Below are 70,979 nucleotides of genomic sequence, written 5' to 3' on the forward strand. Positions count from 1 at the left end.
AATGGCCCTGTGGCTCTCATGATTGGATGCTCTCTTCTCCCACCCATCCTGGCCCCTAAGCCCTCCAAGCTTAAGGGCTTAAGGCAAACTCCTCCCTCAGACAGCGCCTGGGTGGGTCCCCCCTTCTGAGCCCCTCCCTCTTGTCTTGCTCCTACTTCTTCTCTCCCTTCCCCTCCCCCCTCCCTCTCCATCCTCCCAAGGGCTGAAGAAGCTGGGAATTCAGGCAGCAGACCCAGTTCCGTTTACTACTGTGTGACCCTGAACAAGTGAGGTCCACAATCTGACCCTCCCTTTCTGCACCCCCCAAGGCGGGTCTGATGGTTCTCTTCTCACAGGACCGTTTTTGAGGGTTTGATGAGATTTTGTGCCTGACACATGGTAGATGCTTGATAAATGCCAGATCTCTTTTCTTCATTGTCCTTCTCTGTTTCCTTTGTGCTTCCCTCCTCCCTCCCTCTCCCCCACCCTCAAACAGCATCTTCTCTGCTTGTCCCTCTGCCCACAGCCCCGTGCCCCCTCCACCCACCCACCAAACCCAGGAAGCAGCACGGAGGCTCCACTGGCAGGTCCTGGCCCTGGAGGGAGGGCTCTCGGGCACAAAGCGTGTTGGCTGCCTGTGGAGTAATTCAGATGCACGTGCTTTGTGAACTGCAGGGCCTTTGTATGTGTGACCTGTGGGGTTGTCAGAAGCTGTAGGGACAAGGTTGAAAAGGGTGTTATGGTTGCACTTAAGCATTTGATGGGGAACTACAATCAGAACAGGAAGACTTGGTGGGGCAGCCAGAAAGAGCGAACCCTGGCTCCGAGGAGGAAAACAGCTGGCTTTCATTTTGTTCCTGTTCATCAGCTTTTCCAATGACAAAATGATTTCCTGGCTTCCCCAGCCTGGCCTGACCTGCACGCAGCCCGGAAGGAACGAGAAACTGAGCCCCAGGGAACAGCACGGTCCTCCCCGAGTGGCTGGTGACTGTCTCTGGGGCCTGGAACACGTCCCACTCCATCCTGCGCCCTGGATGCTTCCCCTGTGAAGTTGGGAAAGGGGGTGACAGGGGGCGCTGGGCAATATTTAAAGCTCCCTTAGCTCAAGCTAAGTTCAGATTGCTCAAAACCATCGGAGGCCCCAGCGGGGTCAGTTCAGAGCTGCCTCACCAACACACTGACCCAACAAGGGAAGGAACAGTTTGTCTCTTAATGAGGTGTGATTCCAAACAGCCCATGGCCTCGGGAACTCGCGGCCCGTGCTGTGTTGACGTTACATCTGTTCACTGTATCTTGTTGAAGTGGCTTCGCACCAAAGAAACTTGGAAGAGAGCAGAATATGGACACTTGGAGGCCAAAGGGCCCTCCCGTCAGGCCTCTCTCCCCACTGCCCTCCCCCGGAGAGCTGGGGGGGGACACAGGAGGTGGGAGCCAGGGTGGGTGGCTGTGAACGGATGCCCAGGGAGCTGGGAGCCAAGTACATTTTCTTTGCCACGTTGGATCGTTTTTGAAAACTATTTGCAAAGCTGCCTTTAAAGCCCTTAAGATGTTTACATTCATCTGCTGAGGGATGCATATATATTTATGGTCAAAACCCCAAGCCTCTGCCGACTTATTTGAGCCAGACAGACCTAGGTTCAAACCTAGCCAGACTCTAACAGAGACCTGCTGCGTGCCCTCGGGCGAGTTACTCAAACTCTGAGCCCCAGACGCCTCATCCGTAAAAGGGAAGGGATGATTGTACTTAACTCAGGGCTGCTGTGAGGGATAAATGAGATACACATGTAAAGTGCTTAACATAGAAGTGCTAAATAAATGTAGGTTACCAGGATAGTCTAGAATATTCTCAGTAGATACATTCTCCATAAAAGAACAGTTTCTGGGACCAGACGGAGCTGGGTTCAGACGGGTAACTGGGCCCCTGGCTAGCTGTGTGACGTTGGGTGTGTAACTTCCCTTCTCTGAGCCTCAGCTGTGTCGTTTGTAAATGGGACGATGACACTGCAGCACAGGGAGGTGTGGGCCCCAGAAAAGACAATGTGACTGCACATACGAGGGGCCCTAGGCCTGTGGGCCCCCCTTGGCCCTGCGTGTCAGGAGCACAGTCCAGTGAGCCAGGCTCCAGATTCTGCTTCAAGCTCGGGGACTGAGCCCTCGGACTCAGCTTCAGCCCGTGAGGTGCTCCGAGGTTGCTTCCTGCAGCTGATTTTGGACTAGCCTCCAGCCAGGCTTTGAGGAAGTTGGGAAGGAGTAGATGTCCCCCACCATCCTCCCATCTGCCTCCTGCCCTGGAGTGTTTTCTTCTGAGCATCTCCAGCAAGAACCAGTGGATCAGGGAAGAGGGAGGAATCCCTGTGATGGGGTAGAGGCTGCTGGTGAAGCTGCCCACCTCGAACCAGCCCAGGGTAACAAATGCAAAGTGAGAACAGGGCTTGGGGCAAGGGGCTGGCATCACCCCCACCCCCAAAATAGCTACGGCCCAAAGCACCATCGCCCTGGGAGGTTCGAGGGTGAGTTGATACATGTCACGCACCCTTTGAAAGGTCTTTTCTTTCTTCATTCCTTCCCCCAAACCCCTGAGTCCTCATCACAGCCCTGCTTCTCTTGCCCTCACAAAGAGCCCCATGGCTCCTCAGGACCTGTTGCCTGTCTTTTCAGCCGATCTGAAAGTCAAATGCATGGTCCCGGGAGTTCCTGTGCTCACATGTCACCTTCTCTTCCCAGGGAACCTGGAGAAGGTGTGTGCATTTCCACACACCCTAACCCAGAGGAATGGCTTGAGTGGCAGGATTTCTGGCCAGCTATTGACAGAGGGATATGAGCGAGGCGTGACCTACATCACACTGGGTTTGCTCTGACCTCCTCTGCTCACACCAGGAATGGACCTTGAAAAGCGTTTCTGTCATTCCTGGGAAGCACTCAGGTAGGTAACTGATCCCTCTGTCTTATGCCCATCCCAGTTCATAGCAGTGCTTTTGAGAATGCTCCCTTTTTTCTTTGCATCAGTCGAGGCTGGTCTCCCAGGATGCACGGGACGCTCTTCCAAGGCTGAGCACCGTAGCATGCTCTGTCCGCCGTGCCCCTGGAGGAAAGGAGTTCTGAGCCCTGGATTCCCAGTTTAAAACACAGTTCAGCCCCATGCAAAATACAGCGGGCATCTGTGGGTGCCCAAGGTGTTCTTGCCGTGGTCTCGAGAAGGCGTAGCTTTGAGCCTCCAAGGTTGGGAGTAGCCACGGGGGGCGGGGGTGTTCCAGGCGAGGCTCAGAGCATGCTGGTCTCCCTCTCGTTCATGGATGACATCTTGGTGAAACTTCTGTGGCTGGGATAGGAGGAGTGGCCTGTGTCCTCACTCAGAGCATGGACCAGACGGGAGAAGAGGGCCACCTTGAACTTCTTGAAGTCCTGACCCACGAAGACGTAGAGAATGGGATTCATGCAGCTGTTGGCAATGGCGATGGCAGTGGCCAGGGGCACACCCAGGCTGAAAACGGAGCCAGGCATGGCGCTGTGATGGAGCTCCAGAAGGTACAGCGTGTGGTAGGGGCACCAGCAGAGGAAGAAGGTGATAATGATGGTCACGATGACCTTGAAGGGCTTCTTAGTCTTGGCCAGGCGGTTGCGCCGCAGCTTGCAGACGATGGTGACGTAGCAGGCGGTGATGACGAGCATCGGGGTCAGGAAGCCACAGAGGAAGCGGGTGATGGTCACCGCCACGTGCCGGCCAAAGCCCACAGCGTCCACTTGGGGATGAGTGGGCCACGAGGAAGAGCTGGTGGCAGACAGGCTGAAGTTGTTAAAGCAGGATATTTTCCCGTGCACGTGGGCTGTGTCCCGGAAGACGAGGGATGGGGAACTCAAGAAGAAAGCCAGGACCCAGATGACCATGCAGGCCATGTAAGCCAGCCGGACGCTGCGGTGGTTCTGGGACCAGACGGGGAGGAGCACGGAGATGCAGCGGTCGGAGCTGATGACAGTGAGCAGGAAGACGCTGGTGTACATGTTGTGGATGAGCAGGAAGTTGCTGATCTTGCACATGGCTGTGCCGAACACCCAGTGGTAGTCCATGGCGGCGTAGGTGATGTGGATGGGGAGGAAGACGTTGAACAGGAAATCCGCGACGGCCAGATTGAGGAACCAGACGGTGTTCACCGTCTTCTTCATCTTGCAGGTGGCGATGATGATCACCAAGCCGTTGCCCAGGATCCCGAGGAAACAGATGATGCTGTAGACCACCACCAGGAAGATCCTGACCACCCTGCCTTCCAGGGGAGAGAACTCCTCCAACACCACGATGGGGTCGAAGTCATCAGAGTACACGTACTCATAGGTGAGGGAGGTGATGTTATCCTCATCCTCCATTCTCTGCAAGCGGAGGCAGGGGTCATTAGGGGTCATTAGGCAGGGGTCATTAGGGGTCATTAGGCAGGGGGTCATTAGGGGTCATTAGGCAGGGGTCATTAGGGGAACTTGGATGAGAACTGGCTTTAAGAGGTTGACCTTAAAGCCAGTGCGACTGACCGTGTCCTCCCTGGCTGTGAGCAAGGCCAGTCGGGTGGCTTTGCTATTTTATTTACTGGACTAACACCTCTCAGGTACCTCCTGTATATCGGGTACTATTCTAAAGGGTTGAGGTATGTAAACTCTTTTCATCCTCATAATAACTCAATGAAGGTTGTTACAAACCCCATTTTACAGATGAGGAAACTGAGGCACAGAGAGCTTGAGTCATGTGCCCAAAGTCATACAGCTGGGAAGAGGCAGAGCCAGGAGTCAGGCCCCAGCTTCAGAGTCTATGGTCCCTCTGGACCACCATGTTTTTGCTGCCTCTCTGGGACCCTCCCCTTTCCCTTACAGTCTAGTGGGAGACAACTATTCATCAAAAAACTCCTCAAATCATGGACAAATCGCAACAATGCTAAGCGCAATAAAGGAGAGGTGCGTAGTGCTGCGACCTTGGTTCCGACCATATTTCCAAAACCCAGGGACAGCTGCACTGACAGTGCACCCACCTCATCCTCGTCCCACACTGATGCCCTTTGGAGAGATGAGTTCAGATCCCGTGTCCCTTACCGTTCACTGTTACGATGCCCAAAGCTCTCCAATGTGGGTCCTTAGCCAATCAGTTCCCAAACACAGCTGGAAACACCTGCAGGGAAGAATGAGGAAGAGCGGTTGGCTCTGGATCTAAGAACCAGAGGTTTGGGTGGACCCAGAGCCAGAGGTTGAATGTATCGCTGTTACTCCCACTTTCCAGAGGAGGAAGCAGAGGCTCAGAGAAGCTAAGTGATGTGCCCGAGGTTACCCAGCTGGGAAGTGGTGGAGCCCCCTGAACCCAGGTCAACAGCTGAACCCTTCATCCCAACCCCCATCTCCACCGACCCCCCCATCCCAGCACATCCAGAGACGAGAGCCCGATTCAGGGATGCGTGCAGGGGAGAGAGTATGGATGGCTCGATACGAATCCACTGCCAGGGCAGGACCCAGAAAACACCATTTCAGGCGGTGTTGGGGACACAGGAGACAAGAAGAGGAACTGCCCAGAGCACCTACTCTGTGCCAAGAACTATAATTTCCTCATCACATTAAATCCTCCCAGAGGTTCTTCCAGGCAGGTGATACTACTCTTGGTTTGGAGCTGTGGAAACTGAGGCTCAGAGAGAAGCATCCTTCTCACCGGGCATCTTCTGGGCCCTCTGTTACCAAGAATTGGGCCCTGGTGTCACAACGGTCCGATAAGACAGACACAAATACATTCCCTGAGCATCTACTATATGCCAGACAGCTGAACTGGTACTTCATACAATCCCCATAACAACCTTGTTGGGTATTTTCCCAATTTATGGAAGAAGGAACAAAGATTGGAGAGTTCGCAAGCTTGGGAGGTCTTGGAGGAGGTGGTCTCACGCACCGTTCACACCCAGCCTTGGCCACCTGCCAGCTCCGTGGCTTTGGACACACGACTTCTCCTCTCTGAGCCTCGGTTTCCTCATCAGTAAGATGGGAATACTCACTACTTCACAGAAAGGATGTAAGAATCACAGGCGATCAGGAATGTGGAGCGTTTGGCCCAGTGCTGGCACACTCAATATTAGCGATTACATTGCAACCCAAGGGTAAACAGCTGAATTCTGAGCTGGAATCTGAACCCAGGGCGCTGACAACCCAGAGCCCATGCACTTTCCACCACCCATGTTCTCCCCATCTGACAAATGGGCTCTAAACAAGATGTTTCAGCCTGGCGACACTGGCAATCGACACTTCATTATCAATAAGTCCAGCCCTTCTCCATATAAATTCATCATTGCTGCTTGATGGGCTCGAGGTGGTATTTTATTGCATAAAAGTCATCTTTCGCTTTTTATTAAATAAAAGCCACTTGGAAATTTCCATTGAGGACTCTGGGCTCAAAGGAGTGGGCATCATCCCACTCTGCAGCCTGGGAGAAGAATCCAGAAGTGTCCAATCAGGGGTCCCCAAGGACTTCCTGTGGGATGCGGAGAGAAGACGAGGAGGCAGCAGCTGTCCCCTCCCCCGACTCCCACAACTGGGGGAAACGTGACAGGTGCTCACGATAATAATGTATGTGCTGAGCATGTGATTCAGATGGTCTCACTTTGACCCAGGAGGGGCCACAGCGAGGCTGAAGGAGATGAAGACCCTTGCCCAAGACATTTGGGCAGGGGGGTGGGAGAGCCTGGATTTGAACCAGGTCTGCAGAATGTGGGATCTTGCCCGCCACTCCACGCTGCGAAATCGTGATCTCATGACAGCCACCGAGTGTGTCCTTGAGGAAGGAATGAGCATGTCCGCGTTCCCTGTTCCGGGCTGTGCAGGATCCAGGGACGAGGCCGTGGCTTCCCACGTTGCTTTTCCACAGGGGCTCACGGTCAGTCACAAGGGACAAGACAGAGGTGGTGCTGTGTCCCGAGCAAGGCCAGGCTGCCCCCAGGGAGCCCCGCGGAGGGGCATCCCCTAACCTGGGCATCGGAGGCTTCCTGTGGCAGGTGGGCTATGGGCTGAGGTTTGTTTTTTTTTTTTTTTTTTTTTTGGCAGTACGCGGGCCTCTCACTGTTGTGGCCTCTCCCGTTGCGGCGTACAGGCTCCAGACGCGCAGGCTCAGCGGCCATGGCTCACGGGCCCAGCCACTCCGCGGCACGTGGGATCTTCCCGGACCAGGGCACGAACCCGTGTCCCCTGCATCGGCAGGCGGACTCTCAACCACTGCGCCACCAGGGAAACCCATATGGGGCTGAGTTTTAAAGGGCAGTTGTGAGTTAAGACAGGAAGGAGGGAGGAAGGAGGGCATGCCAGGCCGTCTCCCCCGCCCCCGCATTCCCCCCTCATTAGCGGGGGGGGGGGGGGCGGTATCTGAGCCCCCAGAGGAGGGCGAAGAGTAGCAAGGTCTCAGGACCCAGCAATTGGCACTGAAGCAGCTGCAGAAATGCGACATCACGTCTGGCTCTCCCGCTGGGCTGGAAGCAGCTCGGGGTCGGAGATCACAGGTCTTTTCATCTTTGAGCAGGGTGGAGGCCAGCCTGGGCCTGCACAGGGTGGTGCTGACATCCCCCGGCATGTCTGTCCGACTACTCCTCACCCCTCATCCCCCAAGGAATGTCAGTGTCCCCCATAGGTGTGTGCCCTTCCCCTCCACTCCCCCCTGCCTGAGCCCCTGGGATCTCCCTGCACGGGGGCACCAGTCACAGGTTTGCCCTCAGCCTCGGCCTCTGCTCTATCCCGACGTACATCCCTCCTGTCCTGTACTGCCCCCAGCCTGGGCAGTAGAGCAGAGCAGTCAAGGACACAGACCCTGGGGCCCAGCCTAGCTACCAGCATCCAAATCCTCCTCCTTCATGAACTCCCTGTGACCTTGAGCCGCTCAGGTATCTTCTCTGTGCCTCAGTTGTCTTATCTATAAAATGGGTATAATCGTAATAGTTCAAATGGTTGAGAGGATTAAATGTCACATGCAAAGTACTGAGAACAGGGTCTCTTATGGGGTAAGCACTATGTTTTTACTGTCATTATTACTGTTGTTATTATTATCATCATTTTTCCCCCTCAGTCTTCTACTCTTAACTCCCTTCTAAAATGGCCTTTGCCATTCTAAAATGGCGGGAGGAGCCAGGAAGGCCAGAGGACCTGTGCATCTTGCCCACTTGTCTCCCCAGCTCTGGGTTCAAGGGCAGGTCAAGGGCGATACAGGCAAGAATTTGCTTCTCTAAGCTCCAGTCTCCTCACCTCTCCAGAGGGGTAAGAACCCTTCCCTCATTGCTGTTGGAAGGGTCATAAGAAATGACAATGACTCCTTTGCCAATGGTAAAGAGCTGTAAAATTCTCATTGTTCAGATTCCTTAAACCCTCTATAGGAAAAAAGGGTATAAGTATACATACATAATATGTGTATGGCTAACATTTATTTGAGCACTCCTTATATGCTATTGTGCTCTGCCATAGCCTTACAAGGATACATTAGCTTGCAGTTAAGAAAACTGAGGTTCAGAGAGGTGAAGCAACTTGCCCGAAGCCACACAGCTGGGAAATCTGACTCCAGAGCCTGACTTCCAAGGATCCCAAGTGAAAAGTCTCTTGGGTTCCCCCTGCTTCCCTGAGAGATTAGGAGTCCCAATCCCACCTCTCTGAGCTCTCTAAGCCTCAGCTTTGAACCCTGAGAGCCCAGACCTTCATCACATTCTTGATCCTCCCATGGAGCTGCCTTCCCCGGTTTCCCTTTGCCTTGCCTTCAAGGTCCCTACAAGCAGCTACCACAGGGAAATCACATCTGTGATGCTGTATTAGTCCTGGACAGTGATGCTACCCACTACCTCTCTCGAGGTGCCCTTTATGAAGTTCCCTGCCCAGTGAGAAATGCCCTGGAGAATTCAAGGTAAGGAAAAACATTATTTCCTCTGAGGAACTAGGCTGCTTCCTCAATCTTAATAAACAAAGTTCTACAAAGGATCACATTTCCCTTTTTGATGTGGCCATAAGGAAGCTCAGAGTCACATCTGCAGGTCAGAGGCAGCAAGCCCATTCGTCCTGCTGGTCTGCAATTCCTGCGTTGGTTTGGGTTGGCTCTGATGTCTGCATCTAGCTATACTTTATGTTGGTTTTAGTTCCTTGTGATAGATAAATCGGGGCACACTCTAGCCCAAACATTGTACCAAGCTTTTTAGTGGCATTCGCTCATACGTCCCCAACAAACCCCAGCAGTAGTACTGCTGTTACTCCCAAGGTAAAGGTAAGGAAGTGAGGCTAAGGCACAGTCAGCTAGCAGCCAGTTCACACCCAGGTTGCTGGGACTCTGTGCCCTGCTCTTAACCATCCTGCTTTCCAGAAAGTGGAGCACATCTTTCCATGTCTGTTCACACCCTTGCTGATGCCCCAGGGTCCCCAGCTCCACCCTCCCGGGAAACCTCCTCTTTGCTCCCCTTTCTTAGCTCCTCAAGGAACCCATGTTCCCCAGTTTTCAGGACAATTTGGCTAAGGTCTGGGGCACAGATGGGAATCGTTTGCCAAAGCTGACACTGTCCATCACAGCCCAGGCGGGCAAGCGAGCCTGTAGCCAGACTGTCCTTCTTTCTGCCCTCGGCTCCCCAGGGAGCCCAGGGGACAGATGAGCTGTCCTGACGCGGCTCCCGGAGTCTTCGTGTGATCCCAAACTCACACCCATTTGGAACCAGGACCTAGAGCTGATCTGCTCTGAGGCTCCTGAGACAGACTCCCCAAGCCCGTCTTGGCAGTCCTTTCTTTGGGACAGTTCCCATAGGTCCCCAGAAGGGGATGCCAGGGAAGAGGTGGTAGGGGAGGCAGAAGACCCGCTATGACACCGGAGCAAGTTTCTTCCCCATCTCTGAGCCTCGGTTGTGCCATCTGCAAAATGGGAATGATAACCCCTGCCCTGCTTACTTCTCAGGGCCGCTGGGAGCACGCATTAAGGCCCTTCAGCTTGTCCCAGGCTTGGTGAGGATGATGGAGAAAGACCCAATGTGAGTCAAGGCCCTGGGAGGTCTGAGAGCTCCACTTTGTGGAGAGACAAAGCTTCCCGAAGCCAAGTAACACATTTGCTACGTGGCATCTGCCAACAATCAAAATCACTCATTTTTTCAGAGTGTAAGAGTTTCTATTCCCTTTTAAATTTCCTCTACAAGTTCAAACTCATTTCTGAAAACCAGGCTCCTCTCCAGCCGGTTTTCCCTTGGCATCCCTCCCCCCACCCCCTGCAGTGGGTTAAATGGCTTCCCTCAAAAAAAAAAAAAAAAAAAGATACTGTTCACCAGAACCTGCAAATGCGACCTTATTTGGAAAAAAGGGTCTTTGCAGATGTAATTAACATAAGGATCTCAAGATGAGATCATCTTGGATTAAGGTGGACTCTAAATCCAATGACAAGTGTCCCTATAAGAGGAAATGACAGAAGGAGGTTTGACACAGAAACAGAGAAGGCCATGTGAAGAGGGAGGTGGGGCCTGGAGGGATGCAGCCACGAGCCAAGGAACACCCAGAGCCCCAGAAGCTGGAAGGCACAAGGAAGGGGCCTCCCCTAGAGCCTTCAGAGGGAGCACAGCCTGCGATGGCTTGTTTTCAGACTTCTGGCCTTCAGAACCACGAGAGAATCTACATTTCTATCGTGTTAAGCCACCCGGTGTGCAGTCATTTGTTACAGCAGCCCTAGGACACTGATACACCCTCCGTTCTGGCTCCGCGGCACCCTGCTCCCCACTGCGGGGCACGCGGTATTTACATGATTATTACTGGCTTCACACATCTGACTAGATTGCAAGCTACCTGAGGGGGAGGACTGGGTCTTATTCAGGCTCCGTATCTCAGGTCAGAGCAGGATGCGGGCACCAAGTGGGTCCTCGGGATATTGCTGTGTCCTCACATGGTCTTCCCTGTGTGCGTGTGCGTGTCCTAATCACCTCTTCATATAAGGACATCAGGCAGATTGGGTTAGGGTCCACCCTAATGACCTCACTTTTCCCTAATCACCACTTAAAAGCCCTGTTCCAAATACAGTCACATTCCCAAAGTACTGGGATTGAGGACGTCAGCATATGAATTTGGGGGAGGGGACACAATTCAGCCCATAACACCTACATAGTTGTCATTATTGTTAGAACTTAACATTGCTATTTGCTGTTCCTCCAGATCGCTCCCTCTGCACTGGGATTGCCACCTGGAATGTACAGGGAACGCCTTCCTGCAAATCCGAAAACACAGCAACCCCAGCAGAAAAATGGGCTAATGATATAAACAGGTAATTTACAGGAGGGAAACCTCCAAACCGAGGTATTAGACAAACTGATCATCAAAGACATGTGAATGAGAACTGTGGAAAGGTTCTAGAAAGCTGGGATGGAGACCCCCTGGGGCTGGCACAGGCTTCATGCCTTGCTGCGGGTACCCGTGAACCCCTGCGTGACCCCCAGCTCATGTGCGGTGTTTGGAGGGGCATGCCTTAGCATTGGTTCTCCAGAAGCAAACCTCATGTAAGCCTTCCTGCAAAGGTGATTATTAAGGAAGTGTTCCAGGAAAACCCAGTAAGGGAGTGGAGAAGTAGGATTAGGAAAGGGAGGAGGTCCGACAAGGGGGCAACGCCAGGCAAAATCCCTGGGGAAGGTGGCTTGGTTCATGCCGGGGTCAGGGAACAATGGAGGTTGAATTCCAGGAGGCTATTTATATCCCTCCATCCTGTCCTAGGAGGGGCGCAGTCCCAGGCCCTCCCAGCGCCCGAGGGCAGCCCTCCGACAAAGAGCCACAGGTGCGGGCTGTCAGTAGCAAGAGCCCACGGGGAGGCTGTGTGCCCCCAAACGGTCAAAGAGCCAGGCGTCTCGGGCAGCGCAGGGGTGTCTGCTGACGGCTGGAAGCTGGAAGCTGCTTACGTCCGGTGTGGGAGAGGCAAAGAGCTACGCAGCTGGTAGAAGCAACAGATTAGCAAGTGTACACACAGCGAAAGAGCACAGCTATTTAAAACCACCTACCCAAATAGCACGTAAGTACGCTGAAAACAAGCCTCCAAAAGCAGTAACACACGTTCTGCAAGAACAGGGCCAAATAACGAGATACACGCTGAACAGATTAGAATAGCTCCTTGGGAGCGGGGGTGGGAGGGAGAGGGAGAAGGAAAAGGGGAAAAAAGAAATGAATGCAGAGAAGAATGAAAATAAGACAAGGGTGGGGGCTTCAGAGGCCTCTGAGGCAGATGGGGATGGGTGGAGGGGTGTCATATGTCAGCCTTCCCTCCCCTCCTGAGGTCCAGAAAAACCCAAAGCAAACAAACACACACCCCAAATTCCTGCCCCCGGGGTTCAGGCTTGGGCAGTGACCAGCCCGTGCCTGGGTCACTGAATTCCTCATAAAGCCACATTGATTGGGCAGGGGAAGGACCAAACAAGCAGCCTTGTCCCTGCCCGGGGCCTTGAGAGCCCCACCCTGCCAGCCTTCTCCATCAGGCTGGGAATGAACTTGGATGAGCCCACAAAGGGAACAGCATCAACCCAGTCAGAGGTGGCTGTGCGGTGACCAAGGCCCGATTCCTCCTGCCGGAGACCAGAGACCAGGCAGAAGACCCTGCACAGATCGTCCTGCCCTGCCCACCTGGCCAGGGCAGACAGACCTTTGCTGGGGAAGGGGTGGGAGAGCTCAAGGCCACATCTGGTTCCTCCCACCACAGAGAGCAGAAACCTCAGACAGATGTTCTTTGCTTAGTTTTTATTAAGCAAACGTGTATAGAGCCCTCACCAAATTCCAGGCACAGTTCTAAGCACTATTACAGAAGAGGAAATTGTGCCAGAGAGGTTAAGTGCCCAGGGTCACACAGATAGCTCAGGTAAGCAAGATAGGCCAAATTCATCATTCCAGACAGGAGGAAACTCAGAGCCCAATGAACTGCCGAACCCACTCTCCTTCCTTGTCCACTGCCTCGCCTCCTCGGGACATTGCAGAATCCTCTAGTCATTGCCCCAGTGGAACCTCCCAAGAGTCCCCACGAGGTGAGGGTGTGCATTTTCCAGGTGGGGCAAGACGAGGCTCCCCTGAGTTTCCCCCAAGCCCCCGTGCCTCTAGGTAATGGCCCTAAGGGGAGCATGTCACATCCCAGGTGCTGCAGGAAAAGCCCTTTGGAGGGGGGCGCATTCATTCATCCATTCTTCAAGGATGCGTGGAGCCTGCTGCCCCCTGGCCCTGGAGAGGAGGCCAGGGTGCCATGGGCACAGCTCTTCCCACCTGGACCTCCCCCTAACCCTGCAAGGTCACTGTCATCCATCCTGATTTACCGAGGGGATGTCTGAGGCCAGGCAGCAGTGGGAGAAGGGTCATCTGCCTGCAGTCACACACCTGGTTAGTGGCAGTGCAGGGATTTGAACACAGGTCCTTAGGAATCCAGGGCCCCACCTCCTCCAGCTGCCACCTGCTAGCCTGTGTCCCCTGGGCTCAGGGGGCAGCAGGGCTGAGAGCCATCTGGGTGGCAGATGTGGCCTTCAGCTTCCTCTCTGTGTCGTTGCCACGCCCCTCTGCCAGGCTCTGCGAAGGACTTGCTCCCTTTCTGTCCGAGTCTGGTCTCTCCCTGCTTGCTTCTCCGTCGTCAGTCTCTGTCTTGGTCTCTCTCCCTTTGTCTCATCTTGTATTCTCTGTCTGTCCCTGTCTCTGTGTCTCGCCCTGCCTCTCACTTCTCTGTGCAGTCTCCCTGTCTTCTCTTTGTCTCCCTGTTCCCTCCCTCTCTCCCCACCCTCCCGCCTGAGAGGCCAAGCCACCCTTCACCTTCCGGCATCACTCACCTATGTGCCTAGCGGGCTACACCGCAGGCTGCCACCCTGTCTCCCAGCCCGCTGCCTTCCGGCTGCTGCGTCTCCAGCCTATGGCTAACCGTCTCCTGGCTGCAGGCCCCAGGCTGAGTGCAGGGGCTTTATCAGGGCCCGTGGGCGTGGGAGCCCATGGGGGAAACTGGAAACTCTTCCCCCCATGTTTGCCCTGGCTCCTGTCCGCGTCTCCCACCTCCCCCATGGCCCACCCTGACAGTCCGGGCCGGGCGGCCCCGGATGCCTCTCCTCCAGCTTTCAGAGCCTCCAACAGGCTCTCAGGAGCCGGGAGGCCCCTCAGAGGGCATTCTGTTTTGTAGCCGGGGAAACGGAGGTCCAGGAGAGGGACTGACCCTCCCTAAGCCTCAGAGAAGAGGGCCTTAGCCTGTCTTGCCCGTGATGTATCCCAGAGCCTAGAAGCCAGCCTGGTGCTCGACACACCTTATGCCTCACCACTCCGCCCTCAGGCCCTCAGCTTGTGACATAGATTTGCGAATGAAGCCTCACTCAGAGAGGTGAAGTGACTCACCCCAGCTCACACAGCCTTTAAGCATCAGCCCAGGGTTTGAACCAAGGACCCTCTGACCCCCAAACCTTGGCTCTTTCTACTTGCCCAAGATCACAGCCTCAGCCAGCAGGTGAAACATAATGGGGCCTTCCAGGCACCACTCTCCCGGTCACAAATGTCCCTCCTCGGCAGTGTCCCCACCTCCCCCAGGCCCTGCCAGCCAGCTTTGGTCCTGATGCCTTGGCCTCTGCCACAGTCCTCTGTCTGGTCCCATCCACCAGTCCCTCATCCTTCAGGGCTGAGGGGGGGGGCCTCGAGCCCCACAGCCGGCTCCAAGAGAGATTCAGGGGTTACCAGCCCTGGATCCCTAGCCCCGAGGGACTCAGGAATCTCGAAACCACACAGCAGCAGCTGTTCCAGCCACAGCCCTGGCTGCCAGCGCTGGGACAGAATTAGCTCTGTGTTGGGAGAAAATTTCCTCCCTGGTCCCACGCCCACACCCGGGAGCTCTGGCTGAGTCACCGTAGTGGGGATCGAAGGTGCTCGCTGCCTAACAACCTGCCCCATTTTCTTGGGGTCGGGCTGGGGCTGCGTTTGGGCTTAGGACTCTGCAGCGGTGCGAAAAAGCAAGGAGCTTATGCCCTTCGACGTGGGCAACCTGCTTGCCCAGAGGCCCCAGTAAACCTCCAGTGCCTGATGGGAGCACTGAAGCAGGAAGACTGCCCCCCACCCCCGCCACCGCCAACTGTCCACTCCGCTGCCTGGATCCCCCCCATTAGAATGATCCATGCCTTCTCCCCAATGTGCTGTCCTCAAATTCACTGCTCCCTGCTCTGTGCCCTGCAGGCTGAGCTGTAGGAATAATATTATTAACTCCCTGCCCTCTGACCTCCAGTTGACTCCATCCGTGAAGGCCCAGCAGGGGCTGCAGGACAGGAAGAAAGCAGGTCGGGTGTTTATTGTCCCAGTGCCCTCCCTGCAGGGTCTCCATGAGTCGGTCACAGCTACACAACCTGGGTCCCAGGAAGCAGTCCCTCCCTGACCCCTCGACCTAAGGGCAGGAAGGGACCTGGGGTCTAAGATACAAGGATACATCATTTAGGCTGTCCACACTTTCTAAGTCCTCCCTTGCCTAAGAACTCATCAAGTCCTCATGTGAGTGGGTCATCTGTTTCCCGCTGAGACCCTGACCCAGAATCCAGACTCTCCGTGTCTCCCCCTCCGACACCCACACGTCTGTTTCCTAAACAGCTCACAAATCTGTCCATCATTTCTGCCCGCCTGGGTGAGTGCTAGAGATCCCTAACCAGCATGTCACTTGCACTATAATTTCATTTTCCACCTAGTAGCTGGAGAGACCATGTCAAAATGCAAACCGCATCACAGCTCTCCCCGCTTAAAAGCCCCTGGCAGCTCCCCTTTGTTCTTAGAACAATGCTAACTCCTTACCGGTGTCCCGGAGGCCCAAGCAGTCTGGCCCCTGCCTACCCTAGGACTGAGCGGAGGCTGGACGCCAGCCCCAGAGAGAATCCTGACTTGGAAGCAGATTCCTGGCCCAGGTAGAGGGCGGACTCTTCCTTGCAAACCCAGCCCCACTATTTTACTGCAGACCCAGCAGCTATTCCAGCCACAAAAGACCCCCAAGATTGTTTGGATGGATGTGTCTCTTTGGACATATGTCCAAGATTGTTTGGACGTATGTCTCTCTTTGTTTGGACATATGTCTCTCTTTCCAGGCCAAAAGGCTACTCTGGCCCCCACCGTGGGTCCAATGCACAAACACTATGAATTCTCCCGGCCACTCAGCTTACATCCAAAGCGGTCAGGGAAATAGCCTGGGTCTCTCCCCCGTAAACAGTGCCCCAGCCCCTGGAGGTGGCCTGTAAACAGATTTTCTCCCATGCTTATAACCCACTGGACTGGGAGGCCCGGCATCCCGTTCGCTTAATCCCCTGAAGTCAGCCTTGAGTCTACTCACGTCAATAGTCCCCAAGCTGTGTACACAGAGTATCTGGAAGGCAGCAGGCACAGGGGTTTTACGTGAGCCGCTCAGGATGTGGTCGGAGGAGGCTGCCAGTGGTGGTCGCCGTCTCCCCCGTGCTGGCAATGCCCTCAGTGTTCTGCTCATGGCGTGGGCTTGGAGCCCAGACTCTGAGTGGCTCCTGGGTGCCCTGCGAGTTGTCATAGTTCCAGCCCCTGTCCCCCTAAATCCAGGCCAGCACAGCCCACCTTCAGCCCTGAGGGCCAGGCTGCATCTGATACCGCCCCAGAGCATGGCTTCTCCTCTGGGTACCTTGAGATGCGTGGAAGGGAGCAGCCAAAGGAACTGTCCCCATCTTTAGTGCCCCAACCTGCTGTGGGAGAGAAGGGCGAGGAAGCTGAAGACCGGCCTCATCTGCTTCTGCAGCCCTTCTTTGCAGCCCCTCCCTCTCTCTCTGTTACTCTGAGAACCTTACCAGGCCCCTGAAAGTCACTCCTGGACATTCTGGTAAAGAGCTTTTGACCCTAGAATGCCAGGGTTAAATATTATAATAATCACCAAAATATCAATATTTTATTGAGCACCTACTATATATGCCAGGACATTGAGAAGCACCTTATGTGTATAATCTCACACAAACCCAGGGGGATTATTATGGCCATTTTAGAGTTGAGGAAGCCAAGGCCAGAGAGGTTAAGGGTCTTACCCAAAGTCACGTGGCTAGTGAGACGCAGAGGTAGGATTTGAACCCAGATTAAGAATACAGTGCTCTTTCTTTTATACCTTACAGGATCTACTTGGCAAATGTCTTTAGATTAATCCCTGACCATTTGGGGCCTTGGTTTCCCCAACTATAAAACAAGGAGGTTGGAGTTGATGGCATCAAAGGCTCTCTTCCAGCTTTAAAATATGCCATAATTGAATGGGCCAAGTGTCTGTCTATTCCTAGCCTTGTGCCCATAAAAAGACAGCATGGCTCAGCTCCACGCTGTGTGACCCCAGACAAGTTGCTTTACCTCTCTGAGCTATAGTAGGGTTGCCTATAAAATGGCAATAATAAAACCTTCCTTTCAGAAAATCCAGGGATCTGGATGAAGCGAGCTCTTGGGACCCCTTGCAGGATTAAGATCTCTGGGATGGAAGTTAAAGGTTAATTTACAAGCGTCCCCACCACCAAGACCCCAAGTCTGGGGTCCTTACTGACTGTGACAGTGTTGTCTCAGACTCGCCCCCCTCCCCCTTCCCAGCTGCACAGTGGCTAAAAGCCCATACTTGAAAGTCAGCCAGACCAGGTTTCAAGGCCCTTCCTCATTCAGTGACTGTGGACATATTACCTCTCTTCTCCAAGCCTCAGTGTGCTCATCGGTAAAATGGGGCTGATATTATTACCTCCCTCCTAGGGTTACCGTGAGCATATCACAAAATGACGAGGTGAACGTGGTATCTGGTGCGCAGCAGGTGCTCAGCAAACGTTTGTATAGAAAAATCAGATGGTGACGTGCCTGTGAGATCCGGTAGCATCCCTGTCTCATGGAGGGAGGGGAGAAAGCCAGGCCAAATATCCAGTTTGCAGATTCTGAACCAAAGCAAAGGGCTGTGTTACCAGGAAACTCACAGAGCTCAAAGATGAGCCTGGATGGTGTCTGGAAGTAGAGGAGGGCTGGGAGCCAGCCAGCGGTTGCTCTCAGCCTCCTCCTTCCAGACCAGATGCCGCCCGGGGCCGGATGAGGAAACGGTGGCTACTGCCATTCCCTCCCCGTCTCGGCCCCTTCTCCTTTCCTGGCATCCCCACATCCTCTGCCAGAGCTTCTGCAAAGCATTTTTCAACTTGACTATAGTCCCTCGGTTAAAACAAGCATTGTCCCACTTCCGGCTACACAGGGCATTAAAGCATAACAAGGAGGTGCCCAGGCTATGTGGCCTCGGGCCCATTCTCCACATCTCCAACCTTCCGTTTCTAACCTGGCACATACAGATGGCCCAACATACTGTGAAGATGAAGGAAAATGATTATATGAAGCACCTAGCAAAACAGCCAGCCGCTCATAGGGCCTCAGACGATGCCAATTCCCCCTTATGCCCATTTAACAGATAAGAAAACTGAGATTCAAACAAGTTTCATGATCTTTCCCAAAGTTACCCAGAAACTGAGCAATGGGTATAACCAGGAGCTCTAGGCTGGACTTTGGGCTTCTCCTCTCCTGGTTTTCCCTGGAATCATTTTCCACATGACTTAGAACTAGATTTCAATTCCACCTCCAGCACTTAGAGGCTGTGTGACCTTGTATAGGTTGCTTCACCTCTCTGAGCCTCAGGCGCCTCATCCATAGCATCTTTCTCTAGGAGTTGTGAGGATGCAATAAGACAAGGCTGGTAAAGTGCTTGGCCTTGTGCCTGCCATGATCACAGTTACCAATACTATTAATACCAGTAATTAGTAATATTACAGGAAAGGGGGGGGATTTATCTCACAGCGGTAAAACTGGAAAATATGTTTCCACCCTCTTGGTGGGGTCCTTTATTTTAGGATCCAAGGAGAACTTGGCAGGACACAGCCTTTTCTAGAATTCCCAGAATGTCAGGGAACATTGGGTAAATTGGAGACACCAGGAGGCTGCAGCGTCAGGTCACAGACCCCTTTCCAGCCTTCTCCCATGTCCCATCTGCTTGTCGCCTGAGCAGCCCTGAGGCCCCAGCACATCTAGACGAGAGCAGCCCCGCCCAGGCCCCTCACTGTCTGCCCAACAGCCCTGTTCACTCCAGGCCACTTTGTTTCGGGGACTTCCTGCCTCTGGCCTGGAACGTTCTCCTCCATGGCCCTGTCACGGGAGGAAGTGTGCGCAGCGTGGGCCTGGGGTTCCAGGAGTGCGGTTTGGCACCTTTGCCTGGGAGAGGTCAGAAAACAGAAGCCCTCTTGGAGGGTGAGGGAGGGGAAGGGAGGGCGAGGTGCGGTCCCTTCCAGACAGGCTGACTCAAACCCTCCAGGAGGCTGAGAAACTTCCAAGAAGATGGCCTTGACATTGGGCTAATGGAAAGCTCAGAAGGCCAAGGATTCTTCCCTCCAATTCTCTGATCCTCCTCTCTCCCTTCCTCCATCCTTCCAAGAAATATTTATTAAACACCTATTGTGTGCCAAGCCCAGATCCAGATCCAGGGGCTACAGCAGGGAACAAAATGGACACATTGCTTCCCTGGAGGGGCTGGCATTCTCGAGGGTGAGGATTGGGTAACAAACAGATAAACACATTTGTAATAAAGAGGACAAACACCTCTAGAGCCAAACTGCCTGGGTTTGAACCCCCGCCCTGCCATTCACCAGCTGCGTTACTGTGGGCAAGTCACCACACCTCTCTGTGCCTCAGTTTCCTCATCTGAAAAATGGGGGTGATAGCTCTTTCCTCATAGGGTTGTTACGAGGATTAAATGAGTTTACGTTGGTAATGTTTAGAAGCATGCCTGGTTCATTGGAAGCAGTATGTAAGTGCTGGAAAAATGAAACGAAAATAACAGATGATGATATATGCTATGAACTAAAATATAAAGAGGAGTGGGGCATAGAGATGGGGGCGGGGTGCTATTTTAGGCAGAGTGTTCCGAGAAGCCCTCTCTGATACGGAGACCTTTGAGCAGATTTGAATACAGGGAGAGGGAGACATATCACTATCTGATGGAAGAGCACTTCAGGCAGGGGGAAGGGTAAGTGCAAAGGCCCTGAGGCAGGAACAGGTTCAGCAGGTTCAAGAAACAGCGTGAATCCATTCATTCAAACATCCATTCAATAAGCAGCTAGTGAATACCTTCTAAGTGTCACACTCCTTGTTGGAGACTGTGGGAGTCTGTGCCCCCAAGTAGGGGAGGTGGGTGCAGGACCATGGCATAGTCAGTGCTCTGAGATGTCACCTAAAATCCAGACTTCCAGCAAACCAGCCCTATTGGGCCTGCGTCACAGACAGGATGGGGTTCTTGGCAGCCTCCCTATGTTCAACCCCTTGACTCTGGGGCAATGAGTCTGCTGTGATTCACCATGGAGCCTGCCCTGGCTCTCTACTGTTGTCGAAACAAGAGCAAGATAAGAGAAAGATGAACAGTCACTCTCACTTTCAGCTTTAATGGGAGAGTGTGGATTTCTTTGTGGAAGTGGAGAATGTTCTGACGGTGTCTCCTGCCTGACCTTGTTGCTGGCTGAGTTTGTGGCCCTGGCTCTGTACAAAGCAAAGGGAAGGTAGCCAGGGAAATCAGGAGAGGCTTCTGGGAGGAAGTGACATTTGAGCTGAGGCTTGAGGGGTACGACGCCTTTGCTTAATGGAGCAGTGGAGGGAGAAGGCACCTCCGCAGAGGAAACTGTGTGCAAAGGTACAGAGGCTGGGTAACGTGAGGTTAGATTGTGTGTGGGTGTCTGTGCATGTGTGTCTGTGTGTGTGTGGCGGGAATTTTGGGGGGATGGCAGGAGACGTGGCTGAGAAAAGAAGAGGGGTTCAGATTATGAGACCTCCTGCAAGGTACCAAATTTATCCTGTGGGCAATAGGGAGCCATGGGTGGTTTTTAAGCAGAGGGGTGTCCATTTTTCTAAACAACCCCAGCTCTAGCCCAGGTGGCTCATACGGAGACTGCATTGGAAGAGGGGAGACTGGAGGCAAGAGGCTAGCAAAAGACCTGATGAACTGAGTGAGAATCCCCCACCAGCTCCAGGTCCACTCAGAAGTGGCAGTTTTTGGAGGCTTCAGAAATCAAGGGCCCCATCACAGAGCCGGGGAGTCTGGCAATCTCCCCATTTTCTTGAGGGAATTCTTCCTCAGCCGGCATGGGCACGTTTGCCTCAAGAGCCGTTTCCATGGCAACTGCCAGTGCTCCAAGAAAAATCTTGGATGAGCAGAGGAGTAGGGACAGGATACACCAAAATGAGTCTTCATGGAAGAAGCCAGGTCACACTGGCCAGTCCCAGGGGCTGAGACCCAACCCCAGCCCGAGAATCCCTGATGCCACAGACGAAATCTAGTCACCATGGCAACACTGATTCCCCATCCTTGGGTGTCACTGGGGATGGGGAGAGACAGGAGGGAGGAAATGCCAAGGGGCAGCCAGACCAGTAGCTTACAAGGTATGCTAATCCCAGGATGGGTGTGAGAGGCAGGTAAGTGAAGAACACGGGTGCAGATGAAAGAGCAGCCTCTGGGGTCTGATTTTTGGGTTCAGAAAGGCATCCCCTACCCCAAAATTGATGCCTGGTAAACCCTGTTGCTAGGCCTTGAATTCCACCATTAGAGTTCTACTTTTAACTCCCCCACAATTAACTGCAGTAAAAGTAATAATGGCCTGGGGGCCAACACTCCCACCACCACCACCATTCACTGGCTCAGGCTGGTTGGGGGCAAGGCTGGAGCAGCTGTGGGTGTGGAGAGAAGCCAGGGAGAGAATAGTTTATGCTAAATGATGGGGGTGGCGGGACATCTCAAGGATGGAACCTGATCCCCCCCCTCCCTGTCTTCCACTCCAGCAAACCTGAGGAGGGCATTGAGGGCTGAGCTTAGAGAACAAACTGACAGAACCTCCCATCGTGTCCCTGGTTTGCTGTGTGACTTTAGGCAAGCACTTTCCCTCTCTGATCAGGCCTCAGTTTCCACATCTCTAAAACGGACAGGTTGGACTGAGAGAGGAAGACTTTGGAGTGGAGGAAAGAGAGAGTAGGAAAGCAAAGAAAGGGGTGCAGTGTGGAGGAATTATGGGGGTTGCAGAGCTTTGAAAGACAAAAGGCAGAAATGTTGCTATTATGTAATCATTAGCTATTCCTTGAGATAGGATGTGGGGGAAGGTTAGACATCCAGCTCATCAAGCTCAGGCTCTCACTGAGGCCGAATGGTGGAGGGGCTGAGTGCCCAGCTGGGGAGCCAGGCTGCCTGGGGTTAATCTCAGCAGTGGAGGATCACTTACCTGCCCTCTGCCTCAGTCTTCCTATTTGCAAAGTGGGGAAAATTGTAATACCTCTTGCACTGAACTATTCTGGGATTAAATAACTTGACATACGTAGAGCGCATAGCATAGATCCTGTTTCTTGTTATCTCACTATTGATGAAACAAGGCTAAAAGCATCTACGTGGGGGCATGTGCGCGTGCGCGCCTGCCTGATCCTGACGTTACTAAGTTTCAGGGAAGGGATGTTAAGGGGAAAAGGCAGCCCAGATCAGGAGGCTGGGTGGAGATAAGCTGCAAAAAAGAGGAAGGGAGGGCCCCTGGCTGTGAGCACTGAGCTCTGTTCCCCTTCGCCAGCCCGAGGGAGGTCAGCGACATGCACGCACCCACCCAGGACAGGGCGGCAGGGTTCGTGGGAAACCGCCAGCTGGGTTCAGGGAGGGGCCACAGGGGGAACCTTGGACCCCAAGTCCTTCGAAGACGACCCACTCACTTGTGCCCCCAGGAGCCCAGTGCCCCTTGAATGCGTGGCGGTCAAGGCCTCTGGGCATTTGCTCTTACAGGTTGCTGTGCTGGGGGTCAGAGGAACCTTTTCCTGTCCTGCTCCCCCCAGCCTCGCTACGCACTGGACAAAAAGACAGGCAGAACGGAGAGCAAATGGTAAGAAGACAGAGAATGATCCTGCTGGCATGTGCCAGACGTCTGGCTGGATGCTTTGCCTTCCTTATCTCCCCGTAGCCTGACCAGCTCCCCGCCCAAGACGGGGATGGTTATTATCCCCACTTAACAGGTGTTGAAACTGAGGCTCTGAAAGGAACCTGGTCAGGATCACCAGACAGCCCTGGTGGAGCCAGGACTTGAACTTGGATCTGTGGTCTCCAGAGCCTGTGCTCCAGGGCACCCCAGCTGCAACCCACACAGCTGTTGAAAATGTTCTCCTGCCCTTATCACAGCGCTTCTAAGCGTCCTGGGTGGGCTGCTGGCCTCTTTCACGGCTAGGCCGTGACAAGCCTTCAGGCCGCATTCCTTCCTCTCCCTCCTTCTTCCCCGGGTTCCCAGGTGCAGCCCTGGTAGGGGAGGAATCTAAACCACTGAGAGGCTGGGGGTGGGAGGTGGTGATAACAGTGGCCCTTACTTGTCAGGCGCCAACTGTGTACCCAGTGCCTCTACTCAGAACAAACCTTTAAGGTGGGTATTTTCATTCCCATTTTGCAGATGTGGAAACTGAGGCACAGAAAAGCAAAGCCACTAGCCCAAGATCCCACACCTAGCAAGAGGCAGAGGTAAGATTTGAACCTGGGCTGTTCTGACACGGGGGCCCACACCTTCAGTCACCGTGACTGCCCTTGATGTCCTGCGACTTGCTGGCTGGGGACTCCACTGTGTGCAAGGCCCTCTGTTCTTGCACCCGCTGACTCCCCCATGCACAGGGCAGGCAGGGGAGCCGTGTCTCACATACCCACAACCCCACCTCAGAGAGCCTTCAGTGACCCGACTTACCCACCTCTGGCCAGTGCAGTCGCCACACACCAGGCTCCAGAGCAGGCAGGGGGCTGCAGAGGCACGTCCAGCCGGGAGGACCCCTGGGAGATCCTGCAGGCCTGAGCCGCCCCAGCCGCGCCCCGCCCAGGCTGCCAACACCAGGCACAGGGCCCCCGGGGCACTCAGGCAGGCTCTGGCCCCCTGGAATTGCCTGGCTCCAGCCCAGGCAGCTGACGGAAGGGCTGGCATTGGTGGAGTATGTAGGAGATCCCACCCTGTTCCCAGGCTTGGGGGGAGGAGGGACAGGCTGCCCTCCCCCTTGACCCTATAACCATGCTGTCACCTTTTCCCAGGGAGAAACTCAGCCTTGCCCGAGAAAGGGTCTCACTGGGAAAACTGCCCCCCACCCTCAGTGGAAAAAACAGACAGTTGAAGCCCAGAGGAAATGTCAGAATCCTTAAAAGCCACTGCTGGAGAGGCTATAGGCTCGAGGGGTCTGCCACCCCCATGCTACAGAAAAAGGAAACTGGCTCAGGGCAGCGGAGGCCTTAAGCCTCACACAGCTGCAGCAAAGCCAGGTGCCGAGGCCAGCCTGACCCCTGAGATCTCAGGCCATGACTCAGTCTCTTCATCTGCAAAGCGGGCCAGTGTAAAGCTTACATGAGATCACAAATGCAGGGTGTATAGGTTGACCAGTCATCCCAGTTTGGGGGTGTCCTGAGAAATGGGGCTTTTGGTGCTAAAACCAGAACGTTCCAGGCAAATCAGGACAGGCAGGTGGCCCTGCCTATATGAAAATCCCAGCCCCAACAAACACACCCCGTGGCGGTGATGTTTAAAGGAAGCTACTTCTGGAGTCAGATAACATCGACTTTGTTATTCTAGCTCTGTCATCATTTAAAAAAAAAAAAACTTTTATTTTTTTCATTCAGTTAAATTTGACAGATCTCTGCCAGGCACTGTGCTAGGCGTGGGGATGCTATAGAGAGCAGAGTGGGCAAAAACCGGTGCCTGGTAGAGCGTAGAAAGACACAAGACATCATCACACAGGCAGCAGGAAGGGGAGCCCTCCTGGTAAGTTGCTTGGTTTCTGAGGCTTGGTTTCACCTCAAAATGGGGGACCATCCACTTAGAACCTCCTCTTGGGCATCCCCTAGGCCCTCGAGTCATCACTCAGAAATAAAATCATCAGAAAAAAAACTCTCCCCGGGTTCTGCCATTTTCCAGAGAAGGTTGCCCTTCTCTCTCTTCCCCCATCCCCACAGCAGAACTTCTAGAAAAACCCATCAAGTCATTAGAAAGCTCTTCCTTTTTTTTACTAAACTGAACTCCAGCAACTTGCCACATTCCCCTCAGCCTGGGTCAGCCCCCTGGAGTCACACAGGATAAGCCGGCCACCTCCTTCCCCTGGCAGCGGCCACTTCCTCACTTTAACCTTGGCCAGCACTTCCTCTGCATCATTCTTAACCCCTTACCTGCTGGTCCCTACAGCTGGGACTGCTCTTTCCCCGGGCAGGGGGAGGGGTGTTCACAGGCTGCTTCTGCTTGCAGGTTTGTCAAATTTTTTGTTTGCTTAGGTACCGGCTTGGTCCCAAGGGTGGGATAAAGCTCCGAAGAGGCTCAGGTATCCGAGGGAACGTAAATTAAAAGTGAGAGTGAAAGGAGGAAAGGAAACGGGTGGAGACAGAAAACGGAGCCAGGGCTGAGGGGAAAAATGCAGACAATAAGTAATGTCCTAAATACTTAGCCTGGGTGGGCCACACAGTGGACTCACAGACTGCTAGTCTGGAAAAGAAAAACCAGTTACAGGAGTCACGTGCCCCTTGGCTCAAAACAAACCTACTTCGGGGAAGGCAAAACCTTCGGGGACCAGGAACAGAAGGACCTTGTCCAGAGTTCCGTGTAGAGAGGACACAGCATGACGTGCAGGCCAGCATCCTCAGAGATGTGCTGACGGTAGATGCAGGCTTGAGGTTCCAGATGTTTCAGGAGAGGCTTCCAAACACTGGCTGCCTGAATACAATACCCTCTCCTGTAAGCTGGCAGCTCTGCCCCAAAAGGCCATTCAGTAGGAGCTGCTTTCCCCAGACGTGCCAGGGAAGGAGTGACTATTTGCTTTGGTCTAGACATCCAGGGTTATGCATTGCTGGCTTAATGGGAAGAAATTTCTAGAATGTCTGGGAAAGGGCCTGAAGTGTGTGGCCCTCAAGGCATTCTCGCTGATGCCGTTTCTCTGAACTGATGTCTTGATACTATAGGCAGCGGAGAGCAGGACATTATTCTCTGTGACAAATGCTAGAACCCAGCCACGCTCTCCACCAGCTGGAGACGGGCCTGGGGTGTCGTGACGCTCAATGCCCTGGGCTTGCTTGTCTGTTACCCTGTTCTATGGTAAAAGGATGCTGACAAGGACACTCATGACTCCTACAAGCATGGGTTTTCAGTCATTACCTTCTCCAGAGGATCTCTGTGTCCACTGAATATTAGCCCATGAGGACATATTTCTTTCCTACAGACACTTCATCGAGGGGTCAAGGATTCTCTTGGAATGAGATGGCAAATCCACAGTGAGACATTGGCTGGACCGGCCGTGGCCACAGGGGGCCACTGGGAGCACATGTCAGCCACCAGGATGACACGGATGCCGAAGAAAGAGTGGGTCCTACATCAACCTCAAACAGGACCCTCTCAAGCCAGGTTCAAGGAGACCAGGAGGAACTTTCTCCTTGTGACATTGAGGAAGCTGGAGTCAGGTAGAGTAGACTTAAAATCCCAAATATGTTCCTGTGGTGGCCAAAGAGGTAACGGTGATGAAAGCCACGGACATTAGCGTTTATAATATCTCTTCACAGTGACACTTGCTTTAGCCTAATGGGCATCCATTCACAATTCTAAGTTGGCTTTTTTAATTTAAATTTTTGACTAGGCTACACAACTCCATCGAATTGGTGATGTTCAAAATTATCTAAAATTATAAAAAGGTTAGAATGCAAATCCTCATTCTATCCTGCCACCATACACCCAGTCCCCACTGCACCCAAATCCTTTTGTTTCTTATGTCTCCTTCCAGAGTGTCTTTAAACAAATACAAATATATATTCCAAGTTCTTCCCTGTTTTACATGAAAGTTGGTCTGTTACACACACTATTTTGCAACTTATCTTTCTTACCTAACAATGTACCTTGGAGATGATTTCATATCAGTGTGTAAAAAGCACCCATCCTTTTGATGGCTGCATAGTATTCCATTATTGGATTTGCCTTCATTTACTTATCCAGTCTCCTGGGCACGGGCACTTGGCTTGTTTCCAGTCTCTTACTGTTAGAGTTCATCATCATGTATGTGTGACAGTATTACATGAAATCAGTGTGTGTGTGTGTGTGTGTGTGTGTGTGTGTGTGTGATTCCCCACTTACTCTTAATAGTGTCTGGGGCTCTCAAACCCTTTCTTTTATGATGAGAAAACAAGTCTTAAGCCCTTCCTTTTCACTGGCTGTGCTGTGATTTAATCCATCAAAAAAAAAAAAAAAAAGCTTCAGAGCCATGTAGACTGGGATCAGAAATGAGTGCTGCAGTGTATGAAACTATCTGCAGAGTGTGGGAGACAGATTTAGGCCCGAGGCGCCCTCAACAACCCCAAAGGGTAGATCTGGAGCTTGTAGGTTCCCAGAGAAGAAGGCACTCAGGCTGGCGGAGGCACAGAACAGGGTAGTGATGGACCAGTCAGCAGATTTCTGGGGTCGACCCCGAGCTCAGAGCCTGGAGCCTGAGCCCATGGGAAGCCATTTTCTGGAGCTGGCTTGGCCGCCTTGAGCAGCCCACAGCAGATGCCGGCTTGAAGCTGTTTTCTGCTTTCATCCTGTTTTAAGATATGGCCGTGATCGCATTCCCGGGGTGTGGAGAAACCTCTCCCCTCCATGCATGGGCCCTGGCCATCCCCGCCCCTCAGGAAAGGATCCAAAATAATTTTCCACCCATTTCTCATGAAAAGCAAATCTTGGCGGGCAACAGAGTGCCCACCCCACGCCCAGGCACTCCTCATCTCTCCCTTATAGGACTCACATCTTCCCAACTTGGGACGGGCCCCAAGTGGCTGACAGAAGAGCCTTTGTCTCCCTCATCCCTCTTCCTCACCCTCCTGCCAAGAATCCTGGCAACGTCTCACTGGTGTAGGTTTCCAAGGGCCCCCGCAGTTTGTAGCCACAAGTGGGGACCCTTGAAACCACCGTGTTGCTGAGCCGTGGGAACCATCACCGTGAGCCCTCAGGATCCTTCCCATCCCTCACGTTGCTCTAGCCTCCCAAGAGCCCTGACACTACCCTCCCTTCACAACTGAGGAAACTAAAGCTCAGAGGGGGTCAAGCAACTTGCCCAAGGTCACACAGTTAAAAAACGGAGGAACCAGGACTTGAACCCAAAGCCGTGCTCAGCGTGATAGCGAAGAGGGCAGGCTCTGGAGCTGGGCCATCCAAGTTCAAATCCCAGTTCTGCCACTGACGACTTGTGAGACTTCTTTGTCGCTTAAATTCTCTGTGCCTCAGTTTCCCGATCTGCAAGATTGAACAGTGATAGTACATACCTCACAGAGTTGGTATTAGAATTAAATAAGAGAAGGAATACAGAGCATCCAGAACAATGCCTGGTCCACGTTAAGTTCTCAGTAAAGAATCTATCACTGTTTCTATTATTAGTGTCGTCAGGTATGACTACGATTCGTACGATTGCCTGGCATTGCCCCAGACCTGAATGTGGTACAGCCGTAAGGGAGTGTGAGTGTAAAAAGCCTCCTCTCAGAGCTTCTTTCACACTGAGGTGTAAATACCTGCTCACAGATTACATATTTCTCATTCATACATTCAGGAAACCTCACGGAGCCCATATTATCTGCCAGGTAGCAGGCAAGCAGCTCGGAATACAAAGATGTAATTCCAAGTCCTAAGAAACCCAAAGCCAGGTTCCTCCTCCCTCTGCTCCTCTTTCCATGGCCAGAATCATAGATACTTACTCCACTCTGGCCTTCCTCTCCCCAGCTCCCACCTTCTAAGGAAATGAACGAGCAACTTGAAATGAGTCCACCCCTCAGGGGAGGGCCACAGCCACACTAGCTCCGCCCACCATCCTGCTCCCCTCTCCCCAAGCCCGGACACCCTCCCTGCTGCAAGCATTCATTCATTCATCCATTCTATAACAGGAATAGAAGCTGTGCCCTGGAAGCTCTAGCACAGTCACATTCAAAGAAACAGTCCAGCAGCCATAAGCACTTATAAATAATTCAAATTGTACTGCCATCTCTCAAAGAACCACAAAGAATATTGTAGTAGGTGTTGGTGGCCCAGATCCCCTTTACCAGAGGGGGGCACCCATCCCACAGCTGTAGAGAATGCTCGATAGCACAGCTCACTGCTGCCCCTTTCTCCTGAGAACTGCCCTCAGCCCAGCAGGAGCTGCTTCTCCCCGACTGCCATGGGGTACAATTCAGGCTCCAGAGTCCACCCACCCCCCGGGAGCAGGCTGAGGCTAGTCTCCACCTGAGACCATATTCTTGCTGACATCCTCCCTGTGCCCGACCCTTGAATGCACATTTAAGGGTGTGCCCCCCAAAACCCACTAATCAGGATAAATAAGACTTTCATGCAGCATTGAAAAATCGAAGCGAATGCACAAAAGGCACGATGAGCAAAATATCAAAATGTTCAATAAAGATGAGATCCAACCCTGAAATGGCATGACCCTGCCTCCCTTCCCTCACCAAATCCCAGCCCTGCCTGAGACACACCCTCACCACCTCCCATTCACCAAATCCTCACCTCAGGCTCTGCTTCTGGGGAGCCCCTGCCTAAGACAGATATCCAGCTCAGAAGCCACAACAAGCCTCTTGGGACTGTCTTTTACTCATTCCTCTCCTGTGTATCCACCACCTCGACAGAGGCCCTACGACCCCCTCTCAGCTCCTCCCCACTCAACCCCCTTCCCACCAAAATCTCGCCCTCTGTCCCAGCCAGAGCAGGCTCCCTGCGCCCCTTCCCAGCCCCCTCCTGTGTCCTTCTGACCCATGATCAGCATCTCCCCCTTTCATTCTCTCTCCCCCAGTCCTCTCCCTCCCCGCCCACTGCCTGGACTCTGAGTCGTGACGGAGGCCTCACATGCAACCATTGCATCCTGTTGCCCCTGTGGGGAAACCATGGTGTGCCAGGTACGTCCTCCTCTCTGGAAGTCCAGCCCTGGCACTGGCAGCCAGAGCCTTCATCTCCACGCCCAATTTCTCAGTTCTTTCTGGGCGCCCCACCTCAGCTGCACCCGTGCCCTCCCTCACCTCAAAGGAGCCCAAGAGACCCTCTGAGCTCAAGCGAACTCCTGAACCAGTTACATTTCCCAAACGCTTCTGAGACTGTCCTAGACTTACCACTTTTCTAGGTTTGCCAAGTAAGGGCACAGCAGAATTAAAATTGTCTTTGACCATCTTCACCATTTCAGAAAACAAACAGTATGTTAATACTGACAAAAATCGATGAGACATGGACTCATCCTTCTCAGCTGAAAATACTTCACTTTATGAATAAAACAATCACTCGATTGTCTGTGTTCTCTCTTTTCATTTCTCTGCAGGCTGGTAAAAACTTGGCCACAGACAGGTTCCAGTGGGCCGGGGTTCTCAACCCCCCTTTTGACATCAGGGGAAACTGAGACCCACAGAGCAGCTCTGTCTTCCTGTCCAAACCCACATCCTTGAATCTTCCCCGGAGGGAAACCACGCTGAGGTAGGAGGCCTGAGTTCCAGGCCCAACTCTGCTCCTAATTTTCAAAGAATCTGCACAAATCTCTTCCCCTCTCTGAGCCTCGAACCTGTAGATATTTCAGATGACCCTGAAGATGCCCTCTGGTCCAGCATTGAGGACATGGGGCTCAGACCCTGCCTGAGCTCAGGAGCCAGCACGGCTGAAGAAATGGCCTGGACACCCAGGCTTCTTTCTCTGACATCACGTTTGGGCCTCAGTTTCCTCTTCTGGGAATGCAAGTGTTGTGGTTAATGCTATCTGGGTTCAAACTCTGGCTCTGCCTTTACCAGCTGTGTGACCTTGGGCAAGTCACTTAACCTCTCTGTGCCTCTGTTTCCTCACCTACACAGTGGAGAAGCAAGGGAAGAGGACTCAATTGTCTGTGAGTGTCCCCCGTCAGACCTGACGATCCATGCATTCTCTACCCCAAGTTTCTCCAAATGAACTACAGAGATAGGAATCAGGTGAGGGGCCTCTCCCTGGAGCTGAGCCAAAGATTTCCAAGGGACACAATTTTGGTCTTTAAATGGACGGGAATATTACGGTGTTGAACACAAAAGTCCCATGCTTTCTTTTTTACACAGCGTATGCCCTCAAAGGAATTATGTGTGTTTTAAAAATAAGGCACACGACCTCAAAATAACTTTAGTGAGGGTTGGTTTTGCGTAAGGGAAAGAGGGGACTTCAAGTGATGCCCCAGATGCTGTCCCCCAAAATATCAGGGGTTGGCCCTCCGCTGTTGCGGCTCATGTGTTCATTCCCTCACTAAGGGTTAACGAGGGCCCATGATTCAGGGTGCAGGTAAGTGCTTGGTTTTGACCAAAGATGCTCCATCCACTCCAGCTCTGGAAGATGTCGGTTGGCTCAGAGCACTGGCTGCCGAAAAAAGGAGGGGGAAGGGGAGAGGAGTGGAGGGAGAGCCAGAAGGGGTGGAGGGGTCCCGGGAGCAGGAGGTGCATTGAGAAGGCAGGGGCCAGGCAGCTGGCCTTCTACTCAGCTCCCCACGGTGGCCCTGCTCCGCACCCCATGAGCTTCAGAGCCCCCTAAGGAACTTGAGTGTCTGGGGTGCCCCCAGCATTTCCATATGACATCCTAGGGGAGAAACCAGCCGGACACCACTGCCGCCCCCGCCCCGGGGGAGCCAGATGACACCCGAAGAGGCCTTTCAGGCGCTTCCAGAACTGATGGCTGCCCCAGGGCCAGGGCCGCCTTTGATGTCAGCCCTGCATCCTTACAACCACCAGAGATGGAGCTGACGCAGCCCCAGTTTTCAAGAACACGGCTCTCAGCGAGGCACAGCAACTTGCCAAAGCGCCACGGCGAGAAAGCAGAAAGGGGCAGAGCTTCTCACTAAATCTGCCCCATCGCCGGGGACATGGACACCTAGAGACAGAGTCGTGAACGCCACACGCTTACCGAGTTCTGGGACCCCAGCTAAGTGCGTCCCCCACATGAACGCCCAATTCCAAGTTCCCCAACCCCAGGTTCTTTCCTTTAAACAAATGGCACGGCAAATACCAAAATAACAAAGATAAAAAATAAAATAGGGCTTCCCTGGTGGCGCAGTGGTTGAGAGTCCGCCTGCCGATGCAGGGGACACGGGTTCGTGCCCCGGTCCGGGAAGATCCCACATGCCACGGAGCGGCTGGGCCCGTGAGCCATGGCCGCTGAGCCTGCGCGTCCGGAGCCTGTGCTCCGCAGCGGGAGAGGCCACAACAGTGAGAGGCCCGTGTACCACAAAAAATAAATAAATAAATAAATAAAATAAAATGTGCCCTCCCCTAGATCCATGTCCCCCCCACCAAAGGCCCTGTGAGGCAGTGTTGTTCCCATTTCACAGATGAGGAAACCAAGGCTGCAGAACTAGGAAGGCGAGGAATTTGAAGCCAAGCAGTCGGATTCCAGAAGCTCTGACCATCGTGCCATCCTGCCTCTCCAAACACACTTTGACGAGCCATGCTTCTCCCCCTGGTCTCCCGGCACCGGCTCCAATGCCCACACAGGGAAGGAAGGATGCCCGAGTGAGGGAACAGTTTTACCAGTTCAGCAGAAGGTGAGAGGGACCCCAGCCTCTTCATCCAGGTCACAGGACACAGCCTTAACTACCCTCAGTCACCGCGGCCTGTGGGCTCTGGCAGAAGGCCGCAGGCAGGCAGGCAGGCAGTGTAGACGTGGGTGTGCCAAGATTGCAACACTCACCCTCACCGCCGCCCAGGCCTGTTCGGTTTCTCTGAGCTCCGCTGATATGCAGCTTTGTCCCATTATAAAAAAAAAAAAAAAAAGTCAACGCAATTCTACAAGAAAAGGGAGGAACAGAGAGGTCCCAGTGGAGGTATGAGGAAGTGGTAACACAGACGTCTATGGAACTGACTCAGTCACTGCCTGTCCTCAGGTTCCTGAAGCAGGGGAGGCTGCCGCTTACTGACCTCCAGGAAGATCCCAGGCCAAAGGCTCCCCTCCCCCGTGTCCAAAAGCCTGAGGGTCCACCACTGTGGACACGCTGTGCTGGCTTAAGGCACCAGCCTCACAAACCCCTCTCCTGCGAGCTGTCACCGGCTGCAAACGCCTCAGCGTGAAGGAGTTGATCCCTTTGGTTTTCAGTGGAACGTCTGGAGGAGAAGAGTCTTCTGAGGGATGGGGCATGAGACTCATGTGTTGATCGAGCTATCAAAGATGAATGAGATAACCCTGACTGGTGGAGGGAGAGTCTGTGGCATCAGCGGAAAGGCCTGGAAATCACAGAGGAGGCGGGTAGGTGAGCTCTGGAGAAGGGACCAGGAGAATAGGAACAGCCCTTGTGGTGTCCAGGTAAACGAAGGGCAAGGCTCAGGAGCCTGACTCCTTTCGCTGTGAGCTGTGTGGCCTTAGGGAGCCAATTAACCTCTCTGAGCCTCAATCTCTGAGCCTCATCCTTCACAGGAAAAAAATGACTGCCAACAGTCTGGGGGTTGGAGCAGAAGGGGGTGATTAAAGAATTCAATCTCATTTCAGGAAGTATTTACCAAGGACCTGCCACGTACCCCATTTTCAGGGCCCAGAAGTCTTTGCAGGGACCCACTAAGTGCGGGACCCAGTGCTAAGCCCTTTACATGGATTATCTCCTTTAATTCTCACCACACAACTCAGGGCAGAACCTGCCAACACTCTCCTTTACAAGTGGGGAAACTGAGGCTGAGAGAGAGGAACCGACCCGAGATCACCCAGCTGGTCATCAAGCGACTCAGGATTCGAACCCAGGTCTGCCTTACTCCAAACCGAACCATTACTTTGAGGGCCCCATCAAAGCACAAAAAGCCAGGGCCACTGGAGGTGGGACGTGTTCCCAAGGCAGAGAGGGAGGCTGTGAATTAGGGAATGGAGGAGGGGTGAGCACACATGTTTTCTCCAGGCCTCAGTTTCCTCGGCTGTAAAATGGGACAGTTTGCCCCATCTCCCACATTTCTGATGGGTCTGTGTGACACCAGCAGAGGAATGACTGGCCCCCGAAGAGGATCTTGGCGGTGGGAAGCAGGGTTGGGCAGAAGTCCAGCGTGGTCTCGGCGAATGAAAGCTACCTGTCCCTTCAGGCAGTGGAAACAATACAAAAAGCTCTTGGAAGGAGGAATTTGGGGGCGCTGCTGGCTTCCCAGCCCCCTGGAAAGTGTGAGCTGCCAGAGCTGGGAGGGGGCCGAGATTATGGAGCAGACAGGATGCGTGGAGCCAGGGCCAGCCCAGTGGGACGGGGCAGATGAGCAGCATCGCCCAGCCAGGCTCAGGGAAGCTGCCCTACCCTTCCCCAGGGCCCGGGTTCTGATTTCCCTCATGTCAGAGGTTTTTCACAGGAGGACAGGGAAACACAGAAAAAGAAAGGCCCATTTAAGCCAGTCAGGCCCCACTGGTCCCAGGAAAAGAAAGACCTGTGATCTGGGGTCTCTACCCGGACCCCGCCGTGTTTTCAGGCCAAGCCGGGAAGCGGAGGGGAAGCTTGGGGTGAAGCTCCGACCCTGGCACCGTCCACACCTGGCATTTCTAGCCTCTCACAGCTCAGGACCCCCGCTGCTCCGCCCACCACCTGAGGCAGCCCTTCATGCTCAGGCCACAGCTGGTCTTCAGCCCCAGCTCTGTGCCACTCTGCATCTCACGTAAGCCAGCCAACACCCTCCACCCCGTGAGGAAAACCCTTTAATCACCCCCAATTTACAGTGGAGCAGACTGAGGCTCAGAGAAGTTAAGTGTCCTCTCCGAGGTCTCACAGCCAGCGAGGGCAGAGGTGGGTTTCAAAACAGGTCCGTGGAAAAAAAAAACACAGGTCCGTGAGCTGGCAGAGTCCCACTTCTATCCCGGGTGGCCGTTTCTTTCTTACTCAAGGGATGTCGTTTTTCTTCCTGACCCAGATCCCTGACCATTGAAGAAGGCCCCCTGTGAGTCGCATCTGTCATAAAAGAGACTGAAAATTGCCCGAACTCCCCGAAGACCTGCTCTTGACATCAGTCAGCTCTACCCCCAGGCGATGGCAGGGGCCAGCAGGCCCTTCAATGCCCAGCCCGGTTCATCTGGCTCCAGCGGGCAGCGGCCAAGTCCTTCTCCCCGCAGTAAACATATCCCGGGCTGGCCACAGGTGCCACCCTACGTCAACTCTCTTTAACCCTGAAGGAAACACCTCGTTTCTCCCAAGTTCCGTGCCTACAGCTGTCAGCAGGTCCTGGCTGTGCTAGGAGAAGAGACCCAACATTGGGTGGCCGAGAAAGCCACCAATGCAAAGAAATATTCTCTCCTCCGACCTGGTTTCTGGACCAGACAATCCAGGAGATGAAGCCACTTCTGCCAAGTTGGAATTTCAAACTCAATTCACTTGAGATTGTCTGGAATCTTCACTCGTCCAAATGTTCAAGTTTAAGCACCAAGTTTGGAGAGGGCAAGGTCTGGGGACAACAAGATGCTGTTCCGGTGAGATGGGGCGTACTGGACCACGCAGCAAGTTGCATGGGACCTTCAAGGCCCTGCAGACCATCCAGGCTCCCTCCGGCCGTTCCCCGCTTCCATTCGCCCCATCAGATGTTCCTCGCTCGTCAAGCTGCTCACGTTGCTCTCCCAGCCAGAAATATCTTTTATTTCTGGCCAAGTTTTCCTCCAGGCGCTCGAGGCCAGTCATCCTTGGAACCAGCCCAGGTGCATGCTCCCTTCTCCAGACACTATTTCCTGACTGCCCCGATCAAAGCTACCCCCTCTTTGCTCCCGTGGTAGTTCGGGCGCTGAATGCACCAGGCAGGCACTGATGGGAGTGTCTTCAACAATCGAAAAGGCCTTGGTCAGAAAGGCCCAGGTGAAACTCATTTGAGACTTCTGCCCTCCAGAAAGGTATGATCATAAGTGTGTATGGTTTTAAGCCACAAAGTTTGCAGCGGTTATAGCAGCAACAGGCTCATACACTGACTATCTGAGCAATTCGTTCATCCCACACCCCGGAATTCATAGATTCTGGAAACTGTTCAAACAAATTCTGATAACAAGGGATGGGCATATTTTTAATGTCCCCTGGCCCTAATCACCACCCCCAGATCACTGACTGAACACTGAAGAACTCAACAACTCTGAAACAAGAGGAAACTGAGGCTCAGAGACCAGAACCCAGGTCTGCCTGGCTACACCCCACCAGGCCTCCTGTGTCTCTGACCCCTGAGCTCCAGGAGGAAATACTGAGCACGCTAGCCACTGTTTCTTGCACCAGATGCCCCACCCCCCACCCACCCAATCCACCTCCTTGCACAAGAGCTGCTCTCAGTGGGATCCCAGGGCCAAGATCAGAGGACCCAAGTCACATACCCCAAGAAAGCAGAACCGATTCTGACATTCTGCGTGGATAGCAGCTGACCCTTCTGCTGAGTCAGCTGCTGATACTTTCAAGGTTGCCAGAGTGTGTCTATGGTGGGTGGGGCACCCCCCCACTGCCCACGGAGCCCAGGACTCCCCCATGGGGCAAGGCATGAAGCCAGGAGACTGACTGAAATGACCTTTCCTGTCCTGGGAACCCGAGGTCACAGGGCACAAGATGCCCACATCACCCCCTGTGTACAAACGTGAATATCAGTGCCCACTTCCCCGGGAATTAAAATAGAAGCGCCTTCAGTGAGCTGGCCATGTGCTGTGCTCGTGTATATTTTTACGTATATTAACTCGTTTAACCCCCAACAACGCTGTGAAGTGGTAGACCCTGAGAGTATCCCCCCCTTAGAGATGACGACTCAGAGGGGGAGGGAGGTTAGAGGGCAGAGACGGGGTCTGAACCCTAGAGCAGGTGGCTGTGGAGTTCATGCCACGTCATGCTGTCAGCCGATGGCAGCCTGACATTAATGTTTCTTTCTTTGACAGCACCGTGTAGAATTAACATGGCCTCTGGCTTCCACCCAGCAGGGCAAGAAATTCTACTCTTCCTCTATCATGCTTGTGCCCAACGCTGCAAAAATATAGAGGTTCCAAAAGAGAAGTATTGTAAATTAACTGGTGTCCTAATTTTGCCTGAAAACAGCACGTCCTGGGAGCCAGAAACCAACCCTGCATCCCAGGCCCGAAGCTAGGGCCTCGCCCTCAGCCAGGGGCACATAAGGAGTCCTGACCTGGGAACCAGAGCCCCGGGTCTTAATCCTACCAAGTGACCTTGGGAATGTCGCTCAACCAATCAGGGCCTCACTTCCCTCAGATCTAATACGGGGGCCAATGTAACTACCCTCACAGCCCCTCCACAGTCCCACGAGGGCAGGAATCCTGTCTTTTTCATCACCCTGCCTTGTGGAGTGCCAGACACAGAGCAGGGGGTCATAAATGTTTGTTGAGTGACTGAATAAAAGTCTATGTGACAAGTTTGCCTCCCCTCCCCCAAAGGCCTTAAAAACAGGGACTGGGCTGACCCATCTTAGGTTCTCGCACAGGTACAGCTTTCGCTCCTCGGTGGGTTTATTCACGCAGGAAATCGTCCACAAGCACCTGCTATGTGCCTGGCCCAGTTAAGGCCTCGGTGGCGTCCAGGACCCACACACAGCCTCAGCTGTGTCCTCACACGCCACCCCCTTCTCTTTTTTCTGGCCAGTGACTATAATACTTAGTCACAGTGGGCTTCCTCGGCCCAAGACAACGCCCCGGCTGCCTTCTAAACAGCAAGCTTGGCCCATTCTGGGCACTTGGACAATGATTCCTTCACTTCCACTTCCTTATACCCAGCCCTGGGGAAATACAGCCCGAGGAAAACCCCTACCCTAACCCCACACATGCACTGGCACACACACACGCAGCCTTGCACCCATGCACTCCAATGTGCAGCAGGACCCTAGGACAGAAGTTGGATTTTCTGAGTTCAAATCCCAGTTCTTTTGCTTATGAGCTGTGTGACTTTGGGCAAGTCCCTTTACCTCTCTGAGACTCATTTTCTTCCTTTATAAAAGGGGAATGCTAATCATGAAGCCTTTCCATGTAGTGTTATAGGGAGATTCAATGAGATAGTGGATACAAAAACCTTTGGTTCATCCATGTGATTTGCTCAACAACATTGTTATTTTTGTTTCGTTTCTCTAGGAGGGAAAGAGAATGGCAGTTGCCTAGGTTTCAAGGAAATCCATGTTTAGCAGGCCTGGAATGTGGGAATTTACTCAGTCTATTTGATGGGGATTATTTTGAGGATAGGAAAGTATTTGTGGGTCCAACATCACCATGTTAACTTTAAGATTAACGAATGAAAATTTAGAATCGGAGACTGGAAGAGACCCAAGAGGTCACCGTATTTGTGGCAGAGACAGCTAGCTGTCCACAAAAATTCGTTCTCCCTTCCACAGTACACAGCCATAGATGGGAAAGAGCCACCCTTGCCAAGAGCTGCATTTCACAGCCTCCTTTGCAACTAGATTGGTCACATGACTAGTTCTCGTGTGTGGCAGAAAACAGTTAAGAAGCAAACATGCCCCCTCCATGCTTTCCTTCCTTGGCGATGATGTCCAAGGGCTAGTCGGAATGTGAGATGGCTCACTGAATCACCGTGTGGAAGAGGACAACCCTCCACTCACAAATACCTGCCTTACAACAAACGTCTGTTTTGTTTGAGCCATTATACGTGCTTGGGTCTATTTGTTCCTGCACCTACTGCCCTAATACAACATTCAACCTCCTTATTTACAAATGAGACGATTAGGGCCAGAGAATGAGAGTACCTTGCCTGAGGTCACACAGCAAATTCAGCAATGGTTAAGAACTTTGGTGTCTGAACAATTTGGAGTAGATTTTGCAGTTTTCAACCTGCCCCCGAGAGCCATGAGGATTCCGAGAGGCCCTTCGGCAGTGAGGGTGAGGTTCAGTGAGCTGCCGTCTGGAGTCCTCCACTTCTGTTTCTACTAGAAAAACATCACTTTTCTCTGTCTTCAAATCGCACTTCTCCATATATTTTCATCAGAAGAAAGGGCTCTGTGGCTTAAACTAACATCAAAGCCCGAATGCTGGATGATGTGGTCTGACTTTCTGTGGTACAAGACCAAGTTTTGCTTCTTCTCCACCATTGTCTCCTGGCCTCAGCTGCTGACACAGGGCATGCAGACTCGCAGAAGAGCATAGATATTTGCTTAGAAAGGAAAAAGAGAAGCCTCAGTGTGCAACAAAGAACCCAGAAACTTGGACAAAGGACAAAAAGAAAAGACACTTAGCTCAGTTGTTCTCAGATTTTAGGGTGTGTCAAAATCACTGGGGGTGCTGATTCAAAATGTAGACTCCTATACCCCATCCTCAGAGATTCTGACTCAAAAAACTGATGCTCGTGGTCCCAGGATTGCCCTTTGAGAAGTCCTGAGTCTAATTCGACTCAGTGTAATTCGACAGCAAGAACTACAGGTCTTGAAAAGGAGGTCAGGGATGACAAAAAGGAAGCTGGGGGCTGGGCCCTTGCATAGAGAGAGAAGGTAGGCCCACGGCTCAGCCACTTGCTCGCTGGCCTCTCTGAACCACACAGGTCTGAATGATCAGACTGACATCAAGTAACAGTTACTTGAGTATAATGATGTGCTGTTTGCTCATAACTTTGCCAAACGCTGGTCCAAATGGCTCACCCATTTAAAATGTGCTAATTTGAAAGCAGAGAGGGGAGTGGAATATTTTCAACAGATACCACTGGCAAAGGGTTCATATCCTTCATATACAAAGAACTCTTAAATATCAATAAGAAAGGAGACAAACATGCCAGCAAGGAACAAATGGGAATAGACTTGAGCAGGATAGTCATAAAATGAACAATAAGATTATAAAGGTTATTCAGCATGAATGAAGGAGTGCAAAGTCAAGCAGCCAGATGTTATTCTCACCTTTCCCGTCAGGGAAGTTTTAGGAGATGGGTAGCAACCAGTGTGGGTGAGGCTGTGAGAACATCACACCCCAATACTGTGCCGGGGGAGTGCAAGCCGGCACAACCTTCCAGGGCGATAGCCTCAAAAGACTTAAAAACACGCAAACATGTGAGCCAGCGAATTCACCTTAGGAAACGTATCCATAGGCCCAAACACGCAGAGATGATGTACTAGGAGCAGCCTTTGCAGTGCTGTTTATAATAATGAAAAAAAAAAAAGAGGAAGAAGAAGCAACCACATGGAGGAATGATTAATAAATCCCAACTCGCCCTCTCTGTGCAGCCATTAAAATGTATATTGGAGGAACATAGAAAATACAGAGGCAGGTTCATGATCCGTGGTTAAGGACAAGGTAAGGTACGAAACGAGATGTTGGAAAAGCATGGGTGTGTCCACATCTAGATACCCCTATGTGTCTGGTACACTGTAAGCACTCAACAAACATCATAGGTCAAGTAGTGAGAGGGTGAGTGAGAGTTCTACAGAGGGGCACCCGAAGGTTCACCTCTGGGTTAGGAACCCCTTCTTTCCTCTCCATAGCTGAGCGGTAGGACAGTGCAGCAGCTAAGAAGGTGGGCTATGCAGACTCTCATGTCACTTGGATCTCAGCGCCCAGCCCCGCACCCCCCCAACCTGACTCTCAGTTTCTTCACCTATAAGATGTGGACAATGAAAGCATCTCCCTTGTAGGGTGGTTGTGAGCATCAACCGAAGGGACACACTGAGCTCGCTGCTCTTACGACTATGGTGGCCTCGCTGGTTTTTTACAATTAGCATGCATTACTTTGGAAATCTGAAAATCATAATAAAGCTATTTCCATTTTGACAAAAATTACATTTTACCAAGAACCAAAGAACTTCTCTCTCTATTACCATTTCCCCTTTCCTGGCGCCTCTGGGTGATGTCAGAGCGGAGCGTGATACCTTGTGGCCGGTCTCCTCTGCCCAGGTGTTCCCAAGCGTTCAGTGACTTCAGACCACTCGAGGTTGTGCAGGAGACCCGTGTTCCCCAACTTCTTTCTTGAAATCACACTGTCCTTTGGCTGTGGCCGTTTGCCCAGAAAGCAGTGCATCCATTCATTCAAGGGCCCCTCAAATAGCCCAGAGTTCAGCCCCCCTAGAACATTCTCATCCCCCGGAGGCTCCTGCGCTCTTTGCTCACCAGGGCTGCTGTCCTGAATGGGACAGGCCTCTGCCAGAGAAACAGCTGGAGGGAGGAGAGAGGGAGGGGCAGGAAACCGGGCTGACCGGAGGGCGGGGGCGGCCAGCTGCGTGGAGCGGGGCTGTCAGGGGAGCCTGCCTGTCGTGGGTGGTGGCTGATGGCGAGGCCTGCTGGGGACGACCCGCCCCTCTGGGAGCTGGGAGCTGTGCTCACCGTCTGAGCACAAACCAGGAGCACATGTGGGCCCCGGGCAGCTGTGGGAAGCACGTCTGCTCCCAGCAAGGGCCTCCGGAGCTCCAGACAGACTACGTACAAGCAAGACTAGCTGCCGGATATCCCACCACCTTGGGTCACCTCCTCACCCCAGGCGTTTGTACATCATTCCACCTGGATGCCCTTCCTGCTTCCTGCCCCTATTCGTGGCCTGATGACCTCCTGCTTCCTTTTATTTTGGGGGGGGGGGTTTAAATTAAAATAACAATGTGGTTTTTTTTTTTAAGTATCAAATGAACAAAGATTAAAATGTTCTGTAATATTTGATTTTAGTAAATGTTACAGGGAAGCAAAATTCTTATCCATCATTGGAATACACATACATTCATGTACCACTTCTAGAAAACTAACAAACTACGTCAAACCTTTAACGATGTTCAGACCTTGTGTTGTTTAAATATAAATTCTGCTTTCATCCTAAACCCAGCTCCCCAGAGATAAATATCATTAACATGTTGGTTTGAGCACATGCACATATATATTTTATATATAAATGTAAAATGGCTCAGTCATGCTCTGTGTACCATATTGTAACCTGCTTTTGCAGCCAATGATTACATATATAAAATATATGTGTATATGTATATATACCTTACCATATTTTAAAAGTTGCTAATTATTTCATTTACTCAATGTACCGTAGTTTATTTAATCAATACAATACTCTGAGGGTGGATGATTAGGTTACTTTCAACTTTTCGACTATAGTGAGCACGCCATTGCACACTTGTCCAATTACTTTATTATACAAATTTCCTATGAACATGTTTATTACTCAAAGAGTCGCCCACTCTCTCTTCATGTCTCAGCTTGGGGCCACCTCCCAGGTAAGACTTCCCTGCCCCTTGGGGGACGGCTCTGGGCTCCCCCCATCACAGCACTGATGCAATGTTGTCCCAGCTTGTTAGGGTGTCTCTTTCCCTTGCACTAGGAACTCCTTGAGGAAGGGTCTGTGTTTTGTCCCCTGCTCTATCCCCAGCGCTAAGCACGGTGCCTGGCGACATCACCATCATCAGTGAATTATCTAAATAGCTGACAGCCAGGCAGTGTGCTAGAAACTTGGTACTTAATCCTTCTGAAGGAAGGAAGCAGGCACTGTTTCTGCCCCCATTTTGCGATGAGAAAATTGGGACACAGAAAGGTTAAGTCGCTTGCCCAAGGCCACAGCTAGTAGGTGGCACAGCTGGGATTCTAACCAGGCCACCTGGCTCCAGAGCCCCGCCTTTAGCCTCCAAACTAAAGAACGAACAGAAGGGCCCACTGTGTGCATTGCCCTGTGCCAGGTGCTTTCCGTGGAGTAAGTAGTGAACCAACAACGCTGCAGGAGGTGACACTTGCCCACCTTATGGATGAGGATTCTGGGGCCACGGACAGAAAGTCGTTTTGCCAAGGGCGCCCAGATCATGCCAACAGAGGCATGACTGAACCCAGGTCTGTCTGATTCCAAAGCTGGGGCTGCTGAAAATAACCTGTGAAAAAAGGAAAAGAGAAGGGGAGGGGGAGGGGAGGGGATGAGAAAAGGTAACAGAGAAAAAGGGAAGGAGGGGGCATAGGAAAGAAGGAAAGGAAAAAAGGAAGGAAGGGAGGGAGAGAGGGAAAAAAGAAAGAAGGAAGGGGGAGGGAGGAAAGGAGGGAGGGAGGGAGAAGAAGGGGCATCTGCTCTTCTTGGGCCTCCAGAACTTTGGCAAGTGGGGAAACATGTCCTTCACCATATGACCAGCCCGAGAACCTCATCTTCTCTCCCCACCATCCTCAACCCTTAATTCAGTGAGATTTACACTTAGAAACTATCTGGTTTAATGCTTTCATTTCAGAGATAATAACTGGAAGCACAGAGAGGTTAAGTCACTTGCCCAAAGTCACACAGCTTCCTAGGGTCAGAAGTCAGACCCAGCCTGACTCCAAACTCCTCTCCTCCCCACTCTGCCAGGCTTGCCCACGCAAATCCTTACTGTACAGATGGGAACATTGGATCCAGAGAATGCAAGGGACCCACCCAAGGTCACCCAACAGTTAGCAGTAGAGCAGCAGCCCCAACCAAGTCTCCTGGTCCAAAGGAGAGGACATTTCCATCATGCAAGGGGGATCCTATACATCACCATCTAAAGGTTTGTTAACAGACCAGTGGTACTCAAAGCATGGATTCTGGACCAGCAGCAGCAGCCTTGCCTGGCAACTTGTTAGAAATGCAGGCTCTTAACAAGCCACCAAGCTATTCTGACACTGGCTCAAGTTTAAAAACCACTGATACAGAAAACGTCTGTATTCTTTTTTGGGCCTCTCACTGTTGTGGTCTCTCCCGTTGCAGAGCACAGGCTCCGGACGCGCAGGCTCAGCGGCCATGGCTCACGGGCCCAGCCGCTCCGCGGCATGTGGGATCTTCTCGGACCGGGCCACGAACCCGTGTCCCCTGCATCGGCAAGCGGACTCTCAACCACTGCGCCACCAGGGAAGCCCTGTCTGTATTCTTAATGGAAAAGCCACTAAGAATACATTCTGGATCCCAGGACAGGTCACCTTGTCAATCCACAGAATCGTAGTTACGAACAGAGACCTTGGGATCAGACAGACCCGATTTGATTGAATCCCTGTCTCCACCCCTGGAAGCTGTGTGGGCAAGTCCTTTCACCTCGCTGAGCCTCAGTTTCCTCATCTGTTCTGGATGAGGGAGCAGGGGACGGGGGTGGGGGGGCGGGGGTCAGAGAAGGAAGGGGGAGGAAGTAGAGGATGGAGGGGGGAAGGAGAGGGAGGAAGCAGCCTTCCAGGAAGATGGAGCACACTGGGGGTGGGGGAGGGGAGATCCTGAAAGGGGAGCTGGGAGAATCCGGCCTCTGGATGGATTTATGGATATTGCCTTTTCCTCCTTCCTTGGGTGCCGCTACTGCAGGCCCCCCCGGAGGCCTCACGCCTCCCGAGCCAACCCAAGGCTATAATGATGAGGCTCAGGTGTTATCAGCTGGGAGCCACACCAGGCTGAGGGAGGACGCTGGGCTCCCAGCCAGCCAGGCCTCGGAGGCCGGAGGCCGGAGACCCAGAGGTGGAAGTCGGAGCTCACAGCCCCACCCGGCCCGGCGAGGAACAGGCGGAGTCGCGCTGCTCCGACCAATCAGAAGCCACAGTCTTGGGCCACCATTCTGAACATGGCGGCAAAGTTTGGCGTTTTCTTCCTTGGAGTGAAAAGCCTTTCGGTGAGTTTTTTGACTTTTTGGTGTTTTTTTTTAAAAAGGATTCTGAAATCTAAGGCCTGATATAGGAATACTGGGGCCTGAGAGAGACGTGGTGCTCTTCAGGGCCTGCAAAGATGCCTCTGTTTATTCCCATAGAAACTGTGTCGTTCCAAGGTGGCAGATCAGGCTTCATTTTTTTTTTTTTATTGAAGTCTAGTTGATTTACAATATTGTGTTAATTTATGCTGTACAGCCAAGTGATTCAGTTATACATACATATATATTCTTTTTCATATTCTTTTCCATTACGGTTTATCACAGGATATTGAATATAGTTCCCTGTGCAGTGGGACCTTGTTGTTTATCCATTCTATATATAATAGTTTGCATCTGCTAATCCCAAACTCCCAATACTTCCCTCCCCCAACCCCCTCCCCACTGGCAACCACAAGTCTGTTCTCTATGTCTGTGAGTCTGTTTCTGTTTCATAGATAAGTTCATTTGTGTCATATTTTAGATTCGACATATAAGTGATATATGGTATTTGTCTTTCTCTTTCTGACTTACTTCACTTACTATAATCTCTAGGTCCATCCATGTTGCTGCAAATGGCATTATTTCATTCTTTTCTATGGCTGAGTACTATTCCCTTGTATATATACACCACATCTTCTTTATCCAGTCATCTGTCAAGGGACATTTAGGTTGTTTCTATGCCTTGGCTATTGTGACTAGTGCTGCTATGAACATAGGGGTGCATGCAGATCAGGCTTCATCTTTTTTTTTTTTTTTTTTTTTTTTTTTTTTGCGGTACGCGGGCCTCTCACTGTTGTGGCCCCTCCCGTTGCGGAGCACAGGCTCAGCGGCCATGGCTCACGGGCCCAGCCGCTCCGCGGCATGTGGGATCTTCCCGAACCAGGGCACGAACCCGTGTGCCCTGCATCGGCAGGCGGACTCTCAACCACTGCGCCACCAGGGAAGCCCGATCAGGCTTCATCTTGATGCCCAACTCCAGTTGGTTGGTTCTGGAGTCCTGGAGCTCTCTGTTTAAGGGAATCTGAGGCCACATCCAGGCCTGGCTGGGAAGAGCACAGTGATTGATTAGCAATGCCTGCCCTGGACGGGAGTGGGGTGGGGTCGTATTGGCTTTCTCATCCCACTCTGTCCTCCAACAAAAGTCCATCCCATTGGACTAGAAGGCACAGGGGCTGCTTCCAGCTCTGCCCCATTTGTTCCAGCAATTGGCAGATCCTAGTGTATATCTAATCTGTATCTCAATTCCCACACTCCTTTGTATTTATTTCTGATTGATCTTTACTGTTCATGGATCCCTAATATCCTAGTTAAAGCTAAATGATTCCTCTATCTTCCTGATCATCAGCAGCTAAAGCAGATTCACCAGAGAGGCTCTCAAACCAAAGGGAGCCTTCAAAGATGCTTTCTGTGACATGCAGGATTCTCTATAAAACCAAACTGTGCCAATTTTGGACTTTCTTTAAGGCATGAACAAGCCACACCGAATGAGAACTCCATTTCAGCCTTGGGCTGTGTGGCCTTGGGCTGTGTGGCCTTGGGCAAGTCATTTATCCTCTCTGGTTCCTTCAGTGCTCGTGAGATTAAATTACGGATGTGATTAAATTGTGAATCTGGAGATGGGAAGATTATTCTGGATTATCTGGGTGGGCCCAGTATAATCCAAGGGGCCTCCGAAGAGGAAGGCAGGAGATAAAAGGGAGGAGAAGGCAGTAGGGTGATGAAGGAAGCAGAGATCTGAGATCACGAGCCAAGGAATGCAGGCAGCCTGTGTGCTGGAAGAGACAAGGAATGGATTCTACCCTAGAGCCTCCAGGAGGAGCCAGCCCTGCCAACATCCGGATTCTAACCCCTTAATACTCATTTTGAACTTCTGACCTCCAGAACTGTGGGAGAATGTGTACTGTTTTAAACCCCTAAATTTGTGGTAATTTGTAAAGCGGCAATAGGAAATGAATACAAGGGCTGTTCCAGAGAAGACCAGAACACTGCCCTTGGTGGCAGGCAGATCTGGGCTTGAGTCCCTGCTCCACTTGCTAGCTGTGTGGCCTTGTGCAGTTCCTAACCTCTCTGAATCTCAGCTTTCTACTCTGCACATGAGAGTAATAAAGAACCAACCTCAGACTGCAGGGAAAATGAAATCAGTTGATACACACCACATGCTTAGAACAGAGTCTGGCGCACAGCACTCAATAAATGTTGGATTTTCCCCCTTCTGTTGGGCCTTAAGAGGCCTACATTCCCAAATACAGGCCCTCTAATCTCCCCTGGGATGCTGCTAGAGCCACCTTCCTGATGCTCCATTTCATTCAGAGTCCCTCCACTGCTCAACAACATTCCATGGCTCCCCAGTACAATGTCTGTAATCTGGTTGATCAAAATCCCCCATAACTGGGCTCCTGCCAGCCTCATCTCCCAGGAAGGAGAAAACAAAGGGATGGCAAAGCTGAAAAGAGTTTGAGGAGACAAACCTTCAGATGTCAATTGAAACGTCACTTTCTCCAGACCCCCTGAGACAGGTCAGCACCCCTGTTGTCCATTCTTGTAGCATCCTGACCTCCACAGCAGTACCAACCTCAGTTGTAATGTGATGATCATTTGTGCTGGGAATATACCACCCATCTCCCCCTCTACAGGTAAACTCCATGGGGGCAGAGACTGGTGCTAGGCATGTAGTCCCTTCTCGATAAGGATTTGTTAAATGAATGAAGAGATGGATGACCAGTCAACAACCGCCCAGGCCAGCTGGGCTGAGGACCCAGAGTTTTTCCTGACAGGCAAGTCCTGGTTCTTAACCACTGAGAGGGCTGCAGAGTTATCGAGACAGGAGAGTTGAGCCCTGGGCCAAGTATCACTGGACACTTGTCAAACCCTCAGCCAAAAATTGTATTGCAAACTTGATTTGGGTTCAAGTAACAGCAAGAGTTAATACTTCTCGGGTGAAGGCGGGTCCCTCGAGCTGTCGGAGATTGTCTGAGGTGAGATGTTGAATTGGAGGGGGGTTGAAAAGGAGGAAGAGATGGGAGGATGCTAGCAGCCCAGGTTTCTGTGCACTCAGCAAGCATCCAGGCCCTGGGCTTTCATCCAAGCTGGGAAGGGGTAACAGCGCTAAGTGGAGCCTGGGTAGGATAAGGAATGAGGAAGCCTCAACTCTGAGACCAGGGGAGGGGACTGTCCTGGTGAGGGGTCGATAAGGCCCACCGCTCCCCCGTGAGCCATGGAGACCCCACCCGCCCAGCTCCTCCTGCTGGAAGAGACAGTTTGCCTCTGGCAGTGGAGGGGGGGTGGGGGGGGACCACCCCGGATGCCTGGGGGGGCTGGGAGAGCCGGCAAGGTTGTTCCGGCCCATTTCTCCAGGATGGGGCTGGGAGAAGCTTGGAGCCCCCTTGCCTGCAGTTCCCCAGCTCTCAGGTGGTGCCTGACAGCATGTCGCTTGATTCTGGGAAAGCTTCCATTTTCCAGGGGGTAGAACAGAGGCCCAGAGAGGGTTAGCAGCTGCTCAGAGCCACACAGCAAGTCCTGAGCAGGCAAGCTTCCCAGTTCCCAGAGAACCCTCTCACCTGTGCTACACATGGCGTGCGCACGCACACACATACACACACACAGGTTTTCTATTACCTTGCCCTTGCCCATCTCCCCAGCCGCATGGCCCACCTCTTCCCCTCCTTCAACTCTGACCCCATCGTGCAGTTTCAAATCCTGGCACCTTTGCCTGAGCTGCCCCTTCTGCCAGTAATGGTCTCTCTCACCGCCCTGTGCCCAGCCACCTGGTAACCTGGTCATCTTTCAAAACCTAGCTCAATTGTCCCTTCCTTCAGTCAGCCTTCCAGGATTGTCCCTTCTCTTCCCACCTACCTGGGAAAGTTGATTACTCCTTCTGCCAGGTGGGTCTGTACTTGGCCAACACATCCATCCTTTCTCAAATCACACTGCTTTTTCATTCTGCCATGTGCACACCTGTCTCAGCCTCTGGACTTCTGTTGCTCCAGTTCCTGACACTAGACCTGACCCTTACTGGAAATGTTTGATGGATTGAGGTAGCCCCCATGCCTGCCCATCCCTCCCCAAAGCCAGCTGTTACGTGAGCTACTAGAAACAGATCAGATACACCAAAGCCACGGCATATTAGGGCAGTTCAGGAACACAGCCTTTTATTTATTTATTTTTAATTGAAGTATAGTTGATGTACAATGTTGTAGGAACACAACCTTTTGAGGTCAGAAAGATCTGGGTTTGAATCCCATCTCTGCTACTTCCTTGCTGTGTGACCTTGGGTAAGGCACTTGCCCTCTCTGGGCTTCCCGTGTCCTTTCTGTAAAATGGAGAACATAATCTCCACCTCATAGGGCTGGTTGGGAGAATTCTCCGGGGTGATACATGTCGTATATATGGCATGGGGCTCAGAGCAAGTGCTTAATACATAGTGTTGCCATAACTCTGTGAGTTATTTCTGGAAGCCCATTTCCCCCCATCCTCCCTCCTTGCTCTGGCCTTGCATCATTCACCAAAGACCCTGTTCTTTTTTTTTTTTTTTCCCTAAAGGAACATTTATTTATTTTTTCTGCTGCGTTGGGTCTTCGTTGCTGCCCGGGCTTTCTCTAGTTGCGGCGAGCAGGGGCTACTCTTCATTGCAGTGTGTGGGCTTCTCATTGTGGTGGCTTCTCGTTGCGGAGAACGGGCTCTAGGTGCGTGGGCTTCAGTAGTTGTGGCACGTGGGCTCAGTAGTTGTGGCTCACGGGCTCTAGAGCGCAGGCTCAGTGGCCATGGCTCACGGGCTTAGTTGCTTCGCGGCATGTGGGATCTTCCCAGACCAGGGCTCGAACCTGTGTCCCCTGCATTGGCAGGCGAATTCTTAACCACTGCGCCACCAGGGAAGTCCCTCTTGCTGTGTTCTTAACAGGGAAGCAGTAAAGCCACACTGGGTCTGCCACTGCCTGGCTGTGTGATCTTGAGGAAGTGACTTCACCTCTCTGAGTCTCAGGTTCCTCCTCTGTTACATAGGGATGGTAACAGCGCCTGCCTGGGAGGGTATCCTGAGATTCAAAGGAGTTAGTGCTTGTGAAGGACCTAGATTAGCACCTGGCACCTACTGAGCACTGGCTGGTAAAGACTCAAGCTCACCATCGTCTTCCGCCACTTCCACGTGTTTCTCCTCCCATTGCCCACCTCCTCCTCCTGCCTCACCCACAATCTACAGCCAATGACTTGGCCTCTTTTCCCTTCACTGTTAGGAAAACCCAAGGCCTCCGAGATGGCTGGACAAGATCCTTCATGTCCTTAGACCTGCCTCCGTCCTCAAGCACTTCCACGGCCACTGATATCTGGCTTTTTCTTTAGAGAACCCTCTTCTTCCAGAAGAATCTGGATCCCCAAAATATAAGGCACATGAAAATGGACGTGCTTGGCTAGAGGGGTCAGGGGACAGGGAGCCACACCCCTCAGTTCCCTGGTTGTCCCCAGGCTCCATCTGAGCACAGCCCCAAACTTCCATTTCATCCATTGACCCTGCCCCCTCCCACCTTGGGTGGGGGGACTTCTTCATTTTTCATCTTGATATAATGTTTCATTTTTCAAATTGAAGTATAGTTGATTTAGAATGTGTTAGTTTCAGGTATATAGCAAAGTGATTCAGTTATACATATATATATATTCTTTTTCAGATTCTTTTCCATTATAGGTTATTACAAGATATTGAATATAGTTCCCTGTGCTATACAGTAGGTCCTTGTTATTTATCTATTTTATATATAGTTGTTTGTTCCTGTTAATCCCAAACTCCTAATTTATCCCTACCTGCCCTTTCCCCTTTGGTAACCGTACATTTGTTTTCTATGTCTATGAATCTATTTCTGTTTTATAAATAAGTTCATTTGTATCATTTTTTTAGATGCCATGTATAAGTGATATGGTATGATATTTATCTTTCTCTGTTGACTTACTTCACTTAGCATGATAATCTCTAGGTCCATCCATGTTGTTGCAAATGGCATTATTTCATTCTTTTTTATGGCTGAGTAATATTCCATTGTGTATACGACATCTTCTTTATGCATTCATCTATCAATGGACATTTAGGTTGCTTCCATGTCTTGGCTACTGTAAATAGTGCTGCAGTGAACATTGGGGCGCATGTGTCTTTTCAGACTAAGGTTTGTGTCTTTTCCAGATATGTGCCATCATTCTGATATCCTCTTAAACCTGCAGAAAAGTAGCAACAGTAGTGCAAGGAACTCCCTTATACCTCCACCTAGATTCTCCAATTATTTATATTTTTCCCCATTTGCTTTACCTTTCTCTCCCTCCCTCTCCCTCCCTCTCTCTCTCTCTGTGCACATCTTTTCGTGAACCACTCCCATTTTGCTTATGGGAAAACTGAGACCCAAGGAGTTGCTTCCGGCCCCTACCTCCATGGTCCCACATTAGAGGCCCAGAACCTTGAGATCTACAAACCTGTCAAGGGCCTACAGAGATATTTGAAACCTGAACTCACTAGCACATCGACCCCAGAACACCAAAAGGCAACTGCAAACTCAAAATTAATACATGTCTGATTAAATGTCTACAACATGTTAGTGAGTCACCTGCTATCCAACGGCACTTGGGTTTAGAAATAGAAAAGCACAGATCACAAGGACACGAAAAATTATTCTTCATAAACCCCGTATATGTGAATTACTTTAACACCTTTTCAGATACTTTTAGCAAAAATGCATATGTGTAATGGGATCCGTAGCGACATTTCGAGGTTTGCCCTGGTATGGGGTGCGGTCCCTGTAACGTCAGAGGTCCCGGAACCTTCAGAGGCCTTAAAACAAGCTCTCTTGGTCCACAGTCCCTTGAGTCTCACTCAAATTGGGCGTAAGATGAAGATTTTTCCATGTATTTTTACAAAGAGGCTGTGTGTACCTTTTTATGTGGGTCATAAAAAAAATTTTTGTTAATTTAAAAACATGGAGCAACACGAGAAATTCGTCATAGCAACGGGGCTGCCTCTCCTATTTTTAAAAAGTGAGCTGTTCCCTCCTCCTCTTAGTACAGAAAGTTTATTTTCCTCCTGGGGCCTCTGAGTCAGAGGCAAGCCCAGAACTCAGTCTGCTGCCTCTGAGGATGGGCTGGGGGTCCTGCTGACCCTCAGGAGCCCCAGCCTCAGGTTCCCTTCAACTGGCATGTCCTCCAGGCGCCCAGATGCCCCTGACATTCCTGGCCAGCACCCGGGCTTCCCTCCCTGTGTTCATCCACAAACTCCCACCTAGGAATACGTCTTCAGAACAGCCCACCTTGTAGGAGCACAGCTGGATGACTTGAGCTGGTTCTGTAAATATCAAAATACTTCCTGGCCAGCTGGGAAACCCCAGCTACACAGGACCCTCTCCTAGGACCACCCTCTGATCCAAGAACTAAAGGGGTAACAACAGGCAAGCGGCGGGCCCAGAATCTTGACTCAGGGCTGCCTTCTAATTGGTCAGAGCCCACGTCCTCTCAGATGAGAGAGCAGATAACCCCGTAGCCTAAGGACTTTGAGACAGCAGCTGAAGGAGGTTGAGAGCACAGTGTGAGTTTGAATCCTGCCCTACCACTGATGAGCTGTGTGACCTAAGGCAAGTGGCTTAACCTCTCTGTGCCTCAGTTCCCTCTCACGGGTAATGATAGTGACAGTGAGTTGCGGTGGGGATGACTCATGTTAACCCAAATAAGGTACTTAGCATAGCACCTGGCACAGAGCAGACTCTGAATAAATGTTTACTATTATTATCATCAACATCATCATCATCTCCTACCTCCTATCCTTCATATCCTTTTGTGACCATCTCTTAGGAACAAAGCAATAAAATCAGAATCTAGCTCCATCAATTACCAGCCGAGTGACCTTGGGCAACTTGCAACACTAATTTCTCATCTGTAAGATAGGGATAATAATAGCCCATGATATATTATATTATTATAATATAATAAGACATACTCGTATCTTGGCTTACGATGAGTGTTCCTAAACACTGGCTGTTATTATTATCAGGGGTCAGAAAACTATTACCCATAAGCCAACTATGTAAATAAACATATTTTGTTTTTGTTTATTTACAAAAACACTGTCTGTTTTTGTAAATAAACATTCATTGGAACACAGCCACACCCATTCACTTATGGATCATCTCTGTCTGCTTTGATGCTATAACCACAGGGCTGAGCAGTTGCAGCGAGAGACCGAATGGCTCACAAAGCTGCAGTATTTACCGTCTTGCCCTTTGACAGAAAGTTTGCCTGATTTGTATCGTTCATACCTTCTTTCACAGCAATAATTACAGTACATATACATTGTGTCTCCCTCAGGGGACGATACATGTTAAGATTTGCTTTCCAGGGATCACATAGCAACCCACGGTTGGGTTCCAGTGGTCCAAAAACCCCATCAAGTTATTCGCAGTAGTCACGTATGGAGAGAGGGTCCCCTAGCTTTCATTGGCTACTCAAAGCCTGTGACCCATGAGGACACAATCACAGGATCGTGAGCACTGGAGGAGCTGGCCTGGGTCGAAACCAACACCCTCCTTTATTTTCCCGGGGTTGCCTGTTCTCGTTCCTGCTCCAGGGCACCAAGACATCGAGGCTTCATTACTAAGGTTTCTCTCTGGGCTGCTTTATTGCCTGTTCTGAAGCAACTGGCTGCCCCCGGTTCAGAACCCTTCGTGTTCCTTTTGTGTGATGTTGGGGTGAAAGAAAGGGCGGCCCAGGAGCTCATTTGGAATTTGACAGAGAAAGCCTGTGAATTATTCCCCCGAGAAAGATGTCTTCCTGTGTCTGACTGGATTCGCTCCTTTGGAGGCAGACGGGAGAACCTGCCATTCCTCATTGGTTTCACGGGATTTTGGTGACGTGCTGTGGAAAACCGCACACAAAGTAATTTGTGGACCTCCCAGATCTGGAGGATCTTGGTGGCCACGCTCCTTGGCTTTGTTTCATGCCCACAGATGTAACGCACTGGATTTGGTTTCCACTATTTGAGGCGTGTTGGTTCCCAAAACCCTAACTGGGCTCTGATGTCCATCTAAGACACCAGGCTGGACTCAGCAACCCGCAGCCCCTGCCTTGACTGGAGGTCATCATACCTGGTGCACCCTGACACCACCGCCACCTGCATGTCCCCTCTTCAGCTCTGTCACCCTTGTTTCTTCCTGACACGCTGTCAGTGAGAGCCAGAGGACAAACAGCCTGCTGGCAAATGTCCCCAGGGTAGCCCAGGTCAAGTAAGGACAGGAGTTCCTCCCACAGACTGCAGGCTGCATGAGGGCTGGGACCGTGTCTGTCCAACTTTCTGCTAAAGCTGGAGCATCTCGAACGACCCCAGCAGAGAACATAGGAACCGATGTTCAGATGGCAAAGTCTACAAATCCGGCAGTATGAGGAAGGAAATCCTTGATCCGGAGTCAAGCTTCAGGCTGTTACATAATTATAATAACACAAATATGACACGGCATCTTTTTTTTCTCACTTACTGGAATATAACAATGACTCTGAACTTGGGATCCATGGCCCCCCTAGGAAATCCACTGGTGGTCTCTCAGGTGGGCATAAACACATAAAATCACGTGTGTGGGGGCACAGATTTTTCGGGGGGGGGTGTGCTTGTCCAGCATTTTCATCAGATTTTCAAAAGAGTTCCAAATATGTAAATAAACATATTTGGAACCTGAAATGGTTGTCAATATGAGATCGTAAATCTGATGCGTAGCTCCGTCCCTACTGTCTTGTACCGTCGCCAGTGCATGACAGGTGCTCGAGACGTTTGCTGAATGAATCATTCACTGAATGACCGTTTCAAACCACACGTTGCCAAACTGTCTGATAATCTGATTTTTCCAATTTTCCAATCTGGAATTTGGGAATCACTGGAATGGATTCTTTTTCTGTCCCAGGAAGGGAGAGGTACATTAATGATGCAAAGAAGAATGAGCATCGAGTGACATTGAAGGGTGCCCACTGCTGGCCAGCAAAGTGTTCTCAGGGCTGCCATTTCCTGCTCCAAGCACTGAAGCAGTTCCCCAAGGCACTTTGCAAAGAAGATGCTTTCTCATCCCAGACGGTTGTCTGCATGCAAAAGTAATGAAACTTCATCTCTTAGAAGACAGTCCAGGATCTAATTAGCCATCTCTTCTACCTAGACTTGCCTCTGATCAACCCCAAAATTTTTCCCCCACGCCAGCTAGAAAATACACATCTTAAAATTCAGTGAATTCGGTAAAGAAGTCTTCCTTTGTAAACAATAGTACCAGAGGCTGCATTGACTAGGCACTCGTATGCATTATAGGGATGGGTGGTGGGCAGAGGAAGGTACACGGGACCATTACTTTTTTGGGAAGCAATCTTGTAAGAGGCGTCAAAGCATTCACAATCTTAGGCAGAGTAGTTGCCCTTCCAGGACTTTGTCCTAAGAAGAGCATCAGAATTGTGACAAAGATTTCTTCACAGAGACAGACAGCTTAACATGATTAAGAACAGCAAAGAAACTGAAAACAACGCAAGTCTTCAGCAGCAGGTGTTAAACAAATTGTAGCATATTAATATGAAACATTAAATCAAGTAAAGTCATGTCTTGAAAATACTCTTGAAACTTCATAAAAATTTAAAAAGTTTTGTTCTTCAAAGGATATCATCGAGAAAGTGAAGACAACCCACAGAATGGAAGAAAATATTTGCAAGTCATACCTGATAAGGGACTTGTATCTAGAATATTAAAAGAGATTTTATAACTCAATATAAAAAGACAAATAACCCAATAACCCAAATTAAAGATGGGCAAGTGATTTAAATAGACACGTCTCCAAAGAAGATATACAAATGGCTAAGAAGCACACGAAAAGATGCTCAATATTGTTAGTCATTAGGGAAACGCAAATCAAAACCACAGTGAGATACCATTTCACACCCACTAGGATGACTGTAATAACAAGTGTTGCAGAGGATGTGGAGAAAAAGGAACCTTCACACACTGCTGATGGGAACATAAAATGATGCAACTACTTTGGGAAAATAGTCTAGCAGTTCCTAAAAAGGAGAAACAGAGTTAACCATAGAACCCAGCAATTCCACTCCTAGCGATACACCCAAGAGAAATGAAAATGTATGTCCACACAAAAACGTAGACACAGATGTTCATAGCAGCACTATTCATAATAGCCGAAAAGTAGAACAAACAAAATATGGTCTCTCCATACAATGGACTATTGTTTAACCGTAAAAAGGAAATGAAGTACCGATAACGGCTACAATGAGGATGAACGTTGAAGGTATTAGGCTGAGTGAAAGAAGCCAGACACGAAGAGCCGCACAGCGTAGGATTCCATCGATATGAAATATCAAGAAAAGGCAAATCTAGAGACAGAAAGTGGATGAGTGGTTGTCAGGGGTTGGAGGAGAACCGAGAATGACAGCAAATGCATACAATGTTTCTTTTTGAGGTAATGAACACGTTCTAGAATCGCCTCTGGTGATAGTTGAACCAAAATAGTATGTTTTGTGAACATACTAAAAACCAGTGAAATAAGCACTTGGGGCGAACTGTATGTGAATTATATCTCAACAGAGCTATTTTATTTGTATTATTACACAATGAATATCACTTATTAAGTGTATGACATATAAATGTATATTGATAATATAAATATATATAAGTATAGGTTAAGTATATATATGTAATGTGTAAATATATATTAAGTAAATGATGCTTGGTGAATATTATATAAAAACACTGTCTTGGAATAGCAGACTGATAACTTCTCAGACCAGCCCATCAAATGGTAAAGAAGAATGAATGCACAGCTCTGAGGGTCTGGGGTAGAGCTTTAAGCCCCTGGAACATTTTTCTCGGAAGCTTCATATTTTAGTTACAAAATTCCAGCACATTTTGCCTTCCACTTCAAAATATGGCCATGTTAATTTTAATATAAAAAATTATTTTCTCCAAATCCATGATAAAAGCGGATATAAAGCTCTGTGTACAGGATGGGAGTACACGAGGGGGTGGGGGAAACGGAAATGCGTAGGTCTGGAGAGAAAAAAGACTAGAAGGAAATATGCCAACGTATTAGCAGTGGTTATCTCCAGGTTGTGGAATTGCAATCTTTTAAAGCTTCCTGACACCTTTTTTCCTTTTCCATATTCACAATGGATGTTGCATAATATTAAAGAATAGACATTTTTTTTTTATTCCAACAGATGACACCCGGGAGGGAAGACATCAGGCAATGTTTTTCTGGGGATGCTTGGCCTGGCCCTCCCTCTGGTGGGAGCACACTCACACCCCTGGGATCAGAGCTGGGCCGAGTGGAATAACACGTGCCCTCATGGAGGCTCCCAGCATCCCTTGCTTTCTGCAGATGCTGGCGGAGACTGTGGACTTCTTTCCAGAGGAGAGATGAGACCAGAAGCTTTGCAGAGTTCTGGGAATAAAGACAAGCAAGATCATCGTTATGTGACAACAGCTGGAGGAGGTAAATAAGGACTGGACCAGATGTCAGGGACAGAGCTCTGAACTGGGTGGACACCAGGAGACAGATGTGAGTTCGAGCTCTTGCTTTGCTTCCAACAGGCTGGATGACCTTAGTCAAGCAAGTCACCATCTCTCTCCAGGCCTCAGTTTCCCCCTCTTTAAAATGAGGCCACTGGGTCCTACTTCTGATGGTTTGTGATTCTATGGTCTCACATCTGCCATCTTTCTTTCTACCATCCATGTAACAAACAACTGGAAGCTCTTCTTACTGACAGCCCAGTACAGCCCCTGCCCCAGGAATCTCAAGGGCCATTCTGCCCCCAAAGGCAGTCTCTAAATTGAGTGACACTTTTCAATTCACCTAATTGAAGAAGACTTTCCAAAGAAGGCGATGTGAGCAAATGGCATCCCCACCCTCTGCACCCCTGAACCTGGTTAAGCGTGAGGATATTTCTTGAGCATCAGCCAGCACTGGTTCTGTGCCATTGAGTAAGACACACACTGTGCTGTTTGCTCGGAGCATATAGGATCAACCCTAACTACCAATAACAGACCCTGTCTCCTGCTCCAGAGGGAGATTCATGTCCAATACTTTTTTTATAAGCTTGCACATCAACACTTGGAGGAATAATCCCATTATTCACATTGTACAGGTAGGAAAATTGAGGCCAGAGAAGTGAAGTGCTCTGCCCAAGGTCACAGGTCAAACAAATGGTAAAACCAAGGTTCCAACCCTGGTCAGTTATACTTCCAAGGTACCTGTGATTTATCAGTGGTTTTTCTTTTTTTTTCTTTTAATTGAAGTCTAGTTGATTTACAGTGTGTTAATTTCTGCTGTACAGCAAGTGATTCAGTTATACATATATATATTCTTTTTCATATTCTTTTCCGTTACGGTTTGTCATAGGATATTGAATGTAGTTCCCTGTGCTATACAGTAGGACTTTGTTGTTTATTCATCCTATATATACCAGTTTGCATCTGCTAATCCCAAACTCTCAATCCATCCCTCCTCCAACGCCTCTCCAAATTTAGCAACCACGAGTCTGTTTCCTATATCTGGCGGTGGTTCTTAACTTTACTGTTTAGGCAGAACAAAAGACCCCAAGACCCGCCTGATCTCGACCTTGGTAATGTCGTAAGAAAGACCTGGAGAAAAACAAAATCCGTTACAATAAACTTGACGCTGAAGCATCGGACTTGCTGTTGACTTTATAAGAGCAAGCTACGAGCTCATACAAATGAATTTACATGATAAAAAAAGTACCCGATAATATGAAAAAGGCACAAAATACATATGGAATCACAACATGAGGAAATTATTCTTTCCAATTCTCTTTCAGCCCTTCTAATGACACCTAGGAAAAAGTCTCCATCTGGTGCTAACAGGTCTTCAACATCTTCTCCAACACTTGCCAATTTCCCTCTATAACAAAGAAAGAGCAGGCTTCAGGCTCAGAGCCCACAGGCAACAGTATCCAGAGCTAACATTTAATGATACTGTTTTATTGTTTATGGGGGGCGGCGATATTTTATGGTTACCTCCTATTCGAGGAAAGTGGTAACTGGTTTTCTGTTTGCTGTGGTCATATAAATTTTCCTTTTGAGCTACATTTACTGATTTTTTAATGAATAACTTTACTCACATTTTTTAATGAGTAGATTTAAAGAAAAATATTAAATTCATGACACCAGAGAGGTGGTCTACAAGCAGGGCAAAAATAAAAAAGGTGGCGTTGGAACAATTGAGGCTCAAGAAACTCTGCCCCATGAAATTAAAAATAACCCAGCCATGTAATTTTATTGTCCTGAAAGTACATTGCAAGTTACCTAAATAGCACAAATTCACAGTAGCCCATCACGATTAAAGCAGATTTTTGAGGGCTTACGTATGCAGTTTCTGTAGCAACAGAGATATAACTGAATTATATTCAAACCACTAGACCTATGTGCCTGAAAGTCTAATTATTGGAAAATTATAGACCTAAGAAACACAGCTATGCCTCACCGCACACCACAGGTTTGACCGAATACCTCATGGTAATTGGATAAACCCCATCTACATAGAAGCCATGTGGAAAGGAAGAACCCTCCCCCCCCCAACTGTGGTGCCCTCAACCACCTGTGTATGTGGAATTACATTTATTCATTCACTCACTCATTCAGTCATTCAGCCATTCTTTGCAGTGTTTACGTAGCCCCTGTGATATGCACTGGAAAATACAAGGAAGGACTGCAGCGAGCCTCCAGTCCAGAAGGGGGCGCCAGACGTGAAGCCCAACTTCACATACCTGAGCGCCTGACTGCCGAGTGGGCTCTGAAAAGAGCATCATTGTTTGAAAACAAGTAACAAAGGAACTTGCCTACCCTGTGGGTAGTCAGGGAAGGCTTCCTGGAGGTAGTGACCATCAAGTTGCAACCTAAAGAAGGAATAGGCGTTAACTACGGGAGGTGGGAGAAGAGAGGGATAAAAGGGCAGGTGTGTCCATGTACGTGGATGAGCTTTCAGGTCCCACGTGCCCCTCCCAAAGTGAGCATCTCACCCTGGTGCCATCACCCAAGCGTGATCCTTGGATTCAAAGATACGTATTTCATGTCTTGAGCCTAAATGCAAGCCAGCAAGTGTATCTGTCCTTCAGTGGGGGAAACGGCTATCCAATCCCAACACTGGGGAAAAACTGAGAGATGGTGCGTGGGTCTCCAACACCAGCCTCCCTGTGGGATTTGAAAGAGTGATTCTGACCACTCAGAACTGTTATCGTAGGCAACAACATGGTGGATCTCAGCCAGGAACTCTGGGAAGTTTTCAAGTCTGCAAGCCCAGGCCACGCTCAGGCACAAGCAAGCCGTGCCCAGGCTATTAAGTTAGACTCCCTGGGGGTGGGGTCTGGTGACCAGTAAAGTGTAAAGCTCCCCAGAGGAGTCCAACTTGTGGCCCAGGCTCAGAACCACATAGGGAACCTAGCCTTATGGAGGATTCAAATCTAGAAAGACGTACTGAGCGCCTACCACACACCAGGCGCTGGGCAGGGGGCAGGATGGAGGGTGGTGGATGGTGAGAATCAAATCCCCTGTCATTTAAGAATCACTACGGGGACTTCCCTGGTGGCACAGTGGTTAAGAATCCGCCTGCCAATGCAGGGGACACGGTTTCAAGCCCTGGTCTGGGAAGATCCCACATGCCGCGGAGCAACTAAGCCCGTACACCACAACTACTGAGCCTGCGTGCCACAACTACTGAAGCCCACGCACCTAGAGCCCATGCTTCGCAGCAAGGGAAGCCACCGCAATGAGAAGTCCATTCACCGCAGTGAAGAGTAGCCCCTGCTCGCTGCAACTAGAGAAAGCCCACGTGCAGCAACGAAGACCCAGTGCAGCCAATAAATAAATTTTTTTTTTTTTTTTTTTTTTTGCTGTACGCGGGCCTCTCACTGTTATGGCCTCTCCCCGTTGCGGAGCACAGGCTCCGGACGTGCAGGCTCAGCGGCCATGGCTCACGGGACCAGCCGCTCCGCGGCATGTGGGATCTTCCCAAACCAGGGCACGAACCGGTGTCCGCTGCATCGGCAGGCGGGCTCTGAACCACTGCGCCACCAGGGAAGCCCAATAAATAAATTTTTAAAAAAAGAATCACTACGGAAGCACGGAGCCTAGGTAAAGATGAAAAGTGCTCTGGTCACACGAATTGCCTGGCGGATCTTGTTAAACTGCAGATTCTGATTCAGCACGTCTGGGTTGGGGCCCAAGAGTCTGCATTTCTAAAGAGCTCTCGTTTCACTGCAGGAGTGTGGCGAGGCTCTGAGGGAACCTCTCAGATCTCAGCTTCTCCCCACCGTCTCTCCACCACTCTGATGGCCCTGAGCATTGCCCGGAGGCGATCACAAACTGTAGGGAAACAACAAAATGCACCCTCGCCACCTGCCAGGTGTGGACACGTGTCCCTCAGACTCCAAAGGTCCGGTGACCACCTCCAGCTGTCACCCACACACGTCCCCAGAGCGTGGGGGCAGATCTCAGGAAGGAAGAGAAGGGGAGGGGGTGGAGACGGGGTCGATGGCTGTCATAAAGGGTAAACCATCTGCACGGCAGCAGCCCCCCACTGCCTGTGGAGTCCCCCATCTGGGGCCAGAACAAAGGCAGAGAAATTCAGGAGGCTTCAGAGAGCAAAACAGCCTCAGACGGACTTTCCTGGTGGCGCAATAGTGAAGAATCCGCCTGCCAATGCAGGGGACACGGGTTCGAGCCCTGGTCCGCGAAGATCTCACATGACGCAGAGCAACTAAGCCCGTGCGCCATAACTACTGAGCCTGCGCTCTAGAGCCTGTGAACCTCAACTACTGAGCCCGCGTGCAACAACTACTGAGCCCGTGAGCCACAACTACTGAAGCCCGCGTGCCTAGAGCCCGTGCTCCGCAACAAGAGAAGCCATTGCAATGAGAAGCACGTGCACCACAACGAAGAGTAGCCCCCGCTCGCCGCGACTAGAGAAAGCCCACGCGCAGCAACGAAGACCCAACGCAGCCATAAATAAATAAATTTATTTTTTAAAAAAACCAGCCTTGGAGGCTCTCCTGCTGCGAGCCCTCGTTTCTAATTAATCACCCGTCCTTGGCAAATCAATTGTACCTGTTTCACAAGCAGTACTCCAAGGGCGAGAGGTGGGGTGGGAGCCGGAGCAGAGGTCATTGGTAGTGAATTCGTGGGGAGGGAACAGTGGGGTCAGCCCTGACCCATTCAGCAGGGCCAGAAAGGAATGGATCAGGGGACAGGAATGCTTGCAGAGGCCAGGCTGGTCATAGGACTCAGTGGGCTGGAGGGGTGGGGGCGTGGGGGGTTAGTAGAGACCGCCCTGGGGACTAGGGCCAAGTGGACACTGTACCACCCAGTAGGGTGGCAGCTACTCAGTTCCACTGCCAAGCAGAAATGTAGACCCATTTCTGCATTTCTGGAAGATGTGCTAGGGCTTCCTTTTTGTTTTTGAAAATATGTTTTCTTTAAAGGTGAGATCTCCTGGCTTCTAGAAGTTGGCTCAAATTGTTTTCAAACATCCTGCCACCCATCCAAATACGTCTTGGAGCCACGTACGGAGTGCAGACTGCCAATGTGTAACCTCTGAGAGAGTGGACTGTAGGAATGACGTGGGAAATCAAATGGCCTGTGGGTGTGGACGTCCTCATGGGGCTCAGAGCAGGAGAACGTGGGTGGACGACTTCCAAAACACAAGGGAAGTGCCCGGAAGGCCTCCAGAAATCACTGGGAGAGACAATGAGGGGAGAGTGAGGTCCTGCAAGTAGGGACCGAATGCCCTTGTACTTTGAGAGTTATGGTCCCTGCAACCCCGTTTGCATTGCTCCATGTACGTCTTAGCAACAGTACTTACTGAGCACATACTGTGTGCTGACACCATGCCAAGTGCTTTATGTGTATTTACTCATTTAATCCTCACAACCTCCCTGTGAGGTGGGTATGACTATTAGCCCCACTTTACAGATAAGGAAACTGAGGTTCCGTTAAGTGACTTACCCAAGTCACACAGCTAGCAAGTGGTAGAGCCGGGATTCAGACCCGGGCAGTCTGGTTCTAGAATCCATTCTCTTAACTATAGGCAGCCCTGCCTATCCTAAGTCCCAAAGAGCCTTGGGCAGAGCGCAGCACACAGTAAGTGCTCAGAAAATGTCTGTTTCATTGAACAGAGCCTCTGGGAATTAGACGTACTAGAATCCAATGCTATTATTTCGACCGATTTTGTGTTCCTATTTTAAGAACTGGTTTGTGGTTTCTGCTGGGACGGGGTCCTTGCCCAGGTGATGGTATGAAGTCACCCAGGCACGGTCTGTAAAGACAAGGAATACCCGTCCTCCCCTCCAACTGTCCACCCCTGACTCTGCAGCCTCTTGCTTCTAGTCTGTCTCCAGCCTGGCCACCCTACTGCAGCTCTCAGGCTCTGCCTCCCTCCTGGGCTACGACTTCAACTTCCAGATCGATTTCAGACGTAACCCTAGAAGTCCGTCTTAGCACTGGAGCCTTCCGAGTCACTTTTCTGGCCGTGGCATTTATCTAAAAGAGGAGGAGGGGGTCATCGGCACAAGGCTAAGCATTGTGGGGGCTGTTGAAGCCTTTTAAAAGTTCCCTTTGGGACATTTAAAACCCTCAGATGGAAATTTTCACTGTCTGGAAGGCAAAGTGTCCACCCGTGGGAATTCCAGTTCCCCACCTGCTGCTCATCACCGTACGGGAAACGCACAAAATAGGACAGGCTGCGCAGCAATGCAGCTGCTGTTGAAGAAATTGGCCACTGAGCCCAAATGCAGGCTTTCCTTTTTAATTGAAGTGTAGTTGATTTACAATGTTGTGTTAATTACTGCTGTACAGCAAAGTGATTCAGTTATACATATGTGTGTGTGTATATATATATTCTTTTCCATTATGATTTACCATAGGATATGGAATATAGTTTCCTGTGCTATATGGTAGGACCTTGGTGTTTACCCATCCTATATATAAAAGATTAACATTTGCTAATCCCAACCTCCCACTCCAGCCCTCCCCCAACTCCCACCCCCTTGGTAACCACCAGTCTGTTCTCTATGTCTGTGATTCTGTTTCATAGATAGGTTCATTTGTGTCATATCTTTTATTTATTTAGTTAGTTAGTTATTTTGCAGTACGTGGGCAGGCCTCTCACTATTGTGGCCTCTCCCGTTGCGGAGCACAGGCTCCGGATGCGCAGGCTCCAGATGCGCAGGCTCAGCGGCCATGGCTCACGGGCCCAGCCGCTCTGCGGCATGTGGGATCCTCCCAGACCAGGGCACAAACCCGTGTCCCCTGCATCGGCAGGCGGACTCTCAACCACTGCGCCACCAGGGAAGCCCCGTATCTTTTATTTTATTTCATTTTTTTGACTGCACTGTGCAGCTTGCGGGATCTTAGTTCCCCAGCGAGGGATCGAAGCCAGGCCCCTGGCAGTGAAAGCACCAAGGCCTAATCACTGGACCACCAGGAAATTCCCTGTGTCGTATTTTAGATTCCACATATAAGTGATATCATTTGGTATTTGTCTTTCTCTTTCTGACTTACTTCACTTAGTGTGATGATCTCTAGTTGCATCCTTGTTGCTGCAAATGTCACTCTTTTTTATGGCTGAGTGGTATTCCATTGCATATATGTACCACATCTTCTTTATCCATTCACCTGTTGATGGACACTTACGTTGTTTCCATGTCTTGGCTATTGTGAACAGTGCTGCTATGAACATAGGGGTGCATGTATCTTTTTGAATTAGAGTTTTGTCTGGATATATGCCAAGGAATGAGATTGCTGGATCATATGGTAATTCTGTTTTTAGTTTTCTGGGCTGAAGTTTTTCCACAGTGGCTACACCAACTTACCTTCCCACCAACAGTGTAGGAGGGTTCCCTTTTCGCCACACCCTCTCCAGCACCAAATGCAGGCTTTTAAATCACATGGTTCTAGTTCCAGATCTGCTGATAAACGTTCATTCACTTATTCACTCACTCATTCATTCATTCAACAAATATTTATGGCACGTGCTGTATTCTAAGCACTGAGGTGGTTGCTAAGGAAGCTGTGCAAAACCGACGGGTCTTGGTGAAATTTACAGTCAGGAGGTCAGATGTCTTCTCTAAACATCAGCTTCTTTTTCTGTAAGGTCGGGGTGCTGATGAAGATGTAAGTTCCCCTCAAAAGTCCTTTTCCTCCACGGTGCAGCTAATCCCTACCTCTAGGAGAAGAGTATCCTCGTGCCACAAAAGGAGCACTGGAAAAAGAGTCGGGACGCAGCCTTCTGGCTCAATGCTCCTGCTTAGGTCACTTCCCCACCCTGGCCCTCAGTTACTTCATCAGTAAAATGAGAGGGCTGGACTGTGTGATTTTTAAGAGCTTGTCTTTCTTTAACCATCTGTGATTCTCCGATTCAAATATTCGTGATTCTAGCATGAGACTAGCCTGTGACTCCAGGAATGGACCTTCTCCTGTTCTGGGAGCAAATCTCCTCCTTATGGGATGCCTTTCATCATGACGGCGGCAGAAAGGGACTCATGAAGTGAGCATGAAGGGCCGTGGGGCGCCTCCTAGGAGCTGCTCTCCCAGGATCCCCAGAATCACTAAATTTATCTTCCCCGTCATGCTCTTATTCTCTGAAAATTTAATGGCACAACCATAAGCTGCCTGAAGACCATAGCTGACCCATCACCAATAAATCAGAAACTCCCGGTGATGCTTTTGAATAAATGATAGCCCCTCTGATCAGTGGGCAGGCGAGCGGGGGCTGTTTAACGTACCTTGGGAGAGAGCTCAACCCGCACTCTGCTGGGGTGGGAGGCTAACGTACCTTGGGAGGCTCAACCCGCGCTCAGGGAGTGTGGTGAGCAGATCGAGAGGCCCCTGGAGTCATCCCTGGGTATTTGGACGGAACCAGGCCCAAGCTCTCTCAGTCACGGCTGGCTCTACCTTGCCTGAAGAAAAACATCCCGCAGAGAGAGGGAAAAAATGTCCCAGGGTGTATGGTCGGGCCACTCAAGGGGGCTGTTCTCTTGCTCTCTGTACGTCCCCTGCTGGACCAGCCCCTGCTTCACCTGCACCTGCTCACGTGACCGTACCTGCCCCCCCCCCACCCCCCCGCAAGTGATTGTCCTAATCCTTAGCCCAGAGCGGCTCCATCTGCTAGTTTATTAAAGGGAAACACCTGGCCTCGTGATGGTCATTAACCTGAGGGCCGGGAGGGGCGTGTCCAAGCTGCTGGTTTCCCGGGTAACTGATGAGCCCACGTGATGGCGGTTCCCCATATAAGTGGCAGCCTCCCTCCCCCCCCCACGCCGTGGTGAAAAGAGTGCCGCCATGTTCTGCTCGCTGTTTGCTGCGCACGGTGGGGTGTCGCTCCAAGACCTTGCTTCAGACGTGTAAGACCCCCGTCCAACAAACCACTGACGTCTCTGTCACTGTCTCCAGGCTCTTTCTTCGGTTTCGAGACTGGGCCAAGGCTCGCGGGCCCACGGGGTGCAGCCCAACATGGGATTGTGGAAAGAGACATCAACTTAGAAACCTCAATTACAATCCCAGCTCCTCTCAAAATCCCCTGCTTGGCCAGTTTGTTCATCTAGAAACTGGGGGTCCCAGGAAACAAAGACGTGTGCTCCTTTTGACCTTGCACGTCTCAGTGGTAACCACGACGGGCGCCATTTTACACAGAGGAGGAAATAGAGGCTCAGAAGGATGAAGTCTCAAAGCAAATCGGGATCCGGCAAATGCCCGAGCCCCCGACGCCATGCACTGTCTCCCACCATGGGAGGCCTGGGAACTCTTTGACTGTTTTTTCACTTTTGGGGGCTGAAGCCCCTGGGAAGTCCCAGCTGCACAGCCCACGCTGGGGCCTCTGGGGGCCGGTTGCCGTGGGCTGCTGTGATGCACACCATCTTCCTACACGGCCCCGCCTCTGCGTCCCTCCCACTGTGGCAACTCCGAGAACCAGGCAGATGGGCAGCCGTGGATCCAGATCCTTTGGAGTCGGTTCCTGGTGGGTGGTGCGTCCAAGGACATCCCACGCCCTGCCACGGGCTGTCTGGAAATTGCAGCGGACCCTGGATCATGGGAAGCAGCTCCGCTTGGAAACAGGTGAGGAAATGCAGTTAGCCGTTGTTTATACTCAGCCCTTCACTGATGCGGTCTCTGAATGCTTCTAAGTACATCGGGTTCCCAACGGCTCTGTCCCGGAACTCGGCAGCCCCACGTCCTAGGGAGACCCACGCGGCCGCCTCTGTGCTTTTCGCTACATTCTTCCCACTGGAAACTCCAGGTCTGGAGCCCAGGGTCTCCTTCGCGCCTCCCCCTACAACCACAAGGAAACACTCGTTACCCCCTTAGAGTTGAAAAGGTGATCCAACGCAATGGTTTTTAAGACACCTAAGACTTTCTTCAAATGAAGTCTTACTCAAAATCCCAACACAAAATGGATAAAAGGAGAAAAAAGAGATGACAATGCAGGTCCCCGCCTACATGGCTGCCTCTTGCCTCCCAAGGGAGTCCCCGGGCCCTTCCACAGAACCCCGGACCCCAAGGAACCCAGTTGGCAAAGTTTTGGTCAGGCTCAGGGATAATGCCTGGCTCAGGGTTACCCAGGAAGGTTAGTGCACAGGTGAGGCCCCTTCACCAGGAGGGCTGCTGAAAGCCCAGACGGGAGGCAGACAGCCCTTGCCCTGGGCCAGAGTCTTGTTGTATTTGCCTGAATCTAGTAACTTTTGGTTGACTTGTTGGTTAGTAGTTATTTGGTTGGTTGGTTGGTTGGTTGGTTTGTGGGATTGGATGATTTATTAGTTGCTCATTGAATGGTTGAGTAGTTGGTTGGCTAGTTGGCTCGTTCGCTGATCAGTTGGCTAGTTTGTTGATTACTTGATTGGTTAGTCAGTTGGTTGATGGTTGGTTCCATTATTTGGGTTGAGTGGTTAGTTAGCTAGTTAGATGGCCAGTTCATTGATAAGATGATTGATTAGTTGGTGGGTTGGTTCACTGGTTGAACAAATGAGGGTTTCACGTGGTAGTGCTTCGGAGAAGGCTCTGAGACGTGAAGTGGACATTTGAGGGCAGAGGCACCAAGCAGATGGCCTGCGACATGGAGGGGGGAGTGATATGTACTCGGAGTGAAGGCTGGAAAAGTAGCAAAGAGACATCAACAGATGCCTGTTTGCCTTTTTGGCTTGGGAGGTGAGCAGATGAGCCAACGAATGCACATTCCATAAAAGCTGTAAAGCCCATTACGTGCGTCAGGGGTCCTCTCCCACCCCCACCCCCTCCCCGGGCTCCCAGCGCCTCCTGGTTTCCGCCATCCCTTCCCCTGAACAACCTGCTCTTGAATCCTTTTTTCCCCCTGGCTGTCAGTGACGGATCACAGCTCAGTGTGTTTGAATATATACCTTTGAGAGATGGAGCGTGAAGGCGAGTATTTCAGCCATCCTGACACATAGCAGATGGGACTGGGGTTTAAAGGAAAGATTCTTCTAGAACCCAGTAGTCACATCCTAGGTCAGAGTAAATGCTGCTCACGACAATAATGGTAGCACTCACGTAACCCTCAGAGTAAATTTCTGTACGAAGCATTGGTATCGTCTCCATTTCAAAGATGGAATCTGAGCCTCAGAGCGGGCAGTGACCGAGTCCTGACTAGTGGAGAGTGGGGCGCCCAGACTCGACCCCTGTCTCCCAAACCTCATACTCTGTCACAACCCCAAGATCACTCCGTGAAACCACACTGTTCTCCAACCTCGCAGCCCCTTTTTCCTCCCCTTGGGCTCCTGGATACCAGTCCTGGTGCTGTGGGGAGCCCCGAGCATCACCCACCCCTAAGCCAGGGCCACGGCGGGCTGCACGTGCCACGTGGCGACTACCACCTGCAAAAGCCCCGCCCAATGAGCTCTGAACTCGGTTCTGAAGCTGCCGTCAATTAATAGGAAAACTCCCAGCTGCGGCCACTTCATGCATTTATTTGCAAGATTAATGGTAGATACAAAATTGCTGCTTCACCTTGGAACTGTTGCAAATCTGGAGAACACCTGTGCGACAGCCTCATGCATATTCCTCAAGGCCACTCCTGCCTGTTGCCACACCCTTTGTTATCAGAAGGTCGTGCTTTTCTGTCCACGCTTTGCAAGGCTGAGGGGAACATGCCAGGGAATGGGCCCCATTGGTAATTAAGAGAATTTCAGGCTCCCTCCTCCCTTTTCCATTTGCCCTTCCCAGGGATGTGGGAAGAGAAGCTGCTTCAGGGGGCCCACAAATGGCTCCCCCTTCACGTATTCCTTCTTCAGAGGCCAGCTTGAAAAGTTTAATAAAGTAAGAATTAACTCACCCACATTGTGGGCTCGCTGTGAGCCAAGCACTTCATCTTGGCAGCAGCCCTGTGAGCTTGGAACAGTTACGGTGCCCATTTTGCAGATGAGAAAACCAAGGCACAAGATCACAGCAATTTAGTGGCGGAGGCTGGACTTGAACCAGAACCTCCTGACTCCAGAGCCAGAGCTCTTAGCACAGTCCCTGTAATATGGGCTCCACGAATCTGACTCATCCGTCTAAGGGGTGTTACAAGGTGGTCCCTGTTCAAGACTAAATGAGGGGAGTAGGTCCTGGGAGTCTCCAGGGCTGGACCCTTTGAAACATCGCCTGCCTTTGGGGCTTCCCCACTTCCCTTCAGATCTGCAGCCCGGCTGCCTGGTGGTCAAGGGCTCAAGGTCTAGGTCAGACAGGAGGTTCCACCCTCGGACCCTCCACTTTCCAGCACTGTGGCCTTAGACATTCTCTGAGCTTCATATTCTCCTCTACAAAGAGGGTTGCTTAATAAGGTGTTTTTTTGTTTTGCTAAGTAATGAGTGCTCATGATGAAACAAAAGCTCCAAATGTACAAAAGAGGAAAGTCTTTCTTCCACCCCTGTCTCCACCATCTCCACGTTCTCCCCACACCAGATGCAACCACTAATACGAGCTTCTTATGCATCCTCTGAAGCAGCTCCGTCCAAGAACTTCCCAGTGATGGAGATGCCCCACACCTGTGTTCTCCGAACCATGGGCTATTGAGCGCTTGAACTGGGGTTAATGGGATGAGGAACTAAGTTCTGAATTTTATTGGATTTTAATTCACTTAAATTAGCTGCATGTGGTGGCTGGTGGCTGCCGTATTGGACGGCACGAGTCTGGAGACCCTGATGATAACTAACATCTACCGAGCGGTGACCGCTTGGCAGGCCCTGTTCTAAGCACTTCCCATGTATTAACTCCTAATTCTCATAAGCACCCCATGAGTAGGTGCTAGATCCCCGGTGCTCCCTCTGGAGAAGCTGAGGGGCAGCAAGGTTACATTCTAACAAGTTCAATCCACCAGGACGTCGGGGAGCTGTGCTGAGCCCAGGCTGTCTGACTCCAGGGCCTGGGATTCAGCTACCTAAGCAGGGGTCATAAGCAGCTTAAATGAGAATGTGTGTAATGAGCTTGGCCCCGTGCCTGGCACAGAACATGTGCTCGGTAACTTACCCCTGTAATCAGGTCCATCGCCTCCCTGCTCTGTTTAGGCCCTACTCATTCCCACCCCTGGGCCCTTGCTTATGCTGTGCTCCCAAATCCTCCCGACTTGTCAGGCGCCAGGATGGGCTAGAGGGGTCCAGAGGCCCGAGGTGGCCTGGGAAAGGGCAGAAAAAGTAGGAGGCATGGGGGAAGCGGTATAGAGCTCAGAGGACTGTGTAACAGAAGCCGTGGCCTTCTGGAGAGGGATGTAGCCAAGTCACAAGCCAGCAGGAGGATGACAAGACAGGCATCAGTAGGACGCAAGCTGCCTAGTGGGGCAGCGGAAAAGGAGGTTAGTGGGAGGGGCTGGGGCAAGACCTAGGAGCTTTGACTACCAGATATTAATTTAGATCAGATTGAATGAGGGGTAAGGGGCTGGCGTTGATGTATTCATGCATTTAGCAAGCATTTATTAAGCACCTACTTAATTGATCATTGATCACTGGGGGCCACGTTAGTGGTTTTCCCGTCACGTTTCTGTGCTAAAGACAAACTGGACTTGCCGGTGTACGTCCTCAGTGGCCCCTTTTCTGAGCAGGAGAATGTGTAGAGGCAGAAACAAGCTTCTTTCCCTTCATCCTGTTGACAGGTACTTTCTTTGGACATGAATCCACTCAGCATGCCATGAGAAATGTACTAGAGTATCATGATCCTGTATTACAAGACGGCAAAGCAGAGACCGGGGGAGTTGAGATGCTTTGCGCAAGGTCACTTGCCCCGTTGGTGGATGGGCTGGAGGAGCGTGCAGGCTCCAGTCTGGATTTTTTTCTCCTCGGTCTAACTTTCCTTGCAGGGCACCGAGGTCTGTAGACTCCATCTGCCAGGGCGGGCCTTGCCAGCAGTGGCATCCGACATCCCTGGCACTGGTTCAAAGGACTGCCTTCCCGCTGCGGACGGAAGGAATCCTTTTGCTTAGCGCCCCGTCTGCCATTTTCCACCTGGGTAGGTTTTAATCTTGCAGACAACAGATACCTACGCAGCCCATCACCCCGGAGGAAGCAGAATTTCAAAGCG

At 51.1% G+C, this 70,979-nt stretch overlaps 1 protein-coding gene and 1 long non-coding RNA gene across 6 annotated transcripts in view; one reads left to right on the plus strand and one right to left on the minus strand.

Moving 5' to 3' along the window:
• Positions 1-592: 592 nt before the first annotated feature.
• Positions 593-23,800, minus strand: CMKLR1 (chemerin chemokine-like receptor 1). 2 transcript variants are annotated; one of them, XM_079942429.1, is made up of 3 exons: positions 23,677-23,800; positions 5,050-5,125; positions 593-4,341 (listed from the first exon to the last, which is right to left on the minus strand). In XM_079942429.1, exon 3 carries the CDS (start codon positions 4,336-4,338, stop codon positions 3,241-3,243), a length of 1,098 nt encoding a protein of 365 aa, XP_079798555.1. In that variant the 5' UTR covers positions 4,339-4,341; positions 5,050-5,125; positions 23,677-23,800; the 3' UTR covers positions 593-3,240. The 2 variants fall into 2 exon arrangements, with proteins under 2 accessions (XP_079798555.1, XP_079798554.1); XM_079942428.1 differs by lacking the exon at positions 23,677-23,800 and adding an exon at positions 13,755-13,949.
• Positions 23,801-65,752: 41,952 nt separating this feature from the next.
• The window catches only part of LOC307196911, a 106,309-nt gene continuing 101,082 nt past the window's right edge, over positions 65,753-70,979 (plus strand). For all 4 annotated transcript variants that reach the window (XR_013831282.1, XR_013831283.1, XR_013831284.1 and 1 more), the window contains exon 1: positions 65,753-66,533. This is a non-coding gene — a long non-coding RNA (uncharacterized lncRNA). The remainder of the gene's footprint in view (positions 66,534-70,979) is intronic.

Source organism: Stenella coeruleoalba, assembly GCF_951394435.1.
Source record: "Stenella coeruleoalba genome assembly, chromosome: 14".
Taxonomy (NCBI): Eukaryota; Metazoa; Chordata; class Mammalia; order Artiodactyla; family Delphinidae; genus Stenella; species Stenella coeruleoalba.

Excerpts from the sequence above, each read along its gene's own strand:
- CMKLR1 (XM_079942429.1), bottom strand. The coding sequence starts at position 4,338 with ATGGAGGATGAGGATAACATCACCTCCCTCACCTATGAGTACGTGTAC.